We start from the raw sequence: 71676 nt of genomic DNA on the forward strand, positions 1-71676 counted from the left end.
GGCGTGGGAGAGCTGGTCCGAGGGCTTGCATTCCCGGAAGCCAGGACAGAAATCGCCTCCAGTAGAGTTCAGGGAAGAGAGGGGAGAGTAAGTCAGTCGGGGGAAAGAGGGGAAGATAAGTGAAGTGAATAAGAAAGGGACACAAAACCGAGGGGAGTTTGACCGTGCTTCTGTGAGTTTTGTTTAAGGCATTTATTGGGTATTCCTGAAGTGTGTCCGGCACGCTCAGACTCTGTGTAGCAGCAACCGTTCTCTTTGCACACTCACTCCCCTGAAACCACGCTTTCTTTCCCCCCGCCCCCTGAAAAAAAGAAGCTTGTGAAGGAAGGCGGCGTTATAAGGCTGTAACAAGAAAGACTCTCGAGGGCGGCGTCTCCCCTGTAGGGGGACCCGTCCGCGTGGGATCAGGAGTATCTGCCCTCCCACCGAACTCGAGAGCAGGGTGGTGTGGCGTCCCGGCCCGGCCGCTCTTAGGTTTCTGGCAGAGGATGCGCCCGGGGGGGCGAGAGAGCCTGAGCTGAGGCGCCGGACCCGACTGAGCCGACAAGGGTGCGATCCACCGGGTGCGTGCGAGGGCGCGTGGGTGCGGCGGGGCGGGGGGTTGGGGGCAGGACCAAGCCGCTTAGGGCCGGCGTCCGCCGGGAAAGCTGGAGAGGTCTCTGCTGGCCGCCCGGGGATAATTTACATGCTGTCACGGCCGCTTGCGGGCTTCTAGTCGAGCAGCTCTTTCACTCACTCTCTCGGCTCCTGCCACCGTTCAGCCGGCACAACCCAGGGAGCCTGAGAGCGGACGAGCCGAGGAGGGAGGGAGTACGAGAGGAGAGAACGAGGAGGGCGCGCCCAGACTTTCTCTCTGCTCTGCTGCCCGCCCATCCTGTTGCCACAGGTCTACCCTGGGTCCCGCTCACACTTTGGAAACTTGGGACGCGGCTAGGACTGTGTGTGGCACCTCAGGGGGTGGCCCGGGCCTCTAGCGGAGAAGGAGGAGGAGGAAGAAAAGGAAGTGAGCCCCAAGGATCCGCTCCGAGCTGTTTGTCCAGCTGTTTCTATTCGCACCCTGAACAGCACAGCCAGAAGGGGGCTGATCCGAAAGAGTAGTTAGCTGGAGGCGCTAATTTCCAACTCTTCTCTCAGCAGCTTGCCTTTTCCAGACACCCTGGAGTCTCCTCAGGCCAATCCCCCACCGGACGCGCACCTGCGAGCCGCCACGGACCTGGCAGGCCAGGCGGCCCCCAAGCCTGAAAAGATGGCCCAGCCCAAGACCGACTGCCGCTCACCTGTCGGTCTCGACTGCTGCAATTGCTGCCTGGACCTGGCCCACCGGAGTGGGCTCCAGGGAGATAGCAGCGGGGAGAACAACAACCCAGGCAGTCCCACCGTGAGTAACTTTCGGCAGCTGCAGGAGAAGCTGGTCTTCGAGAACCTCAACACCGACAAGCTCAACAGCATAATGCGTCAGGATTCGCTAGAGCCCGTGCTGCGGGACCCCTGCTACCTGCTCAACGAGGGCATCTGCAACCGTAACATCGACCAGACCATGCTCTCCATCCTGCTCTTCTTCCACAGGTGGGTGGCTGGGAAGACGGGTGGGCACAAGTCTTGGCTCGCACCAGCCTCTGCTGGACCTTCACTTCTGACAAAAGGGGCTACCAGGAAGTTCATGAGGGGAACTGAGATCGGGCTGTCAGGCTGATGTTACCGGACCCGAGGCTACCGGGGTTGAAGGGACTCCTGGCAGGTAGGAACTTTATTTTGAAGTGTGCCTGCAAAGGCTTTCCTAGGGAGGTGCTGGAGCCTCGAATGTGTCCAGAATCCTAGATGGTTTGGGGGTAGCTGGTGGCACCCCTCCACCAATGCATAATTTCCACAGCTACTTTAGAGTTTCTGCTGTGGGATGCCCTTGGGATATAAATTCCACCCTTCTCAATAGCCCATTTTTACAAATACAAACTCGCACTGAAATGCAAGGGCTTTGACATTACTGTGTGGCCCTGACTAACACTGAGTGCAAGAAAAATGTCAGGACAAATTAGGAGGCTGCTGATGTGTGGCGCAGGTGGGGAATAAGAAAAATTAGAGACCCTTGAGAATTTCTTGAGACTCTGAATGAGGAACCTGCACCTCCTGCATAGATCACAGCCTTCAATTTCCAATGATAGCTAAAAGCAGCCCAAGAGAGCATCCCCTGATGGGTGGGTGGATGAATCCATGTCATCACAGGTGTTTGATGTAGTGTGGAGAGTGAGGGTCAGACTTTCTAGAAATCTTGTTGAAGGACAAGGGAGAGGGGAAGGAAGAGACACAATGGGAAGCCCGAAGGTGTCTGAAGTCCACTAGTCTGAGACACTCTTAAAAGCCAGTTTTGGGGGTGCAGCTGGGGCAATTTCAAGGCAGGGAAGGCAACTCCAGGAAACCCAGCCACAGTGGGTTTGGTGTTCTTTCTTTTCTTTTCTTTTTTAAGTAATTTATTTATTTTTTCAAATACATTTGTTCTTGAAGCCATCATAACAGAGCATAGGTATGTGTGAGATGGTGGATTTTATTTTTTTCTCAATGACATAGTTTATGTATATGAAAGAGAATCCTCCCCAACTCCGCCATGGGAGACCTGGATTGTATCAGGCTCACTGCGTGAGCCTGAGCAAGTCACCTGACCTCTCTGGTCTCTAAGGTTCTTTCTAGTTCTGAGATTTCAGGTCATGGACAGGTGGTGTGCTCAGACATGGTAATAAGAAATTGTGAGCACCACAGAGTATTTGAATAATTAGATGGCTTTTCAGTGAAGCACAAAAAGAAAATTTTAAAAGAAATCAGCATAAGCAGGAACTACCCTCACTTAGTGTTCAGACCAGGTTTACCTCTGCAACCCCAGCAGTTACAGGAGGGAGCAAGCAGGGCTGCCAACTTCGTTAGCATTTTCCACATCATCAAAGCCCTTCCTTATCTATTATTTCACTTTAGGCGTCAATTTATTTCATTGTCTCAAAGAAACTAGGCCGCATTCGAACAGGTTCCTAGAGAATCTTCATTTCTGGTGAAAGATTACTGTAAGTGTATTCAGATCACAAATGCTGCAGCCCTGCTGAACAAAAGCCCTAACAGTCTCCCAATAATCCAGGTCAGCTTGGTAGGAGAGTGGCAGTGGAGGAGACACCTGGAAAGAGCTCCTGTCACATTTGCATTCTCAACTTGGGAGAGAAAGTTCCCTGAAATGGCCTTGATGATGTGTAAGAAGGGACTTATCCTTAGCTTGATTACTAGGCTTGGGGCCTACAAGGGTTGGATTTAGGTGAATGAGATGTGAAGTTGAGAGCCTGAGTTCAAAGTGTTTAACTTGTGCCGCACCTTGGGAGGCTTTTTGGTTGTCTGGGTTTCTTGACCTTCTTTGTCACCTAGTCTGTTGAAACCTGTCTTTCAGTGTTTGGTTATTGGCAAAACATAAAAATGATATAAGGTAAGGATGTGGGGCACTGAGGGCATTTGTGGAGGGAACATGATGAAGTGTTGATAATGTGGACCTGCGTACCCTTCCTCTTGGGATCATAGCAACTCAATATCCTAAACATCTAAGCCATTCTATGAGGCTGGGAAGTGTGACAGGGTCCTGTGGTAACAACCTTATATTTACAGTAGGACAAAGTATTCTTACACTTTTCTACATTTTCCTTTATAACTGGGACCTTAGAGACTTGGGATTCTGAATTTGGTTTAGGTTTTAACCTAGAATCACATGCTCATTAGCAAAAGTACAAGACTGTTATTGCTGGTCATGGGGCTTTTCCAATACCTGAGCTGGACAGTCTTCTCCTAAGTGAAAATTTCCTTTCATACTTTATTTATTTCCTGGGTTTCTATATACTTAAGCCATCAGTTTTACTTCTGTTCCATTTAATGTTTTAAGCCTGTCTCTTCTCCTGGAGAAGCTCCCTGCCCCTCTTCCTGCAGCCCATTTCCCTACTGGAAAGGGTATTATGTTCTTGGGAGGGAAGGGCTGGGCACAGTCTTGGTTTCTATCTGGTTCTTCTGCTTTGACCTGTCCCTTGCTCCCAGATTAGCTGTTGGTGTCCTTGGAACACAAGAGAGTAAGTAATTTGAGGGTAGGGTTGTATTTTACACTCACTTGGTTTCCCCCGGGTTTCTAGTTTTACAGCCAGTATGCAATAAAGGTTTTTTGGTTAGACGACAGCTTAAACTTTAGTGTAACAATTGTAAAATGTAAAGATTTTACAACTTTAACTTAGTCTTGGAAAATCCTTATTAAGCTTTATATGTGATTTTTTGTTTGTTTGTTTGAACCACATGCATAACTCTAATAGCCTCGGAGAAGTCTTGATGAACCGTGCTGTATGTGTACATACAACTCAGTGGTAATGGGCATGTGGCTTGTTGGTATATAAATGATGTCTCTAAACTGTTGGAAGGTGTGTTTTAAACACCAGCTCTTCAATCTTGTGTTAGGTAACTAATAACTAAGAGAGATTGATAGCTAACATTTATTGAGCATTTACAGTTTACGCTGTGTTTTATCTGCATAATCTCATTCACTATTTATACAACCCATGAAATGGGTTATGTTATCCTTTTCTTCATTTTATAATGAAGGACGTTGAGGTTTGGGAAAATTAAGTAACTTGCCTGAAGCCTCACAATGAAACGCAGAGCAAAACTCCACCTAAGATTAGTCAGACACTAAAGAATTGTCTATTAAGAAAAAATTAAACAGAGGTAAATGTTAGTGGAGAAATTAACCAAATGTTTAAAATATCCTTATTAAGTAGAGTTATCAACCATATCTTTTGGGGACACAGGACTTTCAATGTTCAAATAGGGAGAGTCCAAGGGAAACTGGGATGGTTGATCACCCTATTATGAGGGGACTACACCTTATCATTTGAATATGCTTCTAAAACTGGAAAACTTAGGAGGCAGATAAAATATGCTGGGAAAACAGCCTATGAAAAAAACCTGGCAAAGTTGAAATTTGAGGGGCCTTAATTCTCTGATCAGTAAGGGGTAGCAAGCTGAAACCTTGTTATTGTCATTGTTGTTATTGTAACCTCAAATTTATTTCTAAGAGTTTATCCAAAACTTCGTAATCAGTTCTATTCTGCTCTCTTTGGCTCCTGAGCACACCTACCCAGGGTGGTCTGAAATATTTTGAATTGGAGTTCCCTTGTAGCTTTAAAAGCCCTAGGAGCCTACCTTTAAGCTTCTGAGCTGGCACCAACTGGTTCCCACACTTAGATGTTAAGAAAATAACAGTAGCAAAGATTTCTAATTGTTTTATGTGTGTTAATTCATTCAACCTTCCCTACTGAGTTGATATATAATAGTTAAAGGAGAGATCAGGTTTCCAAGAAAAAATGCATAAAAATTATTTGTGCTTCTCTGAGTCTCAGAATTCATGATTTCATAAATGTATATTCTTGTACCTTACTTCTGAGGATGTAGCCACTTACATGGTGTGATTTGAGGGACAAAACTACTCTCTTACCTGCTTGCTGTAGTGCCTAAAGTCACACTCTAACATTCAGTTCTCTGTCCAGGTACCATCTAAAACTGCTCTCCTGTAGCTCGGTGGTATGCTGATCACACCATGGAAAATTTGAATTAGACATTGCAACCCTTTGTCAATTAATTTTCCATTTGATGTTGATAATGGAGGGGTTTTTATTTTTTTGTTTTGTTTTGTTTTTTGGTGTAGAAAGGTTTTGTGTTTCTGTGTGGTTAAGCCTGACATTCTTTTGCCTTTGTGATTTTTGCTTTTGGCATCAAGCTTCAAAAGTCCTTTCCTAGCCCAAGGCAATGTATCAATAAAATAACTATTTCTTGAGTGCCTAGGGGTATGACAAAAAATCGGCATTCAGACTAAGGTACATTTTCTATTAAAAACACAAACACATATGCAACTTAACTTTCATGGTTTTAGCACTTCAAGATAACCTTGATATGAAATAAACTGCCTTCTTGCTGAGCCACAGATGTGAATTCCACGTGCTAAGAAGCTTTTGCCTATGGGTGACCTTAGTGCTCTACCAGCATACCTACCATATATGTATGCTTTATATATATAAACTATATGTATATATGTGTGTACTACATAATACGTATGTAGCAGTAAATTGTATATAACAAAATTTGCCACTTTAACCATTTTATGTATACAATTCAGTGGTATTAGGCACATTCGCATTGTTGTACAACCATCACCATTATCTATTTCCAGAACTTTGTCATCATCCCAAACAGAAACTCTGTACCTATTAAACAATAACTCCCCATTCTTCCCTCCCCCACCATCTACTGGTAATCTCCATTCTACTATCTGTCTCTGAATTTGCCTACTCTAGTTATTTCATATAAGTAGAATCATAAAGCATATGGCCTTTTTTGTCTGACTAATTTCACTTAGCATGATGTTTTCAGGGTTCATTCATGTTGTAGCATATATTAGTATTTCACCTTTTTTATGGCTGAATAATATTTCAGCATACACACACACACACACCATGTTTTGTTTATCTATTCATCTATGCAAGGACACTTAGGTTATTTCCACCTGTTGGCTTTAGTGAAGAATGCTGCTATGAACATTTGGTTTACTGTTATCTTTCCGAGTCCCTTCTTTTAAATTTTTTCGGTCTCTACCTGGGGGTGGCATTGCTCTGCACCTTCTGTTAAATCCAATTTTGTGGTCTTCTACTCAGAGTCAGTCCATACAAATGCAGTAACTCTCATGAAATGAGCAAACATTTGTTTATTTGGAGTGAATGCCCCCTCCCTGAGTCAGCTGCTAGTGCTAGTGATTATGATGAAAAGAAAACTAAGAAGTTTAACAAAGTGATGGAAATATAAGTTTAACAGAGGAAATGATATGCTTTTGGGATGCTCATGAACAAGGGACTGGCAAAAGTTTTACTGTCTCTCTCATGAATAGCCAAGGTCTACCGTGGTTTACTTCCCAGGTCTTACTATTTAAAAGACTATTATATGACATCTTTTCTCATAAATGACTACTTTGTGTGGCTTTGCTTTTCAGAACTTTGTTCAGGGCGACAGCTCACAGGGAGTGGGGTTCCAGGGAATAAGATGTAGGAAAGACAAGTTTGGAGAAGAAAGGTAGAAAGACGAGACCAGAACCCATGAAAGGCCTGCTGCAATATGTGGCTCTGGATGGCATGAGAGCTCAAGGGGTTTGGATGGAAGGTTCACACTCTTAAAGAAAGTTGGCCAGACCAGAGCATGAATTTTACTTGTTTCTCCAGTTTGCCAGGAGTGGACCCATGTGAATCCACACCTCAGAAAATAACTCTTTCCAGGGTGACCTTATTTTCCCTCCTTTCCTAAAGAGAAGGTTAATACTCCTGCTTATATTTGCACTTCCAGATAAACCAACAAGTTCTCAATTCCAGGTAGTGTTTGCTCCTTTCAAGAAGTCCCTGAAGGCCAGGTAGTCTGGATAAATTGAGATGGGTGTGTCTGACCAAAGCTGCCAAGGCTTCCGGGTCCCCTGAGTGATAGAGTCCAGCAGAACGCTTGACCCCACCTTGTGGGCTGTTTAAGAGGAATGAGGTTGGTTGTGTCTGCACCTGGTGGTGGCTGTTGCACTGTGTTTGCTCATCACAATTCTGCTCCTACATGAACTTTCTCCTCTTATGTAAGACATCCTTCAAGATAACTAGTAAGCCATAATCTGCCATGGCTTGCTGGGTTTACATAACAAAGGGGTTACTGTCATGCAGTATCACCTCTTGAGCCCCAGAGAAGCTAATGTGCAGAGTGGAACTGGAGCTTGGGCCCATTTGGTAGGGCACCCTATGTGCCATGGTGCACTCAAGGGAGAGCTTCCATGATCACAGGGGTCAAAAAAACAAATTTTCCCTTTTAGATGAAGAGAGCAATAATAGCCCAGGACACATTGTGCTGTCCCAATGTTTGCAATAATGGGACAAAGGTTAGGGCAGCTTTGGCACAGCAGGCCCTCCTTAGTACTCTGTCATCTAATGGGGACCTCATGAAGTCCAGAAGGCTAGATCCCATCCTCAAAGCAGGTTAGATAGGGAGTTGGCAGAAGAAATGGCTTATGGAGGCCATTGTCAACCACACACACCAAAGCCTAGCTTATCTAAATAAAGAGTCAGAGTAGGGATGAAACAGGGGGTTATGAGAGTGGAAAGCAAGCTTTTCCAAAAGCTACCCCATGCAGAAGAGAATCTTATCAACTGGCAGGGCAGATTCACTTCTATCTCTTAGCTGTAAATCCCTGCCCCTAAGTAGCTATTGCTCTTTTGGTAATAGTGTAAGAGGTGTGAAATCACACAGTAGACTGAATGGGAAGCTTCCCATTTGTGCCAACACTAGCCCAAGGGAAGGAAACAAGAGCTGTAAGCCTGTTTGGTCAGTGAAGCGCCAGGCATGCAATCAGCCTTCCTCCCCTGGGATCCTCTTTCCTCAAATAGGTCCAGCCTGAAATCAGGCCCCTGCTTGTGGACAGAACCCCACAGGGACCTTCACCATTCTTCCTTGAAGGATGAATTTACTCACGGAGTAGCCTTGGGTATTCAACCAGCTTCCTCTCGTCTACTCTTCAGGGGAGATGGAGAACAGCTGCTCACAATTTAGGGTTCTGGTCCAGATTCCTGCCGAGCTCTCTAGGCCAGTGATTGGCTATGGCTATCCCTGAGGAAAAAGGGGGTGAGAAGTGTGAGGAAGAGAAATGGTTCCAGTGGCTCCTTCCTAGCTTACCCACCCTAGCACCCCGCCACACACCTTCCATTTAGTCTCACTCACAGACTAGGTTGGGCCTAAGCTAGCCAAAGGGCCCTGACTCATATCTTGTGTAGTGCCTTATGTAACAGAGATAAGTTACTGAGGCATCAAATATGCTTGCTCAGTGGCAGGCCTCCCTGGGGCCAGGCATTCAGAAGCCTGCTGGGGATCTAAGTCTAGCTCATCATACTCCCCAAAGAAAAACCTGTTCTCCATAGGTCAGGCCAATAGTCTGCTCAGAGGTAAGTACTAGGCTGCAAAGGTGATCCCCCCAGAACTCCCACACTAAGCATCAAATTTAAGCAAGCAGATGAACTGCTGTGGGCTTAGTGTGGTTTAGGGTATGGTAGGGGAAGAGGGGAACAGGGAGCCTCCTGCTGTCACCTGATAGTGAACTGCTGAAAGGATAGCCTGGTGTGTCCAGAGGGGCCCCAGAAAAAATCTCAGAAGACCCTCTTCTTTTTGTATTTACTTGTTGGTTCAGAGATTGTTCTGGGGACTCCAGGCGGAAGAGTTTACCAAAAGCAGAGGAACTATTTAAATGAAGGCCTTACAAGAGCCAATTCCTAATCCATTCTCCATAAGTCTCTAAGTCTCCAGGCTGGTCTGAATTTGCAATGATTCTTAGCTCTCTTCCTGGCTTATTCAGTAAGTTACATTACTGGCTTGGTACAACTGGGACCCCCATGAAGTCAGGCTGGCTGGATTCTATGACATGTTTTTCTAATAAGCTGATTTGACTATCTGCAACACAAAATAGCTCCATCAATCTAGTATTTCATTGGCTCAAAGTTTAGGTACTCTTCTTCTATTCCCTTGTCTTTGACTAGCCTGTCCCATTATGTTGCCAGTGGGTAAATGCTTCATCAGCTGAAGGTAGCTGGGGACACTTCTCTCCAGTCAGAGAAAGAGAAAGAAACAAGAAAATAAAAAAGGCGGTGTGAGAGCAATGAGCAGGCAAGGCTGCATCCAAAGTTCAGACACATAAATCCTCAGACAACTTCAAGACCACCCTCTCAGGGCTCAGGAGAGCTGGGCACCCCAAGTGCCCTGGATCACAGCCAGAATCCAGTCAAGATTGGCCTGAGATTGAGGTACAGAATTTCCCTTTCTTGAGAACCCTCTCAGTCTTCCAGCCTCTTGCTTCTCCCTATCCCATCTGCCCCTTCAGTTCATAGTCAGTGGCCGTAAAAAAAAAGAAAAGAAAAGAAAAGGAAAGAAAGAAAGAAAGAAAGAAAGAAAGAAAGAAAGAAAGAAAGAAAGAAAGAAAGAAAGAAAGAAAGAAAGAAAAAACCCTGCTCAGTTTTAAAGCCACATACTCTGCCTGCCCAGGTACATAGCAAATTAATAATGGCAGCATCTCCTCATTCAGCCTTGCACTGAACAATGAAGCACTTCAGTGAATCAGTCTATCATTTATTGACCAAGGGCCTGCTCTTTATTGAGTGTCTACCACAGATTTATTGAATGCCTCTGTGCTAACCACAGTAGAGCACATTGGAGGTTGCAGAGACTACGACTGGGGTGTGAGGAGTTAAGAGTGTAGCTGGGGAGTGGAGCAGCTATACCTGTGGCAGGTGGGGAACAAAGCAGTCCCACTGGAACTCCTGCTCCTTGAGAGAAAGGCTGCTTATGGCATCCTGGGTCTATATATCCAGAGCTTGGGCAATACCAAGCAAACTAGGAAGGGAGAGTCTCTTTATTGTGGCAGATTCCAACAGGGCCTTATAGAATGGGCTGGCTTTGACATTGTGGAAAGCAGCTATAGGCTTTCTGGTTGGGAGAGGGGAAGGAAACCTTGCCAGTCCATCAGGGCTCATGGGTAGGAAGGGGCTGGCGTGGGATGGGGACAGTGAGGAGATCTTTCTATTCTTCCTGGGCTAGAGCCCATAGTCATCAAGCTTCAGGAATGAGAAAAAGGTCCATGCTAGCCCACTTCTCATTGCCTCATTCTGACTCGTGGCAGGCAGCCCCCTAGCAGTCTCTTAGGGAGCTGAGCTAGCCCTTGGTGAGTTGAGACCTTTGGGGCCTTGGAGCAGGAAGGTACTTCTCTTCATTGCCTGGAGAAAGCCCAGTGGAATCAGGAGGTTTGGTTTTGTTAGTGCAGGCAAGGGTGGGCATCAGAGAAGCCTGGGGACTGTGGCTTTATATCTGTGCACCTCTGGTCTTGGTCTCCACCAAGACTCTTCTGAAGTGGGTAACAGAATCAAGAGTGTCAAGGTGCTCCCATGAGAACATATATACAAATTACACAAGTCTCTCTGGAAAAAAAGTTGCTGGTGGACCCACAGGGTATTATTTTAGCCTTGTTTGTATATTGGTCAAACCCTTCTTTCCCAGATGCCCTATAAATGAAGGCCCTGGGATACGGCTGAGCAAAGAGGAAAGCCTCAAGCAGACAGAAAAGGAGAGGGAGCTGGGGTAGCAAAAGGAATCAGCTTCAGGTCACCTGGGGAAGGAGGGTGCTGCTTATGGTCAGCACTTCATTTGTGCCCACACCCTTTTCCACCAGTGCTCTGGAGAATTCACACTTTACGTTCATAAACATATTCAGTCAGCAACAAATATTTCTTGCATACCTTCCATGTGCCAGGCTCAGTGTTAGGCATTGGGATAGAATAGGAAATAACCATCATGGAATAGTCAGTGTAGTGAGGGAGATGGATATTAACCAAATAGTCACACTAATGAATGATAATTTCAAACGAAGGGCCAAGAGAGAAAAGGAATAAGCTTCTGTCAGAGAATAGAACAAAGAATCAGACAAGCCATCTTGAGGAAGTAATACTGGAGCTAAAGAAATGAATCTCTAATGCTGAAATTCTAGTAATCAGATCCAGGCCAAAGGAGACATTTTTAGACCAAGGACTTTCAATGAAACCCCTGAAGTCATTCCATGTAGGTAGGTGCTTGCACTCCTAGAAATAGCTTTATGGCAAGGAGGTCCAAAAGGAAAGGACTGACAACATTCTGACAAGAGGAAGAAATGAGTTTGAAGCCCATGGGGCAACTAGTACTTAATGTCATCCTTTGCTAAAAATAGTCCATGACAGTAAAGAAATGTGTAAAGGCTGTCCCTGGGGACTGGTGATAAAGTGGGTATTGCCTGTGTGGAGGAGAATTTGTTTTTGTAAATTATTTACTGTAAAGAAAAAAGAAAGGGGAGAGCCATCTGGGTTTTCTTTTCCCTTTGTAGGCCTCCTGAGTTAAGAATGCTTCTCATTGTACCAAGGCAATGGGGCACAGAGCTTCAGGCTGCACTCCGTTCTAGTGCCCGAGGTGTAAATTTTAGGGGTTTCAAATGTCAAATATTTGTCTGAAAAACAGCCTGAATGCAGAAGGGGAGGGGGGCTACACCTCTAAGAAGGGCAAATAAATTGATCAAGGGGCTCTAAGAGAGCTTTCATTTGAGAAGGATGGCCCCACCACAATGACAAGACAAGTGATAAGGGAGAGCTCAATGTGATCCAAGGGAGTCTGACTATAAAGGGTCCAGATAAGGCTGACAAGACTTCTTTAGCCAACAGGAGGTAAACCTGGGACTTCAGCAGGCTATGGGAGTAGGCTGTAGGAACTAAGATGATTGAGCTAAGAGGAGTTTAAGGGTGGGGTGAAGGGTGGTGGAGAGAGAGAAAAGGTTGATCTTCAAATATAAGAAAAGTCACAACTCAGAAGTGGTGTCTAGCTGTTTCCAAACCACACTAGGAGCAGAACAAGAGGAAACAGACTTCTACTATAGCATGAAGAATTGAGATTAAATAGCAGAAAGCACTTCCTGACTACAAGCATTCAGAGAAGTTAGATGAAATTACCATGGGATGTTATATTAATTTACAAATATGGGGATGGTGGTGACAGTAACAATAAAGAACTGGATAAAAATGTGAAGATTAGTTATAAGGACCATGGACAGAAGGGAAGAGACAGGTTGGGGAAAGCAAAGGAGTTAGAAGCAGATGCTTCTAAGGAAAAGGAAAGCAAATGTGTGATAGATGAAAGTACTTTTAAAATAAAAATGTCTATAAAATTTCCATTGGAGATCACTCATTAAAACGAACATACTCTCCTGGGATTGGAATGGTATGGGGAACTAGACTAAAGAGCTGTTAGAGTCCATTCTCACATCTTCAGCCTTTTCATTTCCTGGCTAAATTAGCCTCAATGGGGCACCCGTGCTTCATTGTCTAATAATTTGGGGGAACACCCATAGGGGCACTGGAGTAAGACTGCCCACCCCAGGTATTTGTGGAGGAGGAGGATTTCTTCTTCCATGAGCACAACAATGATGAGACACAGGGGTTACAGTGGCAACCAAAAATCTAGGCAGGATCCTGCAGCAGGAAACTTACAATGTAGTGATGGAAGCAGACATCGAATAAGAATTACACAAATAACCATATCATTGCAATTGATTATAATGAAGGAAAAGTGCAGGACGCTGGAAGAACACAAGTTAAGGGAGCTTCCCTGAGGGTCAGAATATCTACAAAAACAAAATTCACCTTGCTAAAACTTTGGACACTGCATATATCCCTCTCTGAGAAATTTTTGCACCAAATCAGTAGCAAGTAAAGGCAAAATGAAGTCAATCACTGCTAATGCCCAAAGATATGGATTTTGAAGCTTTTCCAGCTCACTGAGGCCCTTGGTTAGGATCAAACTCCCAAAGAAATTTTCTTATTGCCAAGATCAAGCAGATTTATTTAAGCAGCGTGATTCTCTAAGGGCCATAATGGCCTATCAGTTGAAAATCAAAATCAGGAAGCTTTTGAAGATGAACAGAATGAAGGTCAATGAAGAGAATAAAGAACTGATATGCTGAAAATTACTTGAAACAGGCTCCCAGAAATGACCATGTCTCCAAAATGTATGTCTTCAGTATCCTAGTCAAATATGGGAGGCGTCACTAGAATATTCTAGTATTAGCTGCAAAGTGAGCCCAGGGATATTGAGTCCTGGGGAACCAGGATCCTAGAGCAGGATGGGCAGTGCTGGCCCCTGTGAGGTATCTGGGATGGGCTTCTCTGTCCTACAAAGGGACCTCTGAGGCACAGAGATTAGCCACTGTGTGCTCATAAAGCACAGGGGCTTCACATCTGATGGACTACCATTGACAGACTCTGACTTGGCTACTGACAGCTTCTCTGGACCTCAGCTTCTACGTCTAGAAAACAGGGGAAGTGTGGTTGAGAAGGTTAAATGAGAAAACACTCCCAGGAAGCATTCAGTTCATCGAAGCTTTCTTATCATTAGGCAAGTCAAATGCAGAACCAGAACAAAACCTTCCCTGACTTGCCTTGTTTCTCTTTGTCACTAGTCCCCCTCACTGACCCCTCCCATTGCACTGTCAATAACACACCCTCTCCTTCTCAGAGCCAGCTAACATTTGCAACCCAGTCTGGCAAGCTCTCTCCTTGTCAAGGCTTGCTCTTTGAACTTTCTTCATTCACAATCAGGTATAAATGACTGGGAAGGTTTTCCTCCGGCATGGGGAAGGAAGAACTGCCAGGAGCTTTGAAATTTTTATGAGATCAAAACTTAACAGAAGCACGCAGTCACCATACTGACATAGCTACCAAGTGGAGAAGGATTCCAGAGCATAGTGAAGCTATTAGGTACTGCCTCTTCAAGACCCTGAGCTTCCCCCTTCCCAGGGTTGGCTGCAGGCACCTTCTGCCTGCACATGCATCTTAGAGACAGAGTAGCTCAGAACTCATAAGGCTTTCACAGGCATTTGATCTGACCCCCTCCAATTACAGATGAGGAAACTGAAGTCCAGAGTGGGATAGGCACCTGCCCCAAACCAAACAGCCAATTATTGACCAGCTGAAAAGAGAAACTATATCTCCTGATTCTTTGATCCAATGGTCTTCTGACTTCTCATCCTTAGATGGCTGTTCATACCCCATCCCAGTAGGTACACAAGCTCTCCATGCCAGGAGACCAGCTTTAGATCCACCTGATGCCAAAACTGTGGTTTTTTTATTTGATTTTATTTAATGGAATCGACCATTGGTTTGGGTGTTATAAAGCCTCAGCCCTGGAATCTTGCTTCTGCTCAGGCTGGGGCTGCGTGCCACAGCCACAGTCATACAAGAGGGACAGAAAGGCCTGCTGTTCAGGTTGGAAAAGAAATCAGTTGCTGAAACATTGGTCTTTTTGAAAGTTCCAACCACAGGGGCTGGCTGGCAGAGCTGCTGTCTGGGCTCCCCTGGAGGATCCGGCCCTCCCCTTTATTCTGGTAGTTAGTTTAGGAAGCTGACCTGGCCTCAGCAGAAGATCTGGAGGGTAGCACTCAGCACAGGAGCTCCAGCCTTCCCTCAGAGTCTGGGAACCCCCAAGGCACTCAGAGCCTTGAACTTCCTTCCTCCTCCACAGCCTAGGCTGGCCCCAAACTATCTGAGCACTTTTTCTTCCTAGCCTGGGAAAGAGTTTTCGGTTGTCCCCACCCTGGCCTGGCAGCTACAGAGAGAGAACTAGAAAGAAAGGAAGAGAGAGAGAGAGAGAGAGAGAGAGAGAGAGAGAGAGAGAGAGAGAGAGAGAGAGAGAGAAACTGACCCCAGCCAGACAATCAAGGCTTCCCTGGGCAGTGGTGAGATGAAGGGGGAAAGATTGGAGGAACCCCAGTTTGTGGAGGAGCTCCAGCTTGAGGAGGACTCTGAACTCATGGAGGAAGCACAGTTCCTGGAGGAGCTACAGCTCAAGGTGGTGGAAAGTGGGTCAGATTTGGATCCAGAAGATCTGGGTTCTAGTTCTGACTTTGCCACCAATCTGATGCTTGAGCTTGAGTAAGTAACTCTCTGCCCTTCTGTGGGCTGCTTTCCTTACTAACAAAATTGGGGAGGGGAGAGACAAAATGGTCTCTAGGGTCTCTCCCAACTCAGATATTCTGGGAGACCATGCCTCTAAAATCTTGATGTGTGTGGATAGGATGCATGGACACTTGAATAAGCCATTGAACCCCTGAATGTTAGAATGATGGGATTGGGGAGATGAGGTTCACATGAACAAGAAAAGGGGAAGAAGGTGGTAAATGTGTTAAGAGTTATGACCCCACGAGGGAGTCCAGGCTGAATAGAACATTAGAGACGATTTTCAAAAGACAAGAACGATGTGCTTGGAATGAGTTAGTAATGAGAATCAGGGTGTTGGGGGTGTGGTCAATGTGTAGTTGCTAATGAGCTCCTCAACCAAATGTCTCCCAGTGTCCCTTCAGCCCCCAAACTCAAGTATTCAACCCAGAATACATTTCTTGAGTTCTTCATGTGTGTCTTTGCAGAAATTCTTAATTGAATTAGGGGTATTTTCAGGTCTTGGATGTTTACAATGAGATCTAAAACAGAGCGTAAGAAGAAGGGTGAGACTGGCACCTTGGTGAACCCCCACTCTCATCAGAATTTGATGCCCTAGCTGGTGTGGCTCAGTGGACTGAGCACTGGTTTGCGAACCAAAGGGTCACTGGTTCGATTACCACTGTAGGGCACATGCTTGAGTTGCAGGTCAGGTCCCCAGTAGGAGGCGTGCGAGATGCAACCACACACTAATGTTTCTCTCCCTCTCTTTCCCGCTCCCTTTCCCTCTCAAAAAATAAATAAATAAAACATAGTTTTAAAAGAATTTGATGGCTGCTATATTTGGCTACTCTCCCCCATTAATGCACAGAGGAGCTTCCAAAAACCAATCTGTTTGGTGAATGTTGGTGTTTAGTACTGTTGGTGTTTCACTGTATTCTGATTTCTTCAAAGTTGGTTGTTCCTCTCTGGTTTATATGGTTAGAGTTTATAAGCCATAGTAGGTGACACTTTACTAACCAGAAAGTTCCTTGCTGGCCCAAGCATGAGAGCTAAGGGCTCCCTACATGGTCAGCCATTTCCAATGTCCTCTGCCAACCATGTACCCACAAACATCTCCACTGCTGTGGACCCTGTGATGGAGATATATAGAACAGGAACCACCCCCACCTGTCTAGACACCTGCCTACTGCCCTAGCACCCTTACCTTCACCACCACACATTTTCCTTCCTCTCTGCTAGTCCTCCTTCTTCTTGGCTCAGTTTGTTCTGCAATCATTTCTTGCCACTCAGTTACACAATCACAGATTCCTCAGATTGAAAGGGATCTTAAAGTACCAGCAGAGAATAGGGCTGCACTATATAGAGTCTTTGTGGTCTTCTTTGACTCTTTAGAGGCTGCTGGAGGGGAGAAAAGGGGAGAAAGAGAGGAGAAAGTTTAGAGGAAGACAAAAAGAGAGGAGATAGATTGTGCCACTGCTCTCACCAAATGGAAGTTTACACCTCCAAACAAGACCACAAATAAGAATCTATATGTGTCCTTTGAAGTTTGCAAGGCTTGTGCTCACTTAAGCAACACACATACTAAATTTTGCAAGGTTTGTGTCTGCACTTGGCATGTTTTTCCTCACCAGAGGGTTTTCAAAATTGGCAACCTGAACTAGAGGGCATCTGCCTGTAGGTGGTGGAAATTAAGGGACTCTGGGAGCCCTGGGAACTGAGTTAACAGAGCTCCTAACCTCAGCCCCGCCTTCCTCAGAGAAATTCTGCTCCTCTAAGTACTTCATATCCAGAGACCCTGAGAGTATCCAGCTTAAATTGAGGAGGGTGAGGGGAAGGATGAGGGATGCTTAACAATGATAAAAAATTGTGATCCACTGAAGACATTAACTCTCCAGCTGAAATAAGAATCTCTTGGAAAGCATCCCCAGAGGGTGAACATGCCCACTTGGTTTGAAGACATCTATACAGAAGCTGGTTCACTTATTGGTCAGCCCTGATAGACAGTCAGTCCTTGGGTTTAGCATTTATCACCCACGCATCTTTCAGCCTGGCAGAGTGCTTTGCCCCCACCCTCGTGTTCTTGCTGTGAGCCTCCTTTGTCTCATGACCACCTGGGAAGCAGGCTCAAGGAGAGGTGGGAGTCACTGACTTCCCAGGGAACATGGTGTTCCAGCTAGAGGACCCACATGCTTCTGGTTCTCCCAGCTGCAGGTTGCTTGCTGGGGCCTGTGTGAGCTCCAGGCTACTGATGTGGGTTTCGGACACTCCAGCAGAAGTAACCCTTGAGGCCAAGGCAGAGGAAGTCCATGCCACAGAGGGCACTGTCCAAGTTAAGTGAGGTCTAGTGTGGAATTCTCAGCAGGGGAAATAGCTCGAGGGAAGGAGCACTTGACCTAAAATAAAGGCCCTGTGTTCTGTTATAAACTTCAGCCTTGGCTGGGGCTGGCACCTGAAAAGAGGAAAATAATAAGGGCCAGGGCCCTAGCCCTGAGAGGAAGGCGAGGGAGGTAAGCTCATGATGGCATCCTGGCCATTCAAGCGGTCTAAAACCCTTCTGGCTTTACATTGGAGAAAGAAATAAAGCCATGCTTGTTGGCAGTGGGGACCATCTGTGTGCACTATACAGAGACCACTGTTTCCCCAAACCCAGTAAACATACACTGGTGGTGTGCATGATGATTTTATGTGGTAGGTGGGCCAACTTTCTTTTTCTATTTTTATAGCTATTTATTTAACATGTATTCAGGGGAGAATTTATCTAATATATACACCCTATGACTTCAAAAATATTTCTAAAGTGGAGGCATTTTTAAGAAGCGAATCTGCTTAAGGTAATTTTAGAGAATATATTAAATAAATAACAGTAGCAGTGGTACTCAGATATGGCCAAAATATTTACAGTGGTAGGCAAATTGCTGAATTTGAGGCCATATACCTCACCATCAAAGGAGGTGGGAAAAGGAAACCAGAGGGTCATAGAAGCCATATAGTATGGTTTGAGATTATCTTGTCCGTGTACACCTAGCTTGAAGACCTTCTCTGACAGCCCTATTTCAAGTGTAAGAACACCCTGCTATTTTTATATCTGCTATGTCCTGCTCTGGCCCATGACACTCAACACTCCAGATTAGCAGCAGGCCTTTCCCTTGCTCCAGATCACTGTCTCTGTCACACACCAGCACACCCAGGGAAGCAACCACTGGAAGGTTGTTGAAGTTGTTCTCATCAGCTTCCATGGATTTCTTCTCAGCATTGTTCACGTGCATATTCAACTCAAACGTAAGGAAGTATTTCCAGGAAGCAAGTCAAAGAGGTCACAATCTTTTTCTGATTGCACAAAGCCACAGCAGGGGGACAGGAAATATGTCACTGCAGCAATTTCACGTGAACTTGGGTTGATTTCCAGACAGATTCAGACAAGATTTGGTGGGAAATTTGTATAAAATCAAACTGGACAAAATAGTTCTTACTTCTAATGGAAATTTGTGATGGGCTATTTGGTTTCTCTCCTTCTTCCATTGCTCTGAGGTAAGGAACATGATTTTTAGTCCTGCTTCCTCCCAGGGCTCACCTTGAGGATTGTGAGGGTGAGCCCTGAAGGGAAGTAGACAGGTGATAAAGGTCTCGTCTTCTGCCTTCTGGCTGGTTTTGCCTCAGGAGCCTTACGTGACTTTTCTGTGTTGTCCCTGCAACTGTCTTAGCAAAAGGATCCAGAGGAGACAGCTGAGCTTTAAACACCTCTAAGAAAGGAAATACCACAATGTTTTCGTACAGTCCAGTGTTTAACAATCTTTGCTCTCTGAGACTGTTCCTCATAAATTCTGTCCTTCAGTCTTCTTATTACACCACCTAATAGGTTTAAATGGTAGTTATTATGTCCCTTGTCAGCCTTATTTTCTAAATTGGCTAAATCTATTTAAAAGATAAAAAGGCTTTGAATGAGCTTGTATTTTTCTCCATCCTTTAGACAGTTTACAAATTCTCCACCAGAGATTTCATTCTGTCTTCTGTAGCAGATGAGAGCGTAGCAGACACATCTTTACCTTTAGCCAACCACTCCAATCTCTCCTCTGACCAGTGACACACATTTGCAGGATGGCAGATTAGGGAAGGAACAAAATTAACTGAACCATGGAGAACAGAATTGCCTGCCTTAACCCCCTGAGCTAGCTATCCCACAGAAGAGTGGAGTAGTGTAGGGTTTCATTAGTGGCGGATGGCCATGGAATAGAGAAGGAAGATGACCTAATAGTTCCTACATGCCTTTTTCCTATTTAGAGCACCTAGAATCATGCTTCTTCCTTAATGATACTAAATTGTGTGCTAAGATTTCACTGCAGCCTCTGTCTTTAGCTGCCCTACCCACCCACATAGCTCCATTCTTGTGTCTAGGTAGAATCACATTTTGATTATTCTTATATTCATTATTCACTTTGTGGATTATTCATAGAAGTCACTAAATCCCAGGTTACCCCTACCATTCTAGCTAGCCTCTGGGTACTCAGGCAAGCAGGGCCACTTTGACATCAGTCCAAGTCGAGCATAAAGAAAGAAGATTCTTGCAAAAATAAATTATTCACTCACACACTGATTCCAAATACAATCATAGTTGAATTTCATGTGGCTGAGGTAACATCAGACATATTTCATGGATAATCCAAAGTAAAGGATAATGTTAAAAAATCATGTATAACTCTTTGAAACTGTACTATGGTTCTATTTTTTTAGTAGTTTTGTCTTCCTACTTTAGGCTGATATGAAAATGGGCTTGCACCCCTTGTGTACACAGAATCTAGGAGGAAAAACAGGATGCACAGAGAAGCTAAGATGAGACCAAGCATTGCCAGAGACATTTTACAAGTGGAAAAGCCTGGAAGTTGGCTTTCAGACATATGGAAGTCTTTTCTGTGTGTCTGTGAAATGTGTTATATGCTTGTTAATGCCATGGATTTATCCAGGAAGGTCTAAGGGGTCTTTCCACTGGTACCTAGTTTGATTGGAGAGACACAAGTCCAGGAAGTTGACAGTAAATCGTAATTCCCTTCTCCCTCATCACAATAGCTTGAAGGCTGTATCACTGTGCCTGGTCTGGTCATCTGACCTATGCAAGTCTGAAGGAGGTGGTGCAATTCATCTGAGAAAAATCACATCTGAGACAGGAAGGGGCGTGGCAGCCTCTTCAGCCAAGGATTTATGTACCTGTCACTGGAAGGAAGTACAAGCTGATACGTGACTCCCAGAAGTGCTAGAATTGGAAGAGACAGCCCTGCTACCTTTCACAGTCAGTAGTATATTCATTCAGAATCTGTGCTACCTCAGGAGGCTGGCATCCTGGCCCCTCTTCCCTTCCTTGAGTCCATTCTCCCTCCTCAGTCACTTCCTTCCTCACTGGCTCCTTTCTGGCTCAGTGAACACTTAAGAAAACAGAGCAGAGCTGGCCAGGTGCACCCTGCCAGGAGCCAAGCTGTAGGTGGAAGGAGAGCAGACACTTGCTTTTTTGCCTGGCAGTTAGAGGCTAAGAGGATGGGTCCTAGACTCTTGAGCTAGCCACAGCAGCTTGCAGCTGATGCCATGTCTCCACTGTGGTACTGTGGCAACCTGAGTGGGTGGGGTTCCTCCAGTCCATACATCTCACAAAGGCCAGGGAATTCACTCAGTCAGACTCTATCTGAGCTTAATTCTTGCTGTTTTTGTGGATTGATTTTTGCATTTTTTTTTTTGCCTGCCAGGTATAATTTGGCTATGTATCCTCTGCTGAGCCTAGGAAAGTATTTGTTCCACATCCTTTCCCCTACTGTGAGACTTCCAGACCCACTCCCCTGGCATCCTTATTAGTCTTTCATGGTGGTGGTATCTCTTGGAACTCTAAGCTGGGCACCAGTGCTCCATATTTGGGCTCTAGTTGTCCAGATGGCTGACTTAAAACCTCCATCAGTGCAAAGAGACCCCAGATACAAAGTCCAACCTAGCTGTCTTTGGGAGCACCCACCCCACTCAAGTCTGTGCCTGGAATCAGTGGAATCACACACTCCTGACCTCCAGGTGCAGCTCCTTGTACATTCCTTTTCTATTCTTTGTTTCCAGGCAGGGGCTTGGCCAAGAGAGCAAATTCTACTCCCACCCCCCATAACAAAGAACTAAGGACTGTTTTCATGCTTCTCTTCTCATGAAGCAAGAGGTAAGCCATGCTAGGTTCTTGAAGCCCAGTAGGGAAGGTGAATGGTGCCCTCGATCCAGACCTCATCCCTCCTCAACCTGCACTACAGGGACCCTCATGATCTCTGCACTAAGTAGGAGGAGTTGCATATGAATTCTGAAGAAATGCCTCAGTCTGGCGAGGAGATGGAATATCCCTCGTTGTAAAACTACTTACCAAATCTGAATCATTGTCAGCTGGGGTAAAGGAGGAAAAGTCATCCCTTGGAAACTGGTGAACTGGGAAAGATTTATTTTTGACACTCTTCTCTCCCCCATTCTACCTTCTAGTACAAGTCCCCTCGATCTATCCCCAGCTGCTCAGGGGTCTCAACTACAAGGTGATAGTTCATGTTCCAAAATTTTCCTGATCTCCCTACATCTTAACCATCCCCAAGGAGGAGACTTGCTTTCTGCTACTGCTAATGTGATAGAATGAATTCAGCTAAGGTGTAAACAATGGTAGTAAATGAATATCCTACCCCTTCCAAATCACAATTCTATTGAAAGGGGTAAGCAAAGTGAGAACTATAGGCTCAGCTGTGGGCTAGTGGAGTCAACCTTTTTGGCCAAAGTTCCTCTGACCTTTAGCCCCTGAAATCATACCAAGCAGGCAGCAGGCATTCATCCTCTCCATATATGTGTAAAGCCACCTCTAGAGATATCACTGACTTTAACAAGTGGTATCCTAGATGCCCATACACAAGAGGGTGAGTCTCAGGATGAAGGCTCCAGCTTAACATGCAGAGCAGTAGTTGAAATCAACCTAGGCCTCTGTGCTCTCCCCACACTAGCCAGGGAAGCATTTTGGAAGATGTAAGGGAAAACTGGAAATCCCCCTTCATGTGTACTTGACTCAGTTGACTTTTTAAAAATATCAAGAAAACAAGAGGGAGGCAATTACTTGTAATAGCAAAACCATTCTCCCTTAAAGGGAGGAGTTCTAACCATTCGCAGAACAAGGGTTTCAGTCCTTCAGAAAGTTCTGCTGCAAAACTATTTTTGGCTCAGTTGCTCTTCTTGCCTCTTTGAGTTCTGTTCCTCTCCAGGCCCCTCAGGATCCCCCCTCTCCACCTCCTTCCCTGTGGCTGTGCTCACACAGGCTTATGCAGGGGAAGTAACCCTTAGCCAAGTGATTTTCTCATCCAACACACTTTCCGAGATGGTCCCACTGCTCCTTTCCAGAAAAGCAGGGACAAAGACTGTCTGAACCAATGTAACAACCTCTTCCTTTCTGCCCAAGCACACCAGAATTCCAAACACTCTTGTTTCCTTCAAGCACAAATGGCTTTTGCTGCTGATTCTCTGCTCTGGGTTACCCATTTCCTTCTCAGCCCTGGCACAGCAAACATGTCTCTGTAACAGCTACCTCAGGGTAATTTGAGAAGGAGCTTTGGGCCACCACATGTGGAAAAGGAATCAGGGGAAGACACATGTGGAATAAGAATATCTTAGAGAATGATGCTGAGCTTTGTGCAGAGGGCCTGAATAATATAGAAATATGAAGAAAAGATGTTTCTAGGATGCCAGCATCATGTACTCCTTGGTGGTGGTGGTGGTGGTCTTGGTGGTGGTGGTGGTGGTGGTGGTGGTTGTTGTTGTTGTTGTTGTTGTTGTTATTATTATTATTATTATTATTATTATATCCTTCCCATTGTAGCAACTTTAACAAAATCCCTTATACTATTCTATCTGCCTTAGGGAGTCAGCAACCACTCATGTCCTGCCTGTGAAGGTCTTGGACACACATACCCCTATCCAGCCTGGAACACTAAGCTTGTACCTGCAGCATCTGATCAGTTTCTGCCTAGTCAGTCAGTTATACCCTGTTGCTGAGCCTGTTTGGGTGGAGAGGGTAGGAAAATGGAGCAAGTGCTCCATGAGAGAGGTGTTCTCTGTTTCTCTACCCCTCAACTGCCTAGCTCTGTCTCTTTGTTCTGAGTCTCTGGCTCTGGACTCCAGTCATGGCCATGCTCAATACCCCCTACCTTGAATGCAGGGTTTGCTGTTGTGCTCAGCTGGCAGTTCCATCGCTCCTCCTCTGCCCAGCCCCTGGGCTCGTTGTAGGTTTCTATCAGCCTGGCCACTGAGCTCACCTAAAGTCCTCTGGCCAATTCCTTTTGGCATTTTCCTCCTGACTATGTCAGGGATGTCCATTCATGATGGGGCCACGAATTGGAAGGGGCTGCTTCAGTAGTTTCACCCTGGGGAACAACTCCTTCCTCCTCAAAGCTGAGAAAGCAGGAGAACTGCTCATGTTTATTTGTTCTGGACCTTTGTTTTACCTGTTTCTAGATCCACATTTTTCATAGACATTCCAGTGCAGATTCACAAAGTTGCAACCTCATTCTAGGGTAAACGGAGAATACAGGCCTGGGACCCTAGACAAAGCTGCTAGGTTGGGTGTTCTACCCAGTTTTGTCTGCCTTTCTATACACTCTCTCAACCCCCTTCTCTGTGCCCTGCAACCCCCAGCCTCCAGTGCCCAGCCTGTGGCTGCCTCCTAGATGCCCAGAGTACCAGGTGTCAAGCAAGAGCTCCTGCTCTACACACTGGTTTTTTCAGTGCACTCCTTTGGAATCTTAGGGACTCACCAAAATGATCTCAAGGGCAAGTGGAGGGCCCAGCCACTGGAGACCCATGCCCCTTGCCCCAACCTTAACTAGAATAGCTCTGCTTAACCTGTTTCATAAACTGTATTCACTATGTGAGACAGATTGAAAGAAAAGATCCACTTTTTTTTTTTTAAATCACTACTCTAGGCCTTTCTTCATACCCCAGATGACTGACTTCTTTCTCGTCCTCTTTCCTCTAAACTCTGCTGGGGACAATGAGGGTAACACTAATCAAACAACCATCCCAAATCATATGTTAGTGGGCTACAGACTGGCTGGCAATACCAATACCTTCACTTGGGGAAGATCAGGAGAAAAGCAGGAAAGTTGGCACTCTGTTCCTCAGATCACGTGGCTGCCTCTAACCTATTATTAATAAAAATCTATTGAATTTGCATAGCACTTGACAATTCCCAAAGCACTTTCACAGATTTTATCTTATTTGATCCTTTGGAAAGCCGATGAAGGCCACCAGGACAGAGGTTGTTATTTACATTTTACAGACTCAGGAGACTCTTGAGACCATTTACTCATTGACTTCTCTGTAGAGCTTGCTAAATGAAACTAGTCAGTTTGAGCTGAAGGGCTGGTTAAAAAAGAACAAGAGTTGGATGGAACAAAGGTTATGAAAGCAGTTACAGGGGAAGGAGAGGAGGCAGAAGGGAACAGCAGACCCATAGTGCCACCGGATCCACTAACTTGTTTGTGAAACTTTTTGGAAATAGTATAGACTTTGGAAAGGGCTGACCGAAGGAGATAGATATATTTCCCATTCTCCATGATGGTGATTGCTTAGACTCCTGAGCCACTCACTGTCCCCACCTTTTCTCACATCCATTTTATAAATCTGACCTGTTCATACAGCTCTCTTGGAGCCAAGGAAACAGAATTTAAGTCCTAGAACTGGAAACGCCCATAAAGAGCTGTATGACCATTTTATAAAAGGATACAGAAGCCCAGAAACAGAAAAAATGTTGGCCAAAGTCACACAGAGAAGCTGAGGTAGAACTGGGTTGAAACCCAGATCCCACAATTCGCAGTCCAGAGTACTTGCTGCTATAACCCACTGCTGCCCTCCTGCAACTATGTGTGTTGGTCGGAGTATGTGTATAGTGGTGTGAAGAAGGGCTGTGTGCAGTGTCCAAATACCTGTCTGGCAAACTGCTGTGGCCTGGACTTTGTACCTCTGTGTAATGACTGAGGCTTAAAGCCATTTATGGGGTCTGGGGTATGAAAAAGACAGGGTTCAGGGTTTCTATTCCAGGGGGATTCACCCGTATAAACTGCTCCAGGTAATTAAGATCCCAGAAGAATTGGCAGCTGCTTGCTGAACAAATTAGACTCTGCCTTTATGGGCATGTTCTGTGCTACAGATCAGAGGGCCCTCCCTGATGTTTGGTTCATTAGTCATTGTTCCCTGTCAGAGCAAGCACTCAGAAAATTGGATGTCTGGCAACAGCCTGTATTCAGAAATTCAATAGCAGCAGCAATGAGGGCAAGAGCCAAGTGTCTGGGACAGTGCACTGTGCACAGTAGGTGCTTGGGAAAATGCTTGTTAGCTAACTACTGAGCTAAGTAAAGAAAGCTGTAGTCTTCCATGCTATTCAGAATGAAAGAGTATCAATAACAGATCTGATTGATTTTTACCAAGTCACATTTGAACTTTTTAATGTGCAGGCTGGTGGGACTTGAAGAAAAACCCACTGGACTCTAGATTTCCTATGCAGATAGCACTGCAGAGATCACAGTGCCTGACACTTGAATATTAGATTTAATGGACTCACTGCTCCCTCTAAGCTTGCCCGTGACTTTCTTCTAGTCAAATCTAAACCTTTTCCCAATTTTAGTCTTCTTTGGCCAGCAGAGGGTCAGCTCATCGGCAGGGGACAAGATGAGGTTCCAGGGCATGTGTGGTGATGGGGGAAGGGAGCAGGCTCCAAGAGAACATCCAGGTGTGGTAGACTTTAAAATCAACTTATCCTTCTTCACCATCTTGTCACAGGCCAGGCCTGCCAGATAAATTTGGACAGATACTTCAGTATTGTTCTTAAATATCAGAGAAAGGGTTTTGTTTTTGTTTTGTTGTTTTGTTTCTCATACTAAATTGTCTTAGTTCAAAATATCCAGAATTCCTTGCAAAGGTCAGCTAGCATAGCAGGACCAAGAGAGTCTTAGCAGCTTTTGGCAGTTACTAAAGGTTACTGCTGGTATCTTGTCTATAGGCCAAGGGAGTGAACTCGGTGAGGGATTTCAAATGTCCCTCATGGGCTTTTTCACTATGCTAAGAACCACTAGAAAAAGTACTTCTCTTATTCACCTAGCTACAGTCACTCCTTTAAATCCTGCCCACCAAGAAAGAAATCACTAGAATTTGTTGGGAAGGAGGATGTATATATGTTTATGTGTGTAGCTGTGTATGTATGTCAGGACTTGAATAAATGGAGGGCCTTTGGGTTACAATGTGGATATACATAAAAATGTTGAAATCATGTGCCAAAAAGCTATGGCAAAATGTATGGTAAAAATATTTGTGTGTTGGGTCGGGGGGGATAGGGATACCTGTGTTTGTGAAGGGATAGCTGGAAGGATAGCATCTAGGAGGGTTGGTGTTCTTGTCTGTGAGAGACATATGTATGTGACTCTATCTGAGTTTATTCCCATATATGGGGCTTGAGAGTCAGAGTGAGGAAGGTATATATGAAAGAGGTACATGAACACATGTGTGTGTATGTGTGTGCATGTGTGTTTGGTAAGGGTTGGTTTGGTGTAAATGTATGGGTTATCCTCATGTCTTAGGCTTGCCTGGCCCCATTCCTTTTTTTCCACTCCCAGACCTCTTTAAATCCTCTGCATCTGTTTCCTCCTTCTTAAGGAGATATTTTCCAGCATTTATTCGCCCTTTCTCTGTTTCGTGACCTCTATCATCCCCCACCCTGCTGCCTTCTCTCCCAGGCCACCTGGAATCTCCACCAACACAGTGAGGGTGACTCCACCATTGAGAAGAGCAACACTCAGTGATTTAGAACACAATCTCTGAGCCAATGAAATGTCTGCCTGAAGATTATTCTTGGAGCAATGGGATTCCTGTGGATCACCCTTGGACAGATTAACATCATTAAGAAATATAATATAGATATTCAATCCTAGAATTTTGGTGAATTAATTAAAGCCTTGTTTTTACTTCTATTGAGAAGAAAAGTCATTTATTATCTTTAGTCTGACCTTGTGCCTTTAAGAGAACTCTTATTCTGTGAAAATAAGGGCTGAGGTAGGCAATTCACACATGCTTGTGAAATCTAAGCAGATTATCTCACCAGTGGCTATAACTGTAATAAACTAAAGTGACCTCTTTTAAGTAAACAGATGTTTGGGGCTGACAATTGAAGTGCAAACACGACCTTAATTAATGACTTGGTTAATAGTAAGTAGTTCACTCTTTAGAGATATGAGCTAAATTCTTGGTCTTAGTTATAACATAGGTCTCCAGGCTACCTTTGTTTCCTTCCTGTTAGTAAATGAAAGATTTCTAACTACTCAGTCTGTGAAGCCATTTGTAAAACAGTAGAGGAGGACAATATAAAAGGCAGTTCTGATTAAAATGAGTCTTTAGGGAAAAAAATATGCCTAAATACTCAGGGCTCCCATCCATATATGTGTGTCCAACATCAAAACCAGTCCCTTTTATCTTCTCCTAGGTAAACCCATAAACAAGATATATGTAAATACCCATTAATGAACAAACATGATTTCTAATTTCAAATAATGTCCTATCGATAACTCACTCTGGATCCATTGTAGTCATGTGGCTAGATTCAGGGAACTGGCACTTACAGAAATGAATCTGGAAAGTAGCCTAACACCCTGTTGCCAAAGAGATGGGTGAAACAGAGTAGGGGATGCTGGGAAATGGAATGTCCAGATCCTGGGTTTAATGGACACTTGGTGGGAGGCACCACATCCTTGTCCCAATTGCTTATTTGTTACTTCATAAAGATGTAACAGGGAAGGAGTGGTTAAGTCAATTGACATGCTGGCTTTGGATGACCCTTCCTTTAAGAATACTTCTTTCTTTACTGCAACAGACACATCCAGCTGCAGATTTCAGTCATCACTGGATACACTTGCAGATGAATTCAGAAATTATACTGACCTCTCCAATTGTTGTTACTGAGTTGAACAAGCACTACTGAGACCATCTCCTTGGCCATACCGCTGTCCTGAGTGCCACAAGGGAAGGGAGGAATGGAGAAAAAATCACCAAAGGCCTGCTTCCCACCCTTCAAGAGCTTTAGGTCAAGTTCCGAAGATGGAATACATATAGAGAAATCACTCGAGAACAATTATAAAAATATATGTCCATAAATGCAAAATAACATATACCAAAATGTCCTATAAAATGATGAGCTCTGTAAAATGATAGGTGGAATGAAGTGACAATTGTGACTGCCTGGAATTTTGGTGCAGAACATGAGTAGAAAGTCAAGAAAGACCTTGTTCTGACTGTCACCTGTATTCCATAACGCTCAGCAAGAACAAGGGGGAATAGAAGGGCTTGGAGCAGGTTCCAAAGTATGTTTTTAAGTATTGAAAGTAGTGGGAATGATTGTTTTCCATGCTGAGCTCTTTATTTTAATAGAGCTTCTTCCAGATAACCAAATCACCCTGTCTCAGAAAACTGCATGTGCTATTTCCACACTGTTAATAGTGAAGGATTGGTGGCTTCTAGTTGTGTAGGGTTGGCCATGTCAGAGATGGCAAAATCAACACGCTTCATCCCCAGATCATGGCTTAATCACAGACCCAGTAGATTTCATTTTGGCCTGAGCATGCCAGGGTTAGCCATCTGTCCACAATCTGGCCCCAGAGCTTGCTCAAGGTTAAGATAGTTATTCATGGCTCATCACCTTTTTGAAGCTGGTAGGCAGTCCCACATACTCATTTCCTTTTCCTGTTTGTAACTGGAGTATTATATCTAGGCTGGAAAGAAGCAAGGTGGGTTCTAAATCCAAAAGGAATGCAAAGGCTACATACCTGGATTTGTTCCCTAGACTGCCTCCCCAATCAGTGGAGAAACTATGGCTGAGCTTATACCGCCTTTCAGAGCTTGAGCCCTCAGTAGGAATAATATTCTAAATACTGTAGAAAAGGTAAATATTGTGAAGAGCAAGGGTTCCCAACCCAACTCAGGCTTGACATTGAGTCCCATGTGTGATGCCTACCTGGCACAGTAGTGTTAACAGGCATATCTGTTGACATATGTAAGGGGTCTAAAGTGCTCACAATCCACAGCACCCTCAAGCCACCCTCAGCTCACCAGACTGCACTGTGCATTTCACCTTGGAGCTGGGTCTACAGTTTCTGAGTCCCAAAATTCCAGCTTTGGCCTCAAGTTTGTATATCTTTTTTCCACCATGGTCAGGACCCAGAAATCTCTGGGCTAGTACCCTGACTTTTAAGACCAGCTTTTCTGCTAACCAGCTGAAGTCTCTGCCTTATTCTGGGCCTCAGTTTCCCCATATGTAAGATAAAATGGTTGGGCTAGATGTCTTCTGGCTTTGCCAACCTGGAGTCTAATATCCTCCCTTTTTTCCTAAGTAAACAATTTTGGGGGGCGGGGAAAGCAAGGTACGTTGATGACTTTCAGCTTGGAAGCTGATCCAAAGTTCCCAGGCTGTGTTTGGTTTGGTTTTGGGTATACTTCTTCCCAAGTGCTCTCTCCCATCACTAAAGGCCAGAAGCCACTCTGGTTTGAGCCATGAACATGACAAGGTAGAGGGTCAGTGGTTCATGGCCATCCTGAGCTGTTCCAGACAGGACATCCGCCTCCCCCTCAGGTTTCAGAGGAAGTTTTGTCACTCCTTCTGGAGCCATTGTCCCCTGCCTTACTGGGCAGAGTCCCTCCCCTTGGTGGCAGCTAGGTGAACTGACCCTGAGAGGGCCCCTCTGAGACTCCAGCTTCTGGGGACCTTGAAGCTGGTTGGGGTGGGAGTGGGCACTGTGCTTGGGGCTCCTGAGTGGGGACTTCTGGGGATGATGTGAAGAGCCTATTCTGGCCCCTGGGTCAGATCAAGTTCCCCTCAGGAATCTGGGAAACTGGGAGTGACAGAGACCCTCTGAGAGGTGGTCAAACTGTGGGCTTGGGGGCCACTTTCCATTAGGCTGTAAATTAGCCTAGAGGAAAGAAGGGGGAAAGGGCTCTGTGACACATCATGCCCTGGTTCCTCCAAGGGACCTTGGAGGACTTCAAGCCAGGCTTCTCATTTCACCAGGAGAGGAGGAAGCAGTGTTCCACAAAGCCACAGGACCAGGAGTTGGAGGAGGGCTTGTTGGTCTGTGTGATCACATGATCCTGAGACTACCCCTATTACCTAGCCCTTTCCTGGGAAACATTAGTGAGCCGGAATGAGCCTAGGTGGGGAGAAGAGTGATGATGTGCCACACAGAAGGCAGTATCAGCCACAACAAGCACAGCCTCTCAGACAAACACAAAAACATATAACTCTCTGTCTCTCTCCCCTCTCATTCACACACATACACACTCATACTCACCAATATGTAGGCCAAGGCCTCACTGCACACCCATCCTGGCCCCTCAAGTGTGGCCCTGTGCCACTGAATTTCTGTGATGAAACCCCAGTGGCCCAGCCCACATCACCTGTTGGTACAACCTCACTTGGCCCAAGTGTGAGGGAGGGACAAGTTTCCTTGTGAGGGGGAGCATTTTCTAAAGCCTAAAAAAAGGAAAGAAATAAAAAGAAAGAAAAAAAGAAAGAAAGAAAGAGAGAAAGAAAGAAAGAAAGAAAGAAAGAAAGAAAGAAAGAAAGAAAGAAAGAAAGAAAGAAAGAAAGAAAGAAAGAAAGAGGGAAAACAAAGCAAGGCTAAAGTCCTCCCACAGGCAGGCTCGTGCTCCGGGTGTGCTTTTGTGGGCCAGAAACTACAGAACTGGGAGTACTGCCAAGTGCTTTATCAAAGGAAACAGCCCGCCCAACAGCTGGAGATGGGCTCCTGCCAGCTGTGTGTGCCTCTCAGTCTCTCCTCCTTTTCTCTCCCCTCCCTCCTCCTATCACCATCCATCCATCCATCTACTGTAGTCTTGCACTTTGCATTGGGAGAGCCCACAGATGAACTTCCTTGGACCATGGAGAATATGCTTGATGCTGAGGAACTAAGCAGATCACAGCCCCAGCAGGAATGGAGGAGGCTGTCTTTGTGAGGGGATGTGCTGTCCAGACATGGATCTCCTGGCACCGGGCAAGGGACTGCTGAGTGGTGGGCACTTCTGATGTATCTGTAGCCATGGGGAGACAGTCAGGTAGTCTTTTTTGTTGCCTTCCTTTTTTGCCCATGGTAGGAGGCGGTGCCTGGCTGGGCTCTGTGTGTTGGCGACAACAGGGTGTTTTCCAGCAACCTCAGCAACTTTGCCATCTAGAGTCATTAATTAGTTAATTACTTGGACTCATTTCTCTAAGCCTTGGGCTTCCCAGGAAGGAAGGAAAGGATGTGCTGGTGGGGAAGAGCTCTGAAGAAGGGAGGTCTCCTTTTCCTGGTGGTCGTGGGGCCCATTGATAGATGCTAAGGCGAGAGAGAGTGAGGGTAACCTCCTGTGGCTTTACCCCTTCTCCCAGCCCTCACCCATTTCAGGGTCTTGGTTTTCCAGCTAAAGTGGTGAACACAGCCCTGAAAGGAAGCTTCGAGCTGTTTGTAGAAGCAACCCAATGAAGAATGGTGCCAGCAGGGTTGCCTAGCTCTGTAAGTGGAACTGAGGGCATCAATCCTGTCCCTGGGGAAGCCCAGGGGCTTTGTGTTGTTCCTTTAATGTACAAGCCTGCACCCCTCACCCCAATGGACCCCTAGGAATGGTTTAAGGCAAATCTAACATTTCCTCTGCCAACCTAGCCACACCTCAAGGGCAGAACTCCTATTGGGTTCATCTCTATACTGCCAATGCCTGCCATGTGCTGGGGGTTTAAGTAATGTCTGGTGACCTGGCCTTTGGGAAAGCTACTTTAAAGTTTGGGCCTTATGAAGTGGGAGTCAGCGACTTGGTCTGTGTATTCCCTAAGGATACCATGTTGGGCTTACTCAGTCTTTACCAGTGAGCAGGCACAATGTTGAGGGGTGTGGTGGTGGGGCTACCAACAGGAATAAGGCCACAAACTGAGGTAATCTCAGCTTCTGGCATCTGGTGGGCATTATACTGCCCATCACACCTCTTGCAAAACCTCTCCCACCACTGTGGTTCTCCGAAGGCCAAGCTCTTGTATCTTCCATCTTACCTCCTCTCTCTTCCTTCCTTGAAGCTTTTTGTACAAGATAGACATGTTCATACACTTAGTCATAGGAGCCTTGTAGGATAATGAGCACATTGGGGCAGGTTAATTGAGATAATATATAAACTACATGTGAAGTGCTTTAAACTATATTTCATGCAGAGTAGGCACTCAACAAACGTAAACTGGTGTTCAATACTGCTGCAGTGTGTGCGTGTGTGTGCATGTGTTGAGGACAGCTATCATGCTCAGGATGGCTGATAGGACTGACTGTGTGCTAAACCACAGATGAACCAGAGGTGCTGACCAAGACACTCAGAAGACACTTCAACCATTCCATTTGTCCAGCCCTGGCAGCCACCATCTTGGGTAGAACAAGATAGGGAAGTCAAGAGTCTGAGGCAGAGTTCAACCCTTAATTTCTGATTCATTCTCTCTCTAAGTAACACTTGTCAGGCCATAAGACTGACTACACCAGCCCTTAGGCCTGGATGGGGCCAAGTTTCTTCTGGGAAGCTTTACCTTCCCTACAACTTCTCTGAACTCTGGCTCCCTAGCTTCCTTCATTTGGGATCCTTTTGCCTCACCTGTCCACCCCACCCTAACACATATACCCATGCCACATTTATCCCCAGCATATTGTCAACCCTAAGTGTATCTGAAGGGACTAGGCCAGGACTAAAAAATATAAGGCCATTTTTTATCACAATCCATTGATGACCATCCTCCTGTGTGTGTGTGTGTCTGTGTGTGTCTAGAGCCTGCAGTTTTTGGGTACCAGTTCCTCTGCATGCTTAAGGCTTGTGACATCAAGATCTCTCACTCTTCATCCAGATACCAACTGCTTGACCATCCCTCAGTAGCAACAACCTCTGACAGCTGGGCAGTTAGAAGGATTGGTGACGTGGGCGTGTAGACAATTTCTGATAAAGGAGTTCACGAATGGAGGTTTGTGGGGCTTGCCCCCTCCGGTTACCTCATGAGGGCACTTCTAATAGTTGGCACCAGCAGCATGTCAGCTGCAGGGAGCAAATGGTGTGAGGGAAGAGATTTCAGGTCTTCTTTAGCTATGGTCGATTCCTTATTTCCTCTTCTTTCCCAGTTTGGGAGCATTTGTTACTGTCTGAAGGGCCAAGCAGTGCCAAGACCACAATAAACAGCTTGTCCAGTACACAGAAGCTCTTTGGACCCTGAAATGTCAGCTGGCCAATTGGCTCACAGCTATACCCTGCTTCGTGCCGTTTGCATCCGGTCCCAACAGTGCTGCTCAGCACTTGTAGAACCATATGTCATAGCAACAAACCTGGTAGTAAGGGCCCCACAGTGACCTGGCCTTAGCTATCAGGTGCCAAGCTTAGGGGTTACACTTAGAGACTCTGGCAAAAAAAAAATGCTTCAGGGACCAATCTCTGCAAGTCTCAGACCAGCAAAGTGGCCTGACCTCCACCTCCCCCACTCAGGCCAGACAGCCAGATTTCCTATGTCCCATATGGCTGAACCACCAGCTGGTGTTGGACAGAAACGTCTTGCCCAGTGAAAGCCAGTGGGGTGCAGGGCATGTGCCTCCAGAAGGTACAGACATAGCACAAAGGGCAAGAGAGGAAAGGGAGAGATGGTGGGGTTTGGTGGCAAGAGTGCTAGGCCAAGATCCAGGAAACCTGGGCTCCACTCCCAGCCCCTGCCACCAACTCCCTTGGCGTCCTTGAGCAAGATCACCCAGAGGGCAGGGTTGGGGGAGCAGGCACAGTGCCAAGACCTTGCCTAGGAAAAAAAGAGCTGCAAAATCTAGTTCATGCCTTTGGGAGGTGGGGTGGAGTGTTTAACCACAAACACCTTCTACTGAAGAGCTACCTAGTTGCCTTTAAATGCTTGTGATATATCTTGACCAGCAAAGGTACCCAGGGGACATATTAGAACAAAGAGAACCATGTCTTACAAAATGTCCTGTCCTTTGTCTTTCTTGGAAGACCAACAGGCAAGGATACTTGCTACAAGGACTGAGGTTGGAGGTCACAGTTGTCCCTTGGTTTGGAAAGGTCCTGTGATTATCCTCATTTCAGCCTCTTATGACCACCCAGGACAACTTCTCTGGAGTGTGATGTTTGTCCCTGTTCGTAAGAGCTTGTATGGAAGAGGCATTTCCAAACTCACCACCACAGGCACACATACCTCACGATCCCTAATGTCAAGAGACCCACACCAAGGCCCACACTTACTCTCAGAACCTGCCTTCGTATGTCATCCCTGAGCATCCTCTTTTTAGTAGAAACAATTCAGCTGTTTGTTTTCCTACATGCTCAATGGGGACTCATAAGGTACAACAGTCTTCAAAAGCACATAAAACAATTGATAGAAGCTACTAGTGTCTGACACAGAGTAGGTGCTCAGTAGATATTTGTTCAAATAAATCCAGGCTAGAAAAATTCACAATACTTTCATATAAAAGATTTCATTTAATGGTAGAAATTTTAGCTTCTGCTGTAGGACCAGTTCAGGGGCAGAAGGAAGAAGCCTGTATGTGACCCTGCAAAAAACAGCATGGGGCAGCCACCCTCTGTGTGCATGGAGGGTAGGTAGGATGCACCCACTGGGGGGCAGGAGAAGGATGTCTGGGAAAATGTCCAACATGCACTTCAGTCTGAGGGCTTCAGACACTTCCCAGTCCAGGAAGACCCCATGGTGGTGTCTAACTGGCTTTCGAGTTGTTCTCTTCCTTAGTGAAAGTCCTGTGGCAAAGCTAGGGTAGGACTGAGCTTGCAGAATCTACTGGAGCTTTGGGTGACTTCTGGCTATTTCCAGCCAGGTGCCAGTTAAGAGGGAAAGCCTTGAATCTGATTAGCATTGCTTGAAGGAGCCAGTAGGGCTTTGGTTGGGGTCTTCCTAAGTCACTCATACCTTAACAAGCCTCCTCTCTCCCTTCAGTTCAAGGGCTCTGGGAGCCATGGTCTGACCTTTGCAGCTTCACTTGCCAGATTCCTGTGTTGTCTCTGCCTTCACAGCAGGCTGAATGATAGTGGCCCAGGAGGGAAAAACAAACAGAGGGAAGGTTCTTTGGGTCTTTGGACATTGGGAGTGCTATTGATTTTACATTTTTCCATTGGGAGGACATTGAGCTGACCTCATTTTATGTCTGGCTTGGGCTTTGATGCCGCTGTCTAGGCCATGAACTGAGAATCCAAGAGGCTATGTATTTATCTCAATACATGCTTGACAGTCATCACTCTTGGCAAGGCCAGGCAGGGGCCTTTTGGAGTGAAATATGGGAGGATGTGGATGGTTACAGGCCTCTATTCCTTCCACCTTTCCCTAGGGACACTGTATGACCCTGGGCCCAAGCACTCTCAGTTCCTGCTGGACCTGGATGACAAGGGAGAGGGGCTTTCCACTCTAGAAGGACTCTAGGCATCAAGCTCAGACCGGAAGAGGGTTGTTGAAGGAACAATGAACTATGAGTTGGTGACTTGGGCTTGTATTACAACTGGACCACTAAATAGCTGTCTGACTTCATCTGTTAAGTGATAGGTGGAAATAAATGATCCATGAAGTCCCTGCCAGCAGGTTTGTGAAAAATGCAGAAGTTAGGAAGGAGGAGAGGAATATAAAGAATAGAGAAAGGAGCAAGAATGTAACATTCCAGTACAGTGTAGAAGTGGGAAATGGGAGGGAAAGAGGTGTGCTGCATCATGGTGGAGTGGAAGTGGCCCAGAGTGCAGACTCAGAGCCCTATACCCTGTTCCCAATTTTACCATTAATGAGCTCTCTGACCTTAGGCAGGTTACTTCCCCTCTTTGTACCTCATTCAAGTCCTGCCACCAGACTACTTTCTTGTTGGGAAACATAGGTACACACATGGGAACAGAATCAGTGCTCAGTGGTGTGACACCAACAATAGGTGCATTTGCATTTGGAAAAGGGGAGGGTCATGATGGTGGCTGATAGGTTAATACCTTATCTAAAGGGCAAGGGAAGAGTGTAAAGGAGCAGCAGCCCCAGAATCAGACAGGCCTGTATGGAATATTAGCTCTGGCCCTGCCTGGCTGTGTAACCATGGACAAGTAAGTCATTTGTTCTATACAAATTAGTTTCCTTACCCACACAAAAAAATTGAACTAGTTGATCCTCAAGACTGCTACCATCTCTCTGATTATGTGGGAAAACAAAACACAGCAAAGAGGCCAGAAGATGCCAAATAGACCAAAGGGAAGAATTTCACATTCAAGGAGGAAGCCAAATGGTGTGGATCAGACATATTTGCCAGGAGAAAAGAAGTATGGTGTTCCCGGAACAATAGTGGACTGGACAGGGGCTAGAGGGTAGTAAAGGAGAGGAAGGAGAAGAGGAAGGAAAAGGGAAGGCAAGGTCATCTCAGAAGAGTGATTGGGAGGAACACTGAGGAATGTTCAATGAGAGAGTGCTTGGTTGGAGGTCCTGCCAATAGGATCCACTGCCTGGCATGGAGGTCTTGAGTAGGGTTCAAACCAGATGCTGAGGGTGGTGGTGAGTCCTATAGCAGCCTCACCAAAAGCTAAGCCCAGAGAGCAGGGTGGGAAGCTGGAACTTTCAAATTGGCAGACCTCCTTCTATGGAGGTGCGGGTGATCAGGGGCCCATCCTTGAGTATTTTATATTCTTAGATTGTAGACATCACTGATCCTTTCCCAGACCCAGAGATTGACTTTGGGCAGGTGTATAAACTAAGACCCTGAGAGGGGAATCAACCTGCCTGGAGTCACTTGACAATTTCATGGCAGGACCAGGAGCAAAAGTTGGTCTTTCTGCAGATTCAGAGCCTAGTTCTGTTGGTGACCCCTGCCCCCTCCGTTACCTGCTCTTAAACAAATCCCTGGTTGGAATTGGCATCTTAGGGGAAAAAATGGAGTGAAGAGAAGCCAATTCCAGGTGGCTGAGGCTCTCAGGGCCTTAGGAGACTGAACCATGCTAGAAGATTCAGCCTCCCAAGGCTGTGGGCCATTTGGCCACAGGTTCCATGTTTGGGTCAGGGGAAGTGAGGGCTGGGTAGGTGTGAAAACTGTGGGTTCTGGAATCAATTCATTCTCTAATCTCAGCTCCATGTGTGACCTTAGGATAGTCACCAACACCCTGAACTTCTATTTCTTCATCTGTCATTTGTAAAACAAACCAAAAAAATTACATAGGGTTGTGAGGAATTATTGAACTAATGAGTGAAAAAGTGCTTGGCTCAGTGCCTGGAGCATAATAAACTTTCAGTGAGTAGTAACTATTGTCATTATTTTTACCTTTATTGGTTTAACAAAGGTGAGAGTTTGTAATCTTTCTTACCAACCTCCCACATGGGACCAACTTTCTCAGGTGGCTTCTCCACAGAGTCCCACTTCCTCTCGACCTGCCTGCTGACATGGGATCCCAGAAATGGAGAGAGGGAATGAGACAGGTGAAGAGGCCAACACAATGGGGCCATGCATTGTTGCCCTGTGACCAGTTCCCTGGCAAGGCCTAGCAAGGTCACTTTTTGCCTCTAATCTATTCCTTTGGGGAGAAGAGGGTTGAAATGAAGCCCTGAGGGATCACTCAGATGAAATCAAGGTTTTGTCCCCACAAATTGGGAGAAAGCTTCCCTAGAATATTTGCCAGACCAAAACACATTACAGCCAAGAGGACTGCCATCACCTAATGTAAGAGTAGAGCTATTAGATCTGTGCTGACCCATAGTGGGCATCATTCTCTAGCCCTTAGGAAAAGCTCAGAGGCCCCTAATTCTGCTGAAGGAAACACACATTTCCTCAGTGAAAATACTCCTGGTGGTAGACCTTCAGAGGGAGCTGATTGCTTATGCTGGGAAATTCAGAGGGTACCCCAAACTGCTCCCAGCCGCTTGTCCTGGGAGGAGATGTAGGGTCACCAGATAAACTAGGTGGCACTTGGCCAGGGAGGCCTGAAACCATGCAGATCCTGGAGATGAAAGAGCCTAGCATATTCTCTGGATTGTGAGGTGAAGGAAAAGATGGGTGGAAAGAGCAAATTGGTGGAGCCTGACCAATCTAGACATGGAGCAGGCAATTGCATATCTGGCATGATTTCATGGACCCCAAAGCAGACTTTACCCCCACTTCTCCCCAAGCATGTATAATCAAACAATGGCATGTTTCTTGAGGACATGCTGAGTGTTCCACATTGTGTTCAGCCTCTGTAGCAAACTGTCAAGTTCAGTCCTTAGCACTCTTCCACTCTCCAGAGCTCTTCCTCTTAAAAGCTTCTATGGGGGTTTGCTAAGGTCAGGGCCGGGAAATTGGGGTCATTCAGCACACCAATGGCCCCAGAAAGAGTGTGTGGCAAAAGACCGTTGGATGATGAAGGAAGGTCTGAAGGTGATAGGATGGGTGACAAGGATGGAGTAGGAGATGTTCTTAAAGCAGGATGGAGGTACACAGGAGACCAAATCTGGCTAAGGGCAAGCACCAGAGGAGAGACAGAGGATGGGAGGAGGGAAGGGGGCAGGCCAAAGGCACACTAACATTTTTTGTAAAGAGGACTCTAAGCTAAAGCATAGCAGGGGAGAGACATAATAATCCCTGATATTTGTCCAGGGCCTACCCATTTAGAAATCTCTCTCTCTCCCCCCCTCCCTCTCACATAAACACACACACACACACACACACACACGCACACACACGCGCGCGCACACACATACACACACGATCTCTTAATTTTCATAACATTCCTATCAAGGTGGATAAAACATGGGGTAAATACTCCCATTTGACACATGAAGAAACTGGGACTCAGAGAGATTAAGTGACTTGCCTAAGGTCACACAGACAGCTTTAATGGCAGAGATGGGACGATAACTTACGTCTCTCAACCTTCAGGGCAACAAGGTCAGAACTGGCCTAATAAGCATCCAGAAAATAGAGATAACAATCTCCATAGTGTTATCTCAGGAATTCTTGGAAGGACTCCTGCCCCATGTATCTGTCTAATATAGGTCACTAATACCTGAAATTGTACTGTTATAGATTCATTCTTTTGGATTGAAACTGTGGCCCCTGTTAAAACATGGAGGAAAGAGTGGAGGCACAGGAAAATATCTCAGCACCTGAGAGTGTACCTAAGAAAGGACACTGGCTGGAGTGGGGTGGGGGAAGGGAGATCAGGGGTTGTGTTAGAGGGGAAGAGAGGGGAAGCAGCACTGACAAACCTTCCCCTTATGAGTAAGAAGGGGAGAAGTTGCGTCAGAGTCTAAATGCTGGCAACACTGAGAAGGGGGCAAGTATGTCCAGAGGCAGGCCTAATGGGTGAGTGCATTGGGAGTCCTTGGAGGAAGACTGGGGGAAGACTTCCATGTAGTGTGGGGGAGGGGGAAGGCAGCTGTGGTGAGTAGATTGAGGAAGCAGTTTGGCCTAAGAAGCTGAGATTGTGCAGGGGTGGGTGGGGTTGTGGGAGCTATTCAGGGATCTGTCCTGGAGCCAAGGGCCAGTCCCAAGGGGGTGAGCTGAGGCTTGAGAGCTCTGGGCCCCATTCCAGTCCCTGACCTTGAGTCATCATGCAACTCGGCACTTTTCTTACCTCAGCCCAGACACCCATCAGGTCTCATATCTTGGTTTCCCATTTTGCAGAAAACCATATAAAACTTACTCTCTCGACTCCTTCTGAATACCCTGCCCTCCTACAGCCCTCACCACTCTCTATACAGTATCCTTAAACCTCCTGGTCATCATCAAAATTCTTGCCTACTGCATTTGGTCCCAGAGGCTACTACTCTGGGATGGTCCTGAGGGCAAGGGCCTGAAAGCCTCATTCAGCCCTTGGCCTGGGCCTGTCCACCGAGAGGCACAGTTCTAAATAGCTATATCTGAGACCAAGGCTGGGACTGTTAGGACTAGCAACAACCGTACAAGTCACTTTTGCCATTCATTGTTTCAATTATCACATTTGTTGAACACTTACTATGTATCAGACAGTATCAGGCCTTTGGTATATTACTTCATGGAGCTCCCAGTCTACTAAATAGGGGTATCATTCATCAAATAAGCACCCAAATAAATATAAATTTGCAGCCCTGATTATCTCATTTTACATTTTAGGAGAAACTAAGGCCCATAATGGATACAGGACTTTTCCAAGGTTATTCTAATAGCCACGGGCAAAACCAGACCATAACCAGGTCTCCTGTCTAGTATTCCACTGTTTTTTTTTTCCCACCATGTTCTCAAAAAAATGCAGCATGAGTGTAAGGGCATAGTATTTATCCTCTGTGTAGAGCCAGACCTACCTATAGTCAGAGTAGCACCTGGCCTATTTGGTAAGATTGAAAGATCAGCGATAAACAATCTCCCCTCTTTCCACTGTTGCCCCCCCCAACTTGTTACCCTCCACCCCCATACCTAGCATTATACCACTGACTGAAATCTTTGGGTTAAAGCTCCTGTGATTTGACCAAGCAAAACCTGTTAAGCCATTGCCTGCCATTTACACAAACACATTTCTCTGGTTTGTCCTTTAGGATTGGCCCAAAGGCCAGATATGGTTGATTTGCAGGAGGGAAACCGGGAGTCCCCTTAAAGGTGGCATGGCTGGGAAGGGCAGGGTGCCCTCCAAATGGTAGTGAGGGGCCCATGTAACTCCAGGCAGCAGGAGGGCACAGGTTGCCTGAGGGGACAAGCAGGAGGAAGGTACCTGAAAAGGAAGCAGGAAGGTTCTGAAGACAGACTCCTATTTCACACAAGGTTAGCCTTCTGGCCAACCCTGCACCTATACAGTGATCGGTGACATTTTGTTTCAAAATACATGTTTACATTTGGTCTTTCCTTATACTGGATTATACTGAGTCTTTTGTCTCTTCCACAGCCTGGTGACTTACTAATTTGTACTTAGATTTCTGAGGGGCCTTTCCTGAGTCTGGCTAAGCAGTTGCCCTTAACAGTCTGCCAGCCCCTGAAATGGGATGCAGCTCCGTCCCATCTTGGAAAGCTAGAGGGAGTGATCTTCTCCAGGGAATTTCAATGAGAATCTTTTAGTCAATGGAAAGAACCAGCTCCCACTGGAGGGCTTCCCCACCCTGACCCTGTTAAGGGCCTGTTTCCAATTCCCCTGCAGGACTGAAAAAGGGAGTTCAGTGGGGAGGGACATTCATGTCTAGAATGTAGCCCTACCTGGAAATCTCAAAGCTAAGTGAAATACCCAGCTAGAAACAGCCTGGAGCTTTATAATCATACACCAGAGATTCACATCTGCGCTCTGTCACTTACTAGCTGGGTGACCCCAGGCAAACCACTTAGCCTCTGTGAGTCTCAGATTCTTCATCTTAAAAAATGGGCCTAATGATAATATGATACCCAACTCCTGCCAGTAGCTATACAACTGTTAATGAGGTTCAGAATGCTAATGTATATAATGCTCTTGTCATAGTACCTGATCAGTAATCAGTACATGGCAGCTACTGATACTATTATTGGGACCAGATGTGGCTTTGAGATCTCCCAACGATAAGTCAAGACCAAACAGCAGTCCATCCCAGCCCTCTTGTTGAATCGATGTTTTCAATATGTCAGGTTTGCTTAAAGCAAAGCCCACCTGCAGGGCATTCCCTGTGCTGGTGATTCATGGGAGGGTTGCATGCCACCCACCTATTTTAAGCTGTTATACATTTTCTTCTCCCTGACATGGACATGTTTACACAGGGGCGGGAAGTCCCAGTCAAAACAAGATGAAAATATACTGCTGGCTGGGAGCCCTAGGCTAACTGGTTTCAAGTAATCTCCCAGCTGTCACCGCCTCACAACATGGCAATGGGGACAGTAGCAGGCTGTCCAGCCCTACTCTCGAGCCTCCTTCCATTGGCCCAGCTCTGCCTGGTGGCAGGCAGTTGGCCATCACCTGGTCAAGCTAAAGTGGGGCTCTAGGGCACCAAAGTTTTACAAGCGTAAGAAGGAGCGGTCCTGAGGGGCTAAGGCTGTTCTAGCCAGCTCTGGTATGACTATTGCGTCTGCCACCAGGGCTGCCTGGTACATAGGCAGAGAAGGCAGCTGCCAACAGAGAGCAGCAGAAAATGGCCAAAGGATCCTCTCTTTCTGCCTGGCATTTTCCCCACTCAGACACATTCTTGTGAATTAATAGAAGGCTCTTGGTTAAAAACAAACAAACAAAAAATCATTACCCTGGGGAAGGAGAACCCAACAACCCCTTATCAGTCACAAAGTCTTTCTGGGGCTCAAGTCCTCACCTATGCTAACTTATAAATGATTAAGTAGAGCTTGAAGAAGAGTTGTCCATTTGATGAGCAAGTGATTAAGACCCTCTGGACACTCAGGCAGTTTGGTTTCTTGACAGCGAGTCCAGAAATATTTGGGCACATTTCCTTGTCCCCTGAAAGTGCAAGGCTACCAGTTAGCTAAGATCCATTGTGAAGCTCTGTTCCATGCAGCACCTAACCAGTCTCTGTTTAGTCAGTCTGGGTCACTTCTCCCAGAAGCCTCCACTATTTGAACCACACTGAACAGATTATCATGCTTCTTCCCTAAGAAAAAACTAAACAATTCCCCTTTCGAGAAAGACTTTTCATTTTAACAGGGATCTTCAAGACTTCAAACCCAAGGGTGGCATTAATGGTTAGAATGCCCTTTATCTTGGTGGTCATCGGGATATTTTTAGTCAAGACAGTTTTTTTGTCCCCACCTCCCCCATCATTCCAGTTATATGGCTGTCACTTGCTCAGAATCAGCCTTGCTGGCCTGAAATCCCTCTTTGATGTTGCTGCCAGCTGAGACTTGGCTGCCCTGCTCCTGGGCTTCATCAGCCTCCACTGCTCCCTGTGGGTGCCCTGTTCTCAACTGCCTCCAGCTAAAGATGGAAACTAACCAGTCTTACTATTAGTGGAGAACCAGGAGTGCATGCTTTCATGCACACGCGCGCACGCGCGCACACACACACGTAAATTATCTCTTTTATTGAAGAAGCTGGCCGTGGTTCCAGGTCATTAGTGGCCTCTTATTTAACTTACATTTGTGTTAGATTTACCAAGTATGTTTTATTTTCACCAGTCTTTTATATTTTTTTTCAATCCTCACCTGAGAACATTTTTTTTTTCATTGCTTTTAGAGAGAGAGCAAAAGAGAGACAGAGGCAGAGCAGGGTGGATGGGGACATCGATGCAAGAGAGAAACATGGATCAGTTGCCTTCCATATATCCCCTGATCAGAAATCAAACCTGCAATCCTTCAGTTACAGGACAACACTCCAAGCCATTGGGCCACACTGGGCAGGGCAAGTCTTTCATGTTTTTAACTGCAGAATTGCTCTCAGACAATAATAATAATCCCCAAGTTAAAGTGTTAACACAAGGTGAATTCATGAATTTGCCTATAGTTCTTCCTTACAGGGGCTATTACAAAAGCTCTAACACATCCAAACTTTTTATTTATTTATTAAGCACATACTTACCACATTGAGACTCTATGCCAGGCACTGGCTCAAACCTTGAGGGTACGGTGGTGAATAAGATAAGCCCCTGCTCCTGCAGAGCTTATCTAGAAAACCCATTGATGCTCACTAAGAACTTGTGTGCTGCCCACTTTTGATAGTGGTCTTATCTGGTTGTGCCTTCAGTACTATTTGAAAGACTAGAGGTCCTGCTGATTACTGACTGCTTGTGCCATTGGAGAGGCTCTTGAGACCAAAACCTTATGCATATTACCGGTCCTAAGTTCAGGGAAGAATTGCTAAGACCTTCAAAAGATTAAATTTAAATGGTGATTCCATTTTAACATCAATCCTTCAAGCCAACCGTTCCCCACAAGCAGTATTGATAACTTGTGAGACCATGGAAATGGCAATTGGAACTGGACAGAAAATTAGCAATGCTAGACTTTGAAACAGCATTGATAGTGCTGCTCATTTGGTGAGCCATTTTGCCAGCAGTGTTTGCAGACCAGGGCCCTTATTCATCCTGGAGCATATAACATTCACACGTCCCTTCTTCTCCCCAAGGAACTCAGCTATCCTCCTTACAGGATGTCTGCCAAATCTGGAAACATAGGCAAATATATATGTATGTATGTATGTATGTAGATGTGCATGTGTGTGTGTGTGTATTTATCAAAGATGTTATCAGTCTGAAAAAATACAATGACATTATCTCTATTTCTAGACTTTTTGGGGTTCAGAAACATATACACCTTGTATGGTATATATGTCGGAGAGGGAAGCATCATTCACATTTAATGGATGAGGAACTGGCAGCATATAGGGTTTACAGATCTTCTAAATAGCCCTCGCAGCTGGCCAAGTTGAAAAAAGAGCATATTTTCTTCCCATTTGACCAAATTCATTTACAATGGGTGATAGAGCCCTGGCTGGTGTGGTTTAGTGGATTAAGTGCCAGCCTGTGAATGAAAGGGTTGCTGGTTCGATTCCCAGTCAGAGCACATGCTTGAGTTGCAGGCCAGGTCCCCCGGTGGGGGGTGACGTGTTAGAGAAAACCACACATTGATGTTTCTCTCCTGCTCTTTCTCTCTCCTTTCCCCTCTCTGTAAAAAATAAATAAATACATACATACATACATGCATTTTTAAAAAAAGAATGGGTGGTAGAGCTACGTTTCTCAGGGAGTAGCAAACCCTGGAGTATGCACTAAGGGAGTCCCTCTCAATTCTTATCATTACAGGTATCCCTTAGAGATATTGTGGGTTCAGTTCCAGATCACCGCAATAAAGTGAATATTGCAATAAAGCAGGTCACAATTTTGTTTCTCAGGACATAGAAAAGTTGTGTTTGTGCTGTACTGTAGCCTATTAAGTATGCAAGATCATTATGTCAAAAAAATATATATATACCTTACTTAAAAATACCTCATTGCTAAAAATACTAATGATCATCTTAGTCTCTTAGTAAAGGGCACCAATAGACTTGCTTGATGCACAGTTGCCACAATCCTTCAATTTGTAAAAAATGCAGTGATGTGAAGTGCAATAAAACAAGGTAGGCCCGTATTTTTCTAAGGACTCAGGACCAGCTCCATGCACCAAGCCCATTATTGCAGCAGTGCATTGTTGGAGAAAGTTTGCCTAGTGACATAACAGATGTCTCTGAATTATCTCCCAGCTGTGCTCAGGCTCCTTGGTCCAAGATATCCATAGAGTATCTGTGAAACTCCCTTCTTCTCAACTGTTGAGGTAGCCTATACTTGGCCATTCCTCCTTTTCCATATTTACTTCAGCTTTTCTGCAATTCTGTCAACAAACTCCACAGTATTATTAGTATTAGCAAATAACAGGATGTCAGAACTGTTGACCAGGATTTGTTACTTTGCTATTAGAGCTTTATCCCAGGACATAGAGGCCAGTGTTCCTCATATTTTTAAGGTGTATGAGTTTTGGAAGGAAACCTTTCTTGGGCAGGCTTTCTTTCTTTGCTCGATGATAGAAAGATGTTTGTAAGTAGATTTTTCAAAAAAAATCAATGCAAATACTTTGAATTTTCCATTTTTGCACTTTACCCTTACAGTCTTTCTGTGAACTTTAAAAGTAGTCTGTACTTGATGGAATTCTTCAGGTGACTTCAGGAATTAACATTCATTTTGTTAAGAAGGGGGGCTGTATTTTTGGTTGGCACTAAGAATTTCCAGGTTTTTGACCCAAAATATCTTCCTCTTCCAAACTCCACCCCCAACACTCCCTGTCTCAAGGAGCAAGAGAAGAGGTTAAAAAGGTCAATCTGTTGCTGGCAGGCAACCAGGAAGTCCAGGCCTTGGGGGAACCATAGCCTTTGTTTATTTAAGCCCCAAACCTAGCAGGCAGTATAAATTAAACATAAAAATAAAACATAAAAAAAACACACAGGCCGGATGTGTACCACAGAGAACAGTGAATTCTCTTTCTGCTTTCCCCCTGGGAGAGGGGAGTCTGTGAGCAGTGGAGCTTCCTGGCCAGGGAGGCATCACAAGCCATGGGATGGGATGAGGATTGTAGGGAGGAAGACAGCAAGGCTTGGATGAGGCTGTGGACAGGCATTTTGGCAAACCTCTGTAGTCAGCTCCAGTAGGCTCCTGAGGGGGAATGAGTCACAACCCTCCAGCCAACCTCTGAATGGACCAATGTTTGATGGGCAGTGACAGACAAGGGCTGGAGGTGAGCTGGCATTTGTAGTAGTTAGGAAAGGCTGGTTAATTGACCAAACTGTGTTGTTAGAGAAAAATCAGCGCCACCTCGGTTGTCTCCCCATGCCCAGGTTCTACTTCCCTGTGATGCTGGCCCCCATGTCCCAACCTCTCAGGCCAAGAGTTCCCACCAACAACTGTGAAACATCTTAGAAGCAATCTGTTCCTCATAATAGGAAGGGGAAAATTGCCAAAGATTGATTTATATATCAGAGCAGGTTTGGATTTTTCCCTCTAAAACAGCTTTCATTCATGTTCTGATCAAGTTTTCAGGAATGATAAGAAAAAAGATGGCTGAACAGACAAGACATTAGGCCCAAAGTATGCTAAACCCCATCATGTGGTGTCATCCAAAGTGGGACTTGGTGACTCTGGCACTACTGGGGCTCTTCAGGTGGACCTGTCTTGGCTCTCACCTTTGAACCAGTGGTTCCTTAAAGCAGTTCCATGGACCGGGGCCAAAAGAGCTGCATCCATATTACTTGAAAATACCTTTCCCTAGCCACAGACCTATTTCACTAAAATTTCTGAAGCCCAGGATATCTGTACTTTCCACCCACTCCCCTAGTCAATCTTGATGTTAAGAACTTCATTTTTTTCCCTGCCATAGTCCACCAGCAAGGTTTACCTGCTCTGAGTCCAGTAGTTTTCTAAGTCAGTGACCAGGCACTGACTACTCTTGAAAGTAATATGATAATTTATCATACTTAAGTATTTATAAATGATAGTGGCAGAATGTGGCACTTTCCCAGGGCTTTTTGCATTAGTAAACAAAACAAAACAAAACAAAAACCCAAAAAACAAAAACGAAAAACATTTCTAATTCCTCAAAGTGTAAAGAACTCCTTTAGAACCTCAGATGGTGACTACTGTTTTAGTCAGGTCAGGCAAACAGCTTGGAGAGAGAGGAATTTATCTCAGTGCCCTTCAAATCACAGTTCTCAGGTAGCCAGTCATATAGGGCATCCATACCAGGACTGACTCAAGTTAAAAGTCTTCACAAGGAGCCTGTGGGAATAATTTCTTAGGCATTCACCTAATTGTGCACAAATTGTTCTTGTTTTTATTTCTCTTTCATTTTAATGTGTGATTGATAGCTTTGAAAACTATGGACCTGGCTGCACCAGGGCTTCCTGTTCCTGGTATAATAGTGTAAGGCTGCAAGCTGGTTCCCCTTGTATCCACCTGATTGCCACTCCAGGCTTCTGTAAGACACTATCACCTATGACCCCTGTTTAGCACACAGCCAGCCCTGGATGTCAGAGAGAGCAGAAGCCATGACTTTTGATACTCATGGGCTTATCTAGAGTGTCCTGCCTTTCCATCTTACCTGTCCTGTCACCTTACTACCCATTTTTGATTATGCAGAAGCTGGGAATAACAGAGAGAGAGAGAGAGAGAGAGAGAGAGAGAGAGAGAGAGAGAGAGAGAAGGGAGGGAGGGAGGGAGGAAGAAGGAGAAAGAAAGAATGAATTGTGCCCTTCTGCCTGCCTATTTCTGTGAATTTGACTTTGTGAAAAGGTGAGAGAGTGTTTGCATAAATGTGTGTGTGTTTCTGTGCTTCTCTTTCTTCCTGATAAGGTATGTGTATTCCTTGTCAGCAATTCTCAAACCGGCTGGGAGGCCTTCCTTAACCCCTCCCAGAACTCATTTGAGTTCCCTGGCTCTGTTCCCATGGCTGGGGGGCCCTGCCCAGGGAGGAGTTTGCTTTGTTTCTCTTCTTTAATGTTTGAGTAATGTGTCCCCTGCCCCCTCCTGCCACTGCCCCCAGCTAGGTTGCCTTCTCTCCATCCAGGAAGCCTGAGGTGAGCGTGTGTGGCTAAATAGTCAGGAACCCCTAGCAATTGTAGAGCACCTCTTCCCAAGTCATAGAGTCCTACAACAGAGGATCAGGGAGTTACTTTAAATGAGCCCATGGTGAATAGCTCTTCTGTGATATAATAAAGGGCCCCACGTGTTCAATGTGAGATCCCCGGGAGGCTAATACTGCTTACCCCATCATGGCTCAGGAGCTGAGTGCCTGAAAAAACTGGCATCATTACTGTAGTTTTGTTCCTCAGAGAACCTGTACTACTTCATAGGTCACTCATTCTATGTTGGGGCCGACAGTGGGGCCACGTACACCACCTCAGAGCCCCTGGCCTCTTCACAGGCCCCTTGTCTGCTGGCCTCACATCCCCAACAATATCCTCCTGGTTCTTGTCTTCCAAACACTGTCAATAGCCTCCAGTTCTTCACACACCACTTAGAGTAACCTTGGCAACTGCCAGGGAAAAATAGCTTAGAATTTTGGCTCTTGGGAATGTGCCAGAGAGCAGAAGACATAGGGAGAGGCCCAGATAGTCTGGTGGAAGGCTGGTGCAGACAAGCATGGGAGTGGCCATTTTTTGGCTGCTTTCTTTCCCAGCCCATGGGGAAGATTCATTAGGTCAGGATTCCCAGAGGGTGGACCATGAGAAGGGGGACAGTTTGCCTACCTGAAGCTGCTTACTAGTCTGAGAGGGCAAGATGAAGCAAATGTAAGAATGAGAGGAGCTGGCCAAAGAAGGAAGGCCAAGAGGTTAGCAGGTAAAGATGACACCCCCACTAAACATAGACTTCCTTCTCAGAAGAAAGAACTGGAAACTCAGAGAACAAAGACCTTTTTCCTTTAGTTTACAAATCCCAGGGGTTAATGAAGGGAATCAAAGGGCCACTGTTGACCACAATGTCAGAGGAGCCTTAGGTCCCAGAGCAACTCCAAACTTCACGGCTGTGTGTTATCCCCATCTAGATGGGCATGGGCCAAAAGACAGGTTGGAGAGGGGAAAACCATGCTCAATTTTGAGAATGAAGTGATGCCCAAGGATGGCAGTGATGTTGGCCCTCCCAAACCCCAAGCTACCTTCCCAAGTACCCTCAAGCCCTAGGATTTTCCCTGAAGCAAACATTTCACTAAGATCTAATAGTAGGGAGATTTCTGAAGTTGCCACAGCTCCGGGCTGTTCTGAAAGGAAGCACAATTTTTGACTTGCACTACCATTAAAAAAAAATTCCCTGACATGTTCCTTGCACTTTGAATAGGCTTTCAAGCAAATTTGAATTGAATTAAGTTGAATTGAATTGAATTGAATTGAATTGAATTGAATTGAATTGAATGATAACAGCAACTAGTGTGGAGAGCCAGGAGGAAGAAGAAATTCCATTTACCGTGGTTAAAATTACAATCTCTTTTTCACAAATATCTGTTTCATACTTTTAGATGGGTAATGAGGAGAATGGAAAATGAGAAAGGAGAGGGCTTGGAAAAATTACGGAGGTAAATTTTCCCAGCTGCAAGACATAAGGGAAAGGGAGACAGGCATAAATATTGACACAAGGTTCTTGAAATTTAAGATCCACTGAGCTAAATTGCATTTCTGGATAACAGTGCCAATACTTCCAGTCTTGCTGAGACGCCAGGACAAACTGCTTCCACCCATAGTTAACCGCCAAAGTTGGGGTGATGAAGGTGATTTGACAAGAACACTTTTTGACTTCTCTGAATGAGGGTGAGTGGGGTAGAATGCCTTATTAAAATTTGGTTTGGTTCTGCCTGTCATCCCTAGTGTCACTCAGAGATTGTTTGTGAAGCTTAAATGGGACCATGTCCCAGAGGGAGCTGAATGATGGTAGGCACAATTCATTGTGGCTACCATCATTCAATGCCAGGGTTTTGCCCAAATCGGGTGCTAGAGCTGCCTTTCCAAGAGAGTGTGTCCATTTCCATCTGGACTCTCCTTGGTCTTCCGCATGTGTCCACATCCTCCTCCCCATTTCCCTGCTCCCCGCAAAGTCAGAGTTATGAGCCTTGGCCATGCAGGAATATTCACATGACCCACAGAGCACAAGGCACTTCTCTGTCACTGTCTTTCCTTCTTGCTTCCCTCCTTCTGGAGTTTGGGGATTTTCCATGAAGTCAAAGTAACAATGTAAGTGGCAGCAGCCTTCCTGTCTATAGTCTTCCACACTGGATTGGAACCAGAATGGGAGAGAGAAGATAAGAGAGAAGCAAGGACATATTTAAAAATGACATTTCAGCCTCTACATTCCTCCAGCCTCTTCAGGAAAAAGGGACAAGTAAGTAAGTAGAAGGAGACAGAGCTTCAGCCTGAAGGGGCCTCAGTGGAGGAATAAGTGGAGAGGGCTGTTTTGCAGACATTCCTTGTCTTATTAACAGTGCTAATGCTCCTGTGATCACTATGCTTTTTTGTTTCATTTTCCAGCTGTAACCCAGTATTTGCTTTGTGGCTTGTCCCACACCTCTTGCATCGTGTCTTTTTCTGCCTCTCCTGACACTAGATCCTCTGTTTTGCTGGCAATGTTGCTGAATCTTTGGGTGGAACATTCCCTGTAGAAAATAAGGAAGACTTGCTGATAAATAGTTTCCTTTGGGCTGCATGGTAATGCTTCAAGTGTGATAAAAAGGGAAGTGAGATGTTCCCCTTCATCACCACCCCCAACCTACTGCACCCAGCCTGAGTCTGCTTCCCCACCCCTTGGTGGCTTGCTCTGATCCTGCCCGTGGGTTCTGCAGCCCACACTGTCTAGTCTCCACCTCACTGTCCTGTGGGAATCCAAAGTAGGAAGGGCTCTTAGCCTAGAGAGTCTAGCTTTTGAAGTGCAATAGACCAGTGGGAATGCTGAGACACATCTTCCAGCTAAAAGGTGACAAGTTGGCTTGCAGGGCCTGCTGACATGAGGGAATTTGTCCCCATCCTCACTATGCCACCTTCCATCTAGAAAGTTGCCCCTGAGAGAGGATCAGCTATGTTTGTTTAATTTCAGAATCCCATGGCTGTAGGTCTAGAACTAAGAGCCAACAGAGGACCTGGCTCATCAGCTGGGCGCTCTTGCTGTGCTGCTTCTGGTTCCAGACTACCTTGTAAGTGTAAGATGGAAAAAAGGGGGTTTGGAAACTTTTACATAATGTTGCCAGGCTATTGTATTCCTAGTTCACTGTTTCCTGCCTGGGGCCCACCTCAAAGCCCGCAGGACACAAGGATTCTGAAAACCTCATGAATCAGCACTTGATTCAGAAAAGTTAGATCAGGTCATAGATATCTTGTACAGGTCAGTCTTCCATTCACTGCAAGATCTGATGCAGCTATTCTTGGCAGAGGAATTTTCTGGTGTGCTGAGGATTCAGCAGAAAGCCTTTTGAGTCCTTCCTACTTCTTGTCCCCCTCACACCTGCCCTTGTTTAAAAACCTTTCTACAGGGACATTTGTGTCCATTGTCTTCCCTTAGTGAGCCTTGGTAGCCTGGGATATTGGGATCCAGCCACTGTTTGATAAGGGAGGAGTACAAGGAGTGATCTCACTCAGCCGGCAGCTGGCAAACCAGTGGTATACAGGGGATGTGAGGTTAGCTGAGTGTGAGCTGAACCTGCATCCTTTCAAAGTTTTTTTTTTTTTTATACTAAGTCCCTGACATAAGCTTGTTTTCTTGTTGTTAGCTTCATTCTCTTAGAAGCTGAGCACAGCAGGAATAGAAAAAAAAAAGGAGTTAATTAAAGGTGCTAGTTTGTGGGGCCATGGGAATTGGAGGTCAGACTGAACTGTGAGGTGTACTCTAAGACTCCATAGTCTTATTTGGGATATTGTATACCCCAGGACTGCATATTCCATTTTGGGAGCTACCTGGTTGGTTTAATGTTTTCAATTTTCTAGACACTGAGAACTTTCTTTGAGGGCTGCATGGCTGCCTTTCAAAATGATGTGGGTGAGCACAGCCCTCTTATAAAAAAAAATTGGACACTTTGGGTATTCTTCCTGTCTCCTGATGCTGCTCTCTCCTGCTACAAGTGTCAGAAAAGCTGGCTGTGCTCTCAGAGCTCAAAGTCAGCCTCTGGACCACTCTCTAATAGTGTTGCTGGAGTCCCAGGTGCACTCGTCCTGCCCTCTCACCTTTTCTTTCATTTCACCACTTTCCCGGCACCTCCAACCCATCCCCTGACTACCTAGAATCACTCTTTCAACAAACCTATCCCTTCGCCATAGGACAAGTGTAGTAGGAACAAGCTTGGTCTCTAGGTCAGGAAGACCTGAGCTAGAGTCCCAGCTCTACAATTTACTAGCTGTGCCACCTTGGGAAGACCCTCTGTTTCTTCATCTGTAAAATGATGGTGACAGTGCCTGCTCTGAAGGGTTGTGGTATGGCCAGCACAGTGTCTGGCCCATAGCCAATGACGCTCCATTAATGGTAGCTATTATTGTCAGTGGGCTTCAAATTCATCTCATTTTAATTCAAGTATAATTAACATATAATTCAAACACAGGATGGCTATCAAACTTAACATCTTTTCTTTTCCTTCTCAAAACTACCTGGATTTCTCTACCTCCATCTCCACATAAGGGAGTCCCCACTAAAGGAGCTGTTTTTTCTTCTGTCCTGTGCATGGTTTCCCTGGTGGTGTTTTTTTCCTGCCAACCCAGCTTATTTATCTCTCCCTTTTTCATCATCTGCCTTGAATCTTGGGGTGTATAGTAACAGTTAGTTTAGAAAGGACTTATAAGCTGATGAAATGTCAACTCAGAGACTTCCTAGATTAAGAAAGCTCTGTGCAGTGCAGAAGGCAGGCTAATATATCAGGGAATTCCCATATCAGTTAAACTCTGATTTACGAAGTTTTTTTCTCAGCTAATGTTCTTGATGACCTATAAATATAGTCTGGACTTTGTTCTGTCTACTACACAGGTGTCTTGGTGTCCAGACTATATTCAGACAGCTTGTAATATACCCAGACAGGGTAAATGTAATATAATATCCTGAGATTGGGATTATCTCCCACCTGAACTGGGATGAAGAAAAACACCATCCCTGACTAGTGTAGTAGATTTCCTTGAATAATTTTGTTTGTCAGCCCTTGCAAACATAATGGTCCTTGTGTACATATTACCACCAGTAAGGTGAAATGGGAGCCACACGTCATAATGAAAAATATTGGCTGTTTTGTGGCATAACTGCCCTGGCAGCCTGGGAAAAAATCAAGGCCTCAGATCGGGCTTCACTAGGACTTGGCCAGAGTGTTGGTGCCAGGCACCTGGTTAGAAGAAATATCCTGAAATAAATAGTAATTACCTTCTTTGCTGATAAGAGAACCCCAGTACTTTTCCAATAGCAAGATTGCATTAAGGTATTTCTTCGGACCACAGACTGAATTACAGACTGATTCATGAGTACTGGCCCTAACCTCAACCAAACTATTGTATATATGGTGGAACCCAATGTTCTCCTGATGGCCCTGAGTTGGTGTAAATAATACTCCCAGTTGCATCACCTGCCCACTATTCTGTCCCGGTTTCTCCTTTTGACTGCAATTCTATCTCTATCCACAAGGTGGCTTCACATAGGAAAGAGCTGGAGAAAAGGACCTGAAGCCTCTGATGATTTTTTTTTCTTTTTTTCTTTTTTTTTTTTTTTAAGCTTGGGACTGAAAAGATGAAAATATAGTTTGATGGAAACATATATAACTCTTAGTAGACAACAGTAACCTTATTTTCCTTATGACCTGGAATTTTTTGTGTCTGAAGTACCCTCTAATCCTATGTATGGTTGGATCCATCACAGGGTAGGTGTTTTCCTGGGATTATACACACACACACACACACACACACACACACACACACATACATATATATATGTGCATGTGTCAGTACACAGACAAGCGCATCGAAAGGAGGACCTGAGTGCATGGGTGCTGGAACTGGGGCAGGTCAGCAAACCCGCTAGCTGGGTGAGGGGTCATGCAGGTGAAATAGTATGTGTGCAAGAGACAGACTGAGAAGACAAGCGGTGGGAACAAAGTGAGGCTCCTTGTGGTGAGGGTGGTTGTCCAGCAAGTGTGGCATGTAACAGCATTGCACAACCATGAGAGTATGCTGGCAGACCCCTGAAGGAGAGTTTTTAAAACCGCCCTCTGCACGCTTTCTACCTCTTGTTATAGCATTTGTATTAATTTTTCTAAGAAATCAGTTCCAGTTTGGTTTTCACCAATCTCCAGAGCCCTCTTTGGAGATGCCAGTTGGCACAAGAAAGTGCTGAACTGTTTACAGTCCTAGCTTCAGATTCAGGGAGCGGATGTGGTTTCACTGGGCCACAGAGCTCCTTGCAGGACTCATTTGCATGACCCCTGACGCCATGTGACGCAGCCGGCTCCTCCTATATAAAGAAGCAGGAGCCAAAATATCTCCGAGTCTGGGTTGGACTGGCGGCCGTGGAGTTTGTGACACACTAGGTGACACCCCTCGAGTCACATTCCTTCAAGTCCGGAGCACTTGCTTGGCTTTGGGTCCTCTCGGCAGCCTTTTGCCCCCTCCTAGCCCTGGGTCGGACGCACAAAGCCCGGCCCCCTGCAGTGCACCAGCAGCCCCGGCCGGCCACCTGCCCAGGCTTCCCAGCCCTCCCAGCCCGCCCAGCCCGGCCCGAAGCCCGCCAGAGCTCCCCGGCAGCCCAGCCATGAACACCAGAATGTATCAGACCCCCATGGAGGTGGCGGTCTATCAGCTGCACAATTTCAACATCTCCTTCTTCTCTTCCCTGCTTGGAGGGGATGTGGTTTCTGTTAAGCTGGACAACAGGTAAACTACTGGCCCAAGCTCCCGAGAGGTACCGGCGGGGGCTGAGCTGCGAGCGGGATCTCTGAGCGAGTCGCGAGTCGCCAGTCCCGGTTCCCTGCGGTGCAGCATCCTGGGAAGGGGCGGGAGTAGGGTACGCAGAGGGGGGTGGTCACCGCCGCACTGGGATCAGCCGTCCGAGCGTCCCTGCGGCCTCTGCGCCGAGAGAAGGAGCTGCAGCAGCCGGAGGCAGAGGCAGCCGGAGGCAGAGGGGCGGCGGGCAAGGGTGGGCAGGGGACTAGCTGTGCTACAAGCGCCTCAGGGGAGTAGACCGGAAGCTTTCGAGCCCAGAAGAAATTCCTATCTAGGTTCGGAGCTCGGTAGGTTTACCTTCTGGGCCAGAGCTGCAAAGGGCGGGCGATGTGGGAGTCCCTGGGCCACGCGCCCCATTGTTTGCCTGTCGCCCGGGCTAGCGAACAGGCCACGCTGGCCCATGCGCTCCGGGACCCACGCGCCATTGCACGCTGAGCTCTGGGTGTTGGCGGCGGGGAGCCACAGTGGGTGGGAAGGTGCAGCTTCCTGCAGGGGCCAGGAAGGGACCAAGAGACAAAGTACCCGGAAATGGAAGGCCAGACAGAAGAAGAGATGGGGCAAATGGAAGGCTTTGGCCACAGCTGCCCGGGTCCTCTGAGTGGAACGGAGTGGGTAATGCGGTTGCTTCGGTTTTTTGTCTTGGCAGTGCCTCTGGAGCCAGCGTGGTGGCCATAGACAACAAGATTGAGCAGGCCATGGTAAGTAGCATCACTGCATCGTCCCCATCCCTGCTATGTAATTTAGTATGATGTAGAGGGTGGGTGCAAAAGCCATTAACCAAGAGCCTGAGAAAGCTGAAAGCCTGCTTTCTATCCTCTTGTAGTCCTTTAGTAGAGTCCCATTGGAGTGCCACCCCTGAGGGTGTTTCCAGTCTACCCTCAATGGGCTCTCTCCTTTCTTTCTCCCCCACCCACCCTGGAGCTTTGCAGCAGCCTCTGGTTTCCTCTTAGGCCTGTTGCAGAGCTGTAAGCTCAGACACTTGCACTTGTCTGCATTCCGCATTTGGCAGGAGCCAGAGCTCATTGGATGCGGCAGCACTGCAGTGCCTCTGCAGAGCCTGGGCTGGGGTCAGGAGTTGGGAGGGAACAGGGAACAAAGCACCCCACCCTTTCCCTCTCTCTTCACCAGGTAGAGGTCACATTCCACCGAGCAGCCGCAATAGCTGAAGGGGATTAAGTCCTCTAGCAGTTAGCAACACTTGATTGTGCCCTGGAGCCTAATGACATAGCTCCCTGACACTAGTACAGTCATCAAATTCAGAGAGGATGCAGCAATCAGATACTTTCCCCTAGGGCAAATGTCTTGTCACACCAGGATTTAGGACAGCTGCAACTCAGTGTGATGGGTCATGTGGAGAGGAGGAGACTCCAAAATTGCCAACTGCATTGTCTTGGTGAAGACGTGTTAAACAGACAGTGTGGGGTGCATTGCAGGTCTTCTCTGGGATCTGGGCCAGCAGCAGGAACTTATGTGGAAATGGGGATATGGCCATCCATCAGCAATCAGCAGAAGTCTCACCCAAAATGCTCCTAAGAAGTCAGCTTTGAAAATCATTAGAAACTAGCAGGGTGGATCCTTTGTAGCTCAAAGCTGGGCTGCCAACACAGGTGTTGCCCTGATCATGTAGCTCTCCTGAGAAAGCATTAGGTACTTCAGAAAAGGGTGCAGGAGGAATAGGGCTGCAGAGCTGGCATCCTGAGAGAAGGTTGGAGGTCAGTGGCATGAGGGACATCACAGGCACCTTGATGGCAAGGTGAAAGTGCTGTGCAGGAGCCATTGATAGCTGATGAATGGCTTTGTTGTGATTTCCTCTGTGACAGGATCTGGTGAAGAATCACCTGATGTATGCTGTGAGAGAGGAGGTGGAGATACTGAAGGAGCAGATTCGAGAGCTGGTGGAGAAGAACTCCCAGCTGGAGCGTGAGAACACCCTCTTGAAGACCCTGGCCAGCCCAGAGCAACTAGAGAAGTTCCAGTCCCGTCTGAGCCCTGAAGAGCCAGCTCCTGAAACCCCACAATCACCTGAGGCTCCTGGTGGTTCTGCAGTGTAAGTGGCTCTGTCCTCAGGGTGGGCAGAGCCACTAAAGTTGTTCTACCTAGTTCTTTCCAGTTTGTTTTTGGCTCCCCAAGCATCATCTCACGTGGAGAACTTTACACCTAACATAGCTGGTGCCAAGAGATGTCCCAAGGACATGGCCACCTGGGTCCACTCCAGTGACAGACCCCTGACAAAGAGCAGGTCTTTGGAGGCTGAGTTGCATGGGGACTCATCACCCCAAGCCAGTGAGCCTCTAATGCCACCGTGCCCTGGGGGCTCCCAGGGCCCAGGCAACTTTGCTGTGACTGGCAAAGGAGAAAGGTAGTTTGAGATGTGATGCCAGTTTGGTCCAGAAAGTATAAGGGGGTCTGCTTTTCATTTCCATGGACATCTTTAACAGCTTCACCTGACTGTCCCTATGAGGAAGCCATTTGTGTTTTAAGCAGAGGCACCCTCTCTCTTATCACCTGCCTCGCCAAGGCAGGGCCACAGATGGGAGAGATTGAGCCAAGTCAGCCTTCTGTTGGTTAATATGGTATAATGCATGGCTTTGCGCACAGTCCAGTGTGGGATTACAGCTTCGGGATGACCGCCTACAAAGTTGTTTGGTTAGTAATGGCATAGTTTTTCTATATAGCCATACGTGCGTATATATACCCATAGGGCTAGATCTATATCTTAGTGTAGTGATGTATACATATACACATACACATAAGTTTTGAAGGGCCTAACCAGCTTTGGGAGTACTGACCAGTCTCTTATCTCTTAAGGCTAATTCTTTGACTGTGTTCATTTATGAAATTGGTCCAGTTTGTCCTTTAGGTTTAGTAAGACTAAAAAATAAAGGCAGGGAGAGGGCCAGCCTCTCAATGTGGCCATGGATGCCTTGCTGCTGCAACTCTTGCCCCATCTGTCCACTGAAGACATATGAGGTTCTATTTTGAATGCCAAACCCACCATTCACTGGTGCTGACTACATAGAATGGGGTTGAGAGAAGATAAGCTGGGACTTCACATTGTTATTCAAAAACTTATTTTCATGTTTGTGGAAAACTTTCAAGTGAAGATTGGCTTGCTGGTGGGTTTTCTTTTTTGGTTTCTTTTCTTGTTTGTTTGTTTGTTTGTTTCGGTTTTCTTTTTCTGTGGATAAGGGATGAACAAGGCAATGGCTTTGACCTGATGGTGCCTGGGTGATGTGCTCAGGGAACTTGTCTCTAGGAGGTTCTGTAGCAGTGAACACTTTTCACTTTCTGACACCTTATCCTGATGTATGTCTCCTGGATTTGGAATTGAATTTCTCAAGTGTAGCTTAAAATTTCAATAAACTTTGCTCTTTTTTTTTAAATAAACATGGTGTCTGACTGAGTATTAATGGAGTGTGGTTGGTAAGGGCCTCTCAAGTGGTTGGGAGCACTGTTTTCTGATTCACTGACTGTTCATATGCACACCCTTAATGACAGGCCTATGCTACCTTCATGATCCTGCGTAACTGTCACAATACTCACATTGCATTGGTGAGTAAGCTGATACTCAGCCAGTTTAAGTGACTTTCCCAAAGTCATACAGCTATTATGGCAAATTGGGACTCAACCGCACATCCACCCCTCTCTGTCCTACCCCTGCTTTCAGATTACATTTTTGGGGGGGTGAGTGGCAAGGTGACTACGAATACATAACCTCAGCTTGAGGGAGTGACTCGGAAGGAAGGATACTCCAAAAAGGCCCAAAAGAAAAGGGAAGGTAATACATGTGAGTGAACAAGAAGAGAGGAATCAAATAAACATGGGCAAGCCTCTTCCTTCTTAAAACATAAGGATCACTTAGTGCATTCACCTTAATACCAAACCACATAGACCCTTGACCTTGGAAAAGGAGCTAAGAGGACCTTAGAAAAAGACACAGAATGAATGTTGTGGTCAAAACTCCATCCTTCTCTCCTGAGGAAAGATGCTCTCAGTCCCAGCTGCTGTACTTTTCACTGCTGCAGGTTTGCTCACAATACTCATGATTCTCATGGGCAGGACCAAGTCTAAGAATCCTGACTGCAGCTTCCCTCCTCTGCCTCTCTTTGAAGTTCATCCTTATCCATAACCTTTTTTCTGGCGCCATATCTCTGGCATCCACTGTCCTGCCAGTTCTCTGACTGGCCATCAATGAGCATTTGGTGTCTACCACATCCTAACCAGGACCCTGAGCTGTGATATAGGCCCACCGTGTTCTCAGCAGAGGCTATCATCACTATTTGAGTGATCCATTCATTTTCAGTCTCCTATAGTATATATACCTGTTCCTTTTCCACTTGAAATTGAACAGACTCCTTGATTTCCTATGTCACAAACCTCAAATACCAAGGGGTCTTGGCCCCTCCTTTGTACCAATCATGGCCTAAATTCAAAATGTCATGCTTCCTTCGTTGTAAAGCTTGTACATGTTGGCCTTTCTTTTCAAATCAACAAATTCCTCTTCAGAATGTTACAAACGTCTCCTTGGTGGCCTCTCAGATCCCAATTTCCCCCCTTCTTCCTAATCTCTGGTCATGATGCCAACTTCATTGTCTACAATTTGGTCATGGCATGCAAATTTCGCAGCTGCTGAAATGGATAAACACTTTGGACAGTCAGCCATCCACAAACTAGACTGACTCCTCCCAGTCCCCACTTACTCCCAAACCCCTCCTCCTTTCAAGATGACTGAGGGAGTTTTTGACTCTTTTGCTCCTCCGTAGACTCCCCAAGGGCGATTTCCAACCAAATGAGCCAAAAGATGGAAAAAAACCCTCAGAAAATGTCCCAGCAAACACACAGCCATCTCTGGTGATCCAACCCTTCCCTACAAGAAAGGCGGGGGTGGGGGGGAAAACTTGCCCACGGTCACATAGTGGGAAAGAGAGAACAACTTTGTTTCCTAGGTAACCCCAACTAAACAGAGACAAACACTACCACTTAGGAGGCCACAGCAGTTCCTAGACTAGATAAGAGGAACTTTGTGGCTATTAGTCACATATAGGATCAGCTCTTTTTTTTTCATCCCACAGAAAAACAACTAGGGGTGGGGAAAGGCAAAAGAACACACTGCTCCTGGAAAGAACTTCACGGTTTCTGAGCTCAGCTGGTCCAGCTGGACCCAGAACAAGGAAAAGAACAAGAGGAACAGCAGTAATAATGTTCCCCTGCCTGGGCATGCCCCCCTTTCACTGGCCCCCTATTATCTCATCTGATCTTCACAGCAGCCCTCCTCGCATGTCAACAAGAAGCACAAGAGCACCCCTGCACGCCTCTTCTCATGAACACAGAACATTTTGTTTCCTGACCTTAGAAAAAGAGGCAGTTAAGATTTACCTCCATTTAACAGACAAGAAAACTAAGAGCCAGTTTGGTGCTACTCACACAGTGGCCACATAAACCATGGGGCAGTGGTTCCCAGCCTGTTTGACCACAAGAGCCCATTTTTAATGTCAAGAATAACCTCAGACCACCCCAACCTGATAGTAGTTGAAATTTAGGTATCCAAAAAAGAGAGAGAGAGAAAAGGGGTGGGGAGAAGACTTATAATAACAAATAGTGAATGTGAATCCAGTGAGGGCTTTTTAAAAAATGTTTAAATCATGTTTATTCTATTACAGTTGTCTCAATTTTTCCCCCTTTACCCCCTTGCACCCATCCCACTCCCACACTCTGCTCCCACAGTCAATTCCCACTCTGTTGCCCATGTCCATGGGTCATTCATACATGTTCTTTGTCTAGTCCCTTCCCCTTCTTTCCAGCATTGTCCTCTTTCCCCATTCCCTCTGGTCACTTTCAGTCTGTTTCATATTTCCATGCCTGTGGTTTATTTTGTTCGTTAGTTTATTTTGATGAGTAGATTCCACTTATAGGTGAGGTCATATGGTATTTGTCTTTCACCAACTGGCTTATTACACTTAGCATAATATTCTCCAGTTCTATCCATGTAGTCGCAAAAGGTAGGAGTTCCATCTTTCTTTCTTTCTCCTTTTCTTTTTTTTCCTTTCTTTCTTTCTTTCTTTCTTTCTTTCTTTCTTTCTTTCTTTCTTTCTTTCTTAAATGCAGATTGATTTTAAGTGTCAAAGTCAATTATAAAATATTTAAAAAAATAGAATCATTATAAAATCTCAACAATTAAAACAACAGGACACCAGCACATAAATGATCAAGTAGATCAATAAAATATAATGAGCATTCTCGAAACAAATGTATATATCTAACAATATTATATACGATTAAATTGATATTTCAAATCAATGGAGAACATAAGGGTTATTCAACAAATGAGGTGCATGGACTACTATTACTTGAAGTAAAACCAACATAGAGCCCTATTTCACACATTATACAAAAAATATTCAGGTGAGTTAAAAATCAAGATGTAAAATCTAAGAAGTTTTAGGAGAAAATACAAACTAATATTTTTCTTGCCCTGAAGTAAAATATTAAACCCAGACTCTATAAAGTAAAATATTGATAACATGACTATATTAAACACTTAAGACTATATAGTAACATACATAAAAAAAGTTAAATGACAAGTAATAGAGTAGAAAATTATTTGCAACACATGTAAAACAGGGTTAATAGTTGTTGTTGTTGTTTTTAGGGAAAAAAATTCTACAAACCTTTAATCGATAAATGGATAAAGAATACCAAAAAGTCATTTAAAGCTGTTTAAAAATAATAGAAACAAGTGAGAAATATACAAAAACAGGTTTAGTTTCAACCAATAATAAAGGAACAATTAAATAACATCATCGTCACCATCAGATTACTATGTATTAAAAATATTGGTAATATCAAGTATTGGCAACTCTGGAAGGAATTGGGTATTAATAGACTCTTTTTCTTCATCTTAAAGCAGTCCCTTTAGCATATTTTGCAGTGTTGGTTTGGTGGAGGTGTATTCTTTTAGCCTTCTTTTGTCTGGGAGATTCCTTATTTCACCCTCCAGTTTAATTGAGAGCCTTCCTGGGTCGAGCAGTCTTGGTTGCAGGCCTTTGCTTTTCATGACTTGGAATAGTTCTTGCCATTCCCTTCTGGCTTGCAGGGTTTCTGTTGAAAAGTCAGATGCTAGCCATATTAGGGCTCCCTTATATGTTACTACCTCTTTCTTCCTTGCTGCCTTTTGGATTCCCTGTTTCTCTTTGATATTTGCCATTTTAATGATGATGTGCCTTGGAGTGGGCCTCATTGGGTTCCTCTTGAATGGGACCCTCTGTGCTTCCTGGATTTGTGTGATCTTTTCTCTCCCCCAATTAGGAAAGTTTCCCATCATTATTTTTTCAAACAGGTTCTCTTTCCCTTCCTCATCCTCCTCTCCTTCTGGTATGCCTATTATACAGATATTATTACATTTCAGGTTGTCCTGCATTGCCCCTCAATGCCTCTTCATTCTTTTTGAGTCTTTTTTCATTTTCTTGTTCTTTCTGGGAGCCTTTTTCTTCCTTGTCTTCCAGCAGCTGATTCTATCCTAAGCTTCAACTAGTCTGCTTTTGATTCCTTCTACTGTGTTCTTCATTCAGAAATTGTATTTGTCTTTTCCTCTTGAGTCTTATTGATAGTTTCTATGTCCTTTTTCATGCTGATATAGTTGGCAGTAAATTCCTCATAGTTTCTCTGTAGTTTTTGGTAATTCTCTCTGAGCTCACTGAGCTCACTGAGCTTCCTTAGAACTGTTTTTTGAACTCAATATCTGATAGTTTACTTGCCTCTATTTCATTTAGTTCTCTTTCTGGGGATTCCCACTTTCCCTTCGAGTGGGGGGGTGTTTCTTTGTCTTCCCATTACTAGTGAGACTCTTCTCTTTTGCTTCTGCTTCTTAAATTGATCTGTCTTGATTTCCTGACTTTGTGGTGTGAACTTCTACAGTAGGAGACCACTGTTTTTACTTTCTGGATCTGCCTCTGATGACATCAGATGTCCTCCCTGTCTCACCCTAGGCAGTTTGTTTGAGACTTTCAGGAATCTACTGTTTGTGGCTGTCTCCTTCAGCTATTATTCTAGTCACTCTGCACTCAGCAGGGAGGCTTAGACACCACAGGGTGGAGCAATGTCCCTCCTGGGAGCAGGGTTATTGGGTTCTCTCATGCTGCTGCTGCTCAGGGGAGTGGTCTCTGCTTGAACAAGATGACTGCTGCTGTATGGGGGAGGAATCAGCACTGGGATTCCTCCAGCTATTCTCTCCGTTCTCTCCCCAAAGCCTCTGTCCCCAGTCTTTCCTCAAGTGTCTCCAGAGTACTCTGCATCCCCTTTAGCCAGGGATCTACTATCTGTGGCTGCCATTCTGCACTCAGGAGGCTGCTTAGACAGCACAGGGCAGGTTGGAATCCCACCTGGGGTGGGGCTATTGGATCCTCACATGCTGCTGCTGCTCAGGGGGAGTGGTCTGCCTGAGCAAGATGGCTTCTGCTGCATCGGGATGATTCAGAAACAGGATCCCGCTGGCTACTCTCTCAGTTCTCTCCCCGAAGCCTCCTTCCCCTGTCTCTCCTCAGGCATCTCTAGCCCACTCTGCTCCCGCCTTTGCTGTAGACCAGGGTAAGTGGCTGCAAATAAAAATTTATGTGTTGGCCCTTTATTATTTTTTTCAATAATCACTTTATTAATTACAGAAGAATCTTCACTAGTATTTACATAGTGCAAAAAAAGCTGTTATTACCCCTAAAATGTGATATAACAATTATCCTTCATACAGCAAAAGAACAAGATGAAAATCCCTTTATGTTATGGTTCATACTAATTTTGCTAGTTTTTGTATTAGAGCATGACAATTAATACATTAAATTATAAATTTATGTAGTATATTTAGAAATTAAATTACAAAACAATACAAATACTTTGAAGGTGTGATGTGTATGTGTTGGCCCTTTAAACGGCTCTTTGTGTCTCCAGCCGCCTGTCTCCGACAGATAGCAACCCTGTCGCTTTTCGCAGCTGGCTGTTTTCTGTGTACTTTTTGGCTCTGATTTTGTAGGCTGGAGATCCCCGCTGTTGATTTAGTCCCCGTTCTTTTCAGGGGGATCCAACTGACCCTTTCAATATCCTTCTGGTGCTCCCTCCTGTGGGTGCCCAGCCTGCCTTCTCGAGTCTATTCCACACTCCTTACCAGTTCGATTGTGCTAAAGCTGATTCTTCTGTCTGAGGTTATAAGGTCCCTCTCTCGCTATTGTTCATTTGTTTGTTCCAGGTGATTTCTCCACAACTTAGTTGCATTTTCAGGTAGGTCCTGGGAGGAGGTCAGTGTGACTTCCACTCACTCCTCCGCCATGCTGATCCTTCCCAGTAAAGGCTTTTAAAGGAGTGTATTGTATTTTTCACAAAAGCACAGGTGCATATGAAAAATAAAACAAATATGGGTGGTAGATGATTTACATACAAGGACTGCTGGGGTGCAAGGTGCACGGCTCTCAGGCTGGGAAGTACCACCAAGGAAGATGTTCCCTTTTGGGATCTAAGAAGAAACTCAGGGTGTGAGCAAATGAGGAAGCAGGGCCATTAGAACCTAGAGTGTTGGGAGGAGGACTCTAGAAAGACCATAGAAAAGAAGGTACACAGCCCACCATCCCTTAGGGTGTTTTGAAGTTATCACAATATCATCCTACTTATCCTAGAAAATTTTGCTTTCAAATCTTTTCTTGCCTCCTAATTGGATGAAAAATAATGGACATAATTAGAGCATTGCAGACAACTCAGTTCCTCGGGTTGCCTCATGCTGAAAAGCTTATTGGAACCCAAATACTTAATACTTAACCATCTCTCCTAGATCAGGCAAGGTCTGACAGAAAACTCCATCAGTTAGCTATTCCAAAGAGAAGTGGTTTCAGGGGAGGAGGTGGCTGGAAAGGGTCATAATAACAATAATTAATAATGATAGCTAATACATGACACTTGGTGTCAGACACTGTTCTAAGCCCTTTTACATTTATTGCTTCTTTTAATCTCCACAAACCTTGAAGATATGTCATTGAGATCCCCATTTTACAGATGAGAAAATGGAACACCAAAGCACAGAGAAGTAAAACAATTTGTTCAAAGACATGCACCTAGTGAATGGAAGATCTGGGACTGGGCAGAAGGAAGACAATGCATTGAGAAAAAAGGATGGAGAATCTTAAGTTTTCATAATTCCTCATAGACTAGGTAAGTGTCCTTGGACCAGGGAGGAGAGGGCAGAAAAGAAACTACCCTAAACTAGCAGAGAGTCGGAGATAAGATTTAAAATGGCCAGTGAGTCTGGAGGGATGGGAGTGAATAAGGAAGGAAGAAAGAGGGATAATAGGAGGCCAACTTGGCTGGCTCCCAGCCAAATGAATAGAGATGGGATATAATAGGTCTGAGGGAGCTATGGTAGGCTTTTGAGCAGGGAAGTGATGTGATGCCAAAACTATTTGCAGAAGATGGTTCCTGACAGCTGAAGGGACTGTAGCAGAGAAAGGCTAGCTGAAGACAGGCCAGCTGTTGTTGTAATACAGGTGTGAGGTGATGAGAGGCAGCTGGGACAGAGTGAGAAGTTGTGGAAAGGAGGAAAAGGAACAAAGCTAAAAGACACCAGGAGGCAACATTTATCCAGGTGTGATTGGTGTCCATGTATATCAAATTTGTTTAACTGAGAATTCCAGGCCTGCCTCCCACACTAAAATGTGGAATGGGGCTTGGGAACTGATAACTAACAAGCTCCTCTGGTGATGCTGGAGGATGTGAAAGTTTGAGGAGCCTCCACTAAGTGAAAAATCAGCATGATTTGGTAACAAAATGAGCTAGGGAGGAGAGAGCAAAGTAGCCATGAGTTGAGAATGAATTGAAAGGGTTTGTTTGTTTGTTTGCTTTTGTATTTTAAAATTGTGGTAAAATATATATAACCTACATTTACCATTTTAACTATTTTTAAGTGTAGAGTCCAGTGGCATTAAGTACATTCACATTATTGTGTAGCCATCACTATCATCCATCTCTAGAACTTTTCATCTTCTCAAACTGAAACTCTACACCCATAAAATATCAAATCCACATTCGCACCCCCCCTAACCTCTGGTTACATGAAAATTTGAGTCTGGAGAAAGAGGAGACTACAGAATTAGTGAAGGAACCAAGTGTGGGACAACTTTCTGATTTTCAGAAAGAAGATGAATTCCAATTTTGATTTCCAGTTGAGCTAAGCATATTTACATAAGGAAATATCTCAGAACCACCCATGGAAACAAATGTGAAATCCACAGCTAGAGCACCAGATGCAAGTTTGTCTGTGTTTCACAGGAGCTGAAGTGATGTGAGAAGGCACGTGCCCCAGGAAGTGGGTGCAGAGGAGGCTAAGCAGTAGGCCCAGAGCCTTGAATGCCCTTTGGAGGCCTCCCACAGTGAGTCAATGCAAGGGAGGAGGTAGGGCCAGCTTGAGAGATATGAAAGAGATAGAAAAACAAACAAGGGAACACTGAGGTTTATGATCGCCTCTCTATTTTTATCTCTTTGTCTCTTCTTTTTGACATTTCCTCTTTACAGTTGTTAGCATAAGCCTCACCATCTTGTAAAATTAAACTAGTCCCTAAAAGTCACTGCAGGGAAGACTGAAGTAGCTGAGGTATCCTAGAAAGGGGAGTCAGGAATCCTGGGGTGTAGTCCTAGTCTTTGGCTAACGAGATATATAACCTTGAACAAGTCTTTGGTGTCTCCAGACTTCAGTTTTCCAATTTGCAAAACAAAGTGGTTATCCAGGATCATTTCTAAGCCAGGTGTTTAGTAAGCAACTGGGCCCACAGAGCCCTGCAGCTCTGAGACTTATATGCCCTACCTCTTTGCTCAAGGCCTCACTCTCCCTTCCAGCTCCCATTCCTCATATCAAGTTCTATCAAGTTGCTGAAAAAATAGCCACTTTAAAAGACCAATACATGGTTGCACACCACAATACCCCCATTTAATTTTGTAGAGGAAGGAATCACCTACAGTCTTATTTCCCAGATTTGCTCATTTTATGAACCACTTCTGGTTGCCTATAATGTGGTAACACAGTTACAAGCTCTGGGCCACCCAACTCAAATGGGATGGAGGTGGATGGGTTGTATGGAGTCCATCTTGGGTAGGCAGAGAGAACCGGCTTTCCTCTGAAAGAACTGTGAGTGATGCAGATAAATGGAAAGGACAGGAAAGGAATGAAAAAGAGTTGACTCAAAGAGGGCAGGCAGGGATAGACAAGAACTAGAATAGGTGGAGTGTGAGCAAAAAAGGGTGGCCCTAGCCCATTGGACTTTCCTCACCTGGTTCCTTTACCGTTTTGCTGCTGTTCCACTGGTGAACTTCCTGCTGCCAACACCTAAGAGAAAACAGGACATATTCTCTACCACAGACCAGTTCTTTGCGTCCTGAATTATCCCAAACATCTTTTCTTTGAAGTCCATTGTAATTCAGAACTCAGTCATTTAAGCGCAAAATTAACTTAACCATCGTGCAGAAGCATCTTGAGATGCAAGTGATGTTCCAGTGAGTTAAGTCATACCTGGGATCAGAGAACAGTGATATGTCATTAGGGTTAGATGGGGCTCTAGAAATTAACTGCCCCAACCTCCTCGCTTCCAAGGGAACTACATTGAAACCCCAGAGAGAAAAACAGGCTTGACCCAGCCCCTCACACAGTCAGCAGCAGTGCCAGGATTAGCCCTGTATTGTTACAGATGACCCTCTTTCTCTAGACCTCAGTGTCCCCTCTGTAAAATAAGGGATTGGACCAGTGCAATAGTTCTTAACCTTGGTTATGCATTGGTATCACTTGGCAAGAGTTCAATGTAATACTAAAGTCTGAACCCCATCCACAGAAATGTTGTTAAAATTGGTCTGGGATTGTAACATGGGCATAGGCATTTTTAAGCTCCCCAGGTGATTCCTGGATGATCTGTGAGAATTGTCTCCATCTTAACATCTGTATCCACTCATTCAACAAATATTGGCATTTACTGTGTGCCAGGCACTCTGCTAGGCACAGATCAGGTAAGACATGGGCTCTGTGCTCCTGGAGCTCATTTCATATTTACATAAATAGAGAGCTGATGAGATAGACTGCTCATATTAGCAGGCCTGCTCAGAGGCAACTCTTCTCCTCTTTCTCCAAGCAACTTTATGATTAATAAATGTTATACTCTTATCTCCTGCCTGACTCATGTGTGTATCTTGATTGATTCTGATTTCATGCAGAAGACAAGAGATGCTATTAATCGGCATCCTCAAACCCTAACACATCCTGTTATAGATGACAGGCAGTATACAGATAATCTTTTATTTTTCATTTACTTTTGCAGGCTTCTCTTCCTATATCTGTTGGAGTGCCTCTGGGGTCAATTCTACCCTCTCTACACTCTTTCTCTCTGGTTGATTCCATCTATTCTTCTTCTTTTTTTTTTAACTTACTCCTTATTGTATTTTTTCATTATCATTTAATTCCCTTATGCCACCTTCCCCCAGCAGTCACCACACTGTTGTCCATGTCCTTGACACCTTTACCTTTTTGCTCAATACCTCTATCCCCTCACCTGCTCCCCCTATTAGCAGTCATCTGCTCTCCAACTATGAGACTATCTCTGTCTTGTTTGTTAGTTCAGTTTGTTCATTAGATTCCACATATGAGTGAAATCATATGGTATTTGTCTTTCTTTGACTGGCCTATTTCACTTAGCATAATGTTCTCCAGGTCCATCCAAACTGTTGCAAAGGGTAAAATTTTCTTTTTTATGGCTGCGTGGTATTACATTGTGTAAATGTCCCATAGTTGTTTTATCCTCTCATCTACTGATGGACACTTGGGCTGCTTCCATATCTTGGCTATTGTAAATAACACTGCAATGAACATAAGGGTCCTTATGTCCTTTTGAATTAGTGTTGTGGGTTCCTTCAGAAAGACATATTCCCAGAAGTGAGATAGCAGGGTTGAAAGGCAGATCAATTTTCAACTTCCTGAGGTACTGTATTTTATTATGTATTATGCACTTCCATGTACAGTGCATACCCATGTTTTTGGCCCAAACATTCAGGAAAGAAAAGTTTTCATTGTTTAATCCAATTATTTATTTATTTATATTTAGAAACAAAACCGATTATCATATTCCAGGGTAATATTTTGCATACAGATATCATCATTGTTTTCAAGAGTTACACTTTTAATGCATAAGCATAAATAAAAGAATTAAAAACATTTATATAGATACAGAATTACTACTACCAATGTATATTGTGCATAGTTATTTTTCCCTAAAAAAAATGGGCAAAAAAGTGCACCTTATACATGGCAAATATGGTATCTCTATACTACTTTCAACAGTTAGCTGCACCAATCTGCATTCCCACCAACAGTGCAAAAGTGTTCCCCTTTCTCCACATCCTCGCCAGGACTTGTTTCTTGATCTACTGATGATAGCTATTCTGACAGGTGTGAGATGTTATCTCATTCTGGTTTTATTTGCATTTCTCTGATGAAATAAGTGACATTGAGCATCTTTTTATATGTCTATTGGGCATCTGTATGTCCTCTTTGGAGAAGTGTCTATTCAGGTCCTTTGCCCATTTTTTAATTGTATTGATTGTTTTTGTTTTTTTTTTTTTTTGGTGTTGAGTTGTATAAGTTCTTTATAAATTTTGGATATTAACCCTTTATCAGAAGTGTGATTGACAAATGTGTTCTCCCATTCAGTGGGTTGTCTTTTCATTTTGTTGATGCTTTCTTTTGCAGTACAGATATTTTTAGTGTGATGTGGTCCCATTTGTTTGTTGTTTTGTTTGTTTGTTTGTTTTCCTTGTCTAAGGAGACATATTAGAAAAAATATTGCTACAAGAAATGTCTGACAAATGGAATTAAGATTGCTATTCAGCTGACTTTAAAATAAGGAGATTATCCTGGGTTATCTGATAATACTGGGCCCAATATAATCACAATGTCCTTAAATGTAGGAAAGGAAGACAGAAGAGGAGGTCAGAGAGAGAGAGCAGCATGAGAAAGATTTGGCCCAACATGCTGATCTTGAAGATGGAGCCAAGGAATGTGGTCACCTTTTAGCTGGGAAGGGTAAGGAAATGGATTCTCCCTAGAGCTTCCAGAAAGGAATGCAGCTCTGTCAACACCTTGATCTGGGCCCCAAAGAGACCCCTTTTGGACCTCTGGACCATAAAATTGTAAAAATTATAAGATAATAAATTTGTGTTGTTTAAGAAAAAAAAAAAAGTCTGAGAATTTACCCCCTGTGTTTTCTTCTAGGATTTTTATGGTTTCAAGTCTTTCATTAAAATCTTTAATCCATTTTAAGTTTATTCTTGCATACGATGTAAGAAAGTGGTCTAATTTCATTTTTTTGCACATATTTGTACAATTTTTCCAGAACAACTTATTGAATAGATTGTTTTTACTCCATTGTATGTTCTTGACTCCTTTGTCAAATATTAATTGACCATAAAGGCATGGGTTTATTTCTGAGCTCTCTATTCTGTTCCATTGATTTATATGCCTGTTTTTTTTTTACCAGTACTCTGCTGTTTTGATTACTGTGGGCTTATAGTAGTTTGATATTAGGTAGCATGATTCCTCCAACTTTTTTCTTCTTTCTCAAGATTGCTGTGGCTATTATGGGTCTTTTGTGGTTCCATATAAATTTTGGAACATTTGTTCCAGTTTTGTGAAATACACCATTGTTTGTATTGAATCTATAGATTGTTTTGGGTAATATGGACATTATAATGATGTTAATTCTCCTATCCATGAACAGGGTATATGCTTCCACATATTTGATCTTCTTCAATTTCTTTCTTCAGTGTCTTGTAGTTTTCTGAGTACAGGTCATTTGCATCCTTGGTTAAATTTATTCCAAGGTATTTTTGGATGCAATTACAAATGGGGCTGTTTTCTTGGTTTCCCTTTCTGATAGTTAATTATTCGTGTATAAAAATGCAGTGGCTTTCTGGATATTTATTTTGTAGCCTGCTACTTTACTAAATTTAGTTATCAGTTCTAATAGTTTTTTGGTGGACTCTTCAGGGACCTCTAGATATATAGTATCATGTCATCTGCAAATAATGACAGTTTTACTTCTTCCTTTCTAATTTGGATGCCTTTCATTTCTTCTTCTTCTCTGATTGCTATGGCTAGGACTTCCAGTACAATGTTGAATGAGGGTGGTGAAAGCAGATATCTCTGTTTTGTTCATGATCTTAAGGGAAATGC

At 44.9% G+C, this 71676-nt stretch overlaps 1 protein-coding gene across 2 annotated transcripts; it reads left to right on the top strand.

Moving 5' to 3' along the window:
- Nucleotides 1-406: 406 nt before the first annotated feature.
- On the top strand, nt 407-58822 carry TSC22D3 (TSC22 domain family member 3). 2 transcript variants are annotated; one of them, XM_054580382.1, is made up of 4 exons: nt 407-563; nt 1138-1566; nt 56089-56140; nt 57263-58822. In XM_054580382.1, exons 2-4 carry the CDS (start codon nt 1247-1249, stop codon nt 57491-57493), a joined length of 603 nt encoding a protein of 200 aa, XP_054436357.1. In that variant the 5' UTR covers nt 407-563; nt 1138-1246; the 3' UTR covers nt 57494-58822. The 2 variants fall into 2 exon arrangements, with proteins under 2 accessions (XP_054436357.1, XP_054436358.1); XM_054580383.1 differs by having other exon boundaries at nt 409-563; nt 1135-1566.
- Nucleotides 58823-71676: the final 12854 nt, after the last annotated feature.

The sequence above is a fragment of the Pteronotus mesoamericanus genome, unplaced genomic scaffold (assembly GCF_021234165.1).
Source record: "Pteronotus mesoamericanus isolate MK-2021 breed Mesoamerican mustached bat unplaced genomic scaffold, CSHL_Meso_final contig_58, whole genome shotgun sequence".
NCBI lineage: Eukaryota > Metazoa > Chordata > Mammalia > Chiroptera > Mormoopidae > Pteronotus > Pteronotus mesoamericanus.

Bases quoted from the DNA above. Each gene is read 5' to 3' on its own strand.
- TSC22D3 (XM_054580382.1), top strand. From the start codon at position 1,247: ATGGCCCAGCCCAAGACCGACTGCCGCTCACCTGTCGGTCTCGACTGC. The intron at 1,567-56,088 runs GTGGGTGGCTGG...TTGTCTTGGCAG, and splicing joins ATCCTGCTCTTCTTCCACAG to TGCCTCTGGAGCCAGCGTGG. The intron at 56,141-57,262 runs GTAAGTAGCATC...CCTCTGTGACAG, and splicing joins ACAAGATTGAGCAGGCCATG to GATCTGGTGAAGAATCACCT.